At 32.6% G+C, this 55,631-nt stretch overlaps 5 protein-coding genes and 1 long non-coding RNA gene across 20 annotated transcripts in view; 4 read left to right on the top strand and 2 right to left on the bottom strand.

Annotated features, from left to right (window-relative positions):
- Positions 1–7,485, top strand: part of LOC146896298 (transcription termination factor MTEF18, mitochondrial-like) — an 8,716-nt gene extending 1,231 nt beyond the window's left edge. Inside the window, exons 2-6 of one of the 11 annotated variants that reach the window (XR_015022059.1) lie at positions 1–1,026; positions 2,965–3,082; positions 3,199–3,346; positions 4,689–4,960; positions 7,033–7,485. The exon at positions 1–1,026 is cut by the window's left edge and continues 394 nt beyond it. Coding sequence is in view for 1 of the 11 variants with exons in the window: in XM_085733912.1 (XP_085590038.1) it covers positions 1–1,011 (1,011 nt within the window). In the remaining 10 variants the exon portion in view is untranslated. Of the gene's footprint in view, positions 1,499–2,964; positions 3,083–3,198; positions 3,347–4,688; positions 4,961–7,029 lie in introns of those variants that run through there. The other 10 variants (XR_015022060.1, XR_015022057.1, XR_015022058.1 and 7 more) reach the window with 10 other exon arrangements.
- A 716-nt stretch (positions 7,486–8,201) lies between these two features.
- LOC146896297 (oxygen-evolving enhancer protein 3-2, chloroplastic-like) lies at positions 8,202–10,320 on the top strand. The gene is made up of 3 exons (XM_085733913.1): positions 8,202–8,542; positions 9,330–9,625; positions 10,103–10,320. Exons 1-3 carry the CDS (start codon positions 8,239–8,241, stop codon positions 10,199–10,201), a joined length of 699 nt encoding a protein of 232 aa, XP_085590039.1. The 5' UTR covers positions 8,202–8,238; the 3' UTR covers positions 10,202–10,320.
- Positions 10,321–19,936: 9,616 nt separating this feature from the next.
- On the top strand, positions 19,937–27,587 carry LOC146896296 (uncharacterized). 5 transcript variants are annotated; one of them, XR_015022055.1, is made up of 5 exons: positions 19,937–21,337; positions 21,539–21,613; positions 21,879–21,980; positions 24,971–25,066; positions 27,255–27,587. XR_015022055.1 is itself a non-coding variant. In XM_085733911.1 (3 exons), the coding sequence occupies exons 1-3, from the start codon at positions 19,952–19,954 to the stop codon at positions 21,882–21,884; spliced, it is 1,467 nt and encodes a 488-aa protein (XP_085590037.1). In that variant the 5' UTR covers positions 19,937–19,951; the 3' UTR covers positions 21,885–22,282. The 5 variants fall into 5 exon arrangements, 1 of the variants encoding a protein (XP_085590037.1); XR_015022056.1 differs by having other exon boundaries at positions 27,246–27,587; XR_015022054.1 differs by having other exon boundaries at positions 26,988–27,587.
- Positions 27,588–29,118: 1,531 nt separating this feature from the next.
- LOC146896294 (UPF0481 protein At3g47200-like) lies at positions 29,119–31,025 on the bottom strand. Its single transcript, XM_085733909.1, has 2 exons — positions 30,809–31,025; positions 29,119–30,639 (listed from the first exon to the last, which is right to left on the bottom strand). Exon 2 carries the CDS (start codon positions 30,615–30,617, stop codon positions 29,202–29,204), a length of 1,416 nt encoding a protein of 471 aa, XP_085590035.1. The 5' UTR covers positions 30,618–30,639; positions 30,809–31,025; the 3' UTR covers positions 29,119–29,201.
- LOC146896295 (uncharacterized) lies at positions 30,111–30,801 on the top strand. Its single transcript, XR_015022052.1, has 3 exons — positions 30,111–30,249; positions 30,390–30,490; positions 30,584–30,801. It is a non-coding gene; the product is annotated as an uncharacterized LOC146896295 (long non-coding RNA).
- A 6,027-nt stretch (positions 31,026–37,052) lies between the features above and the next one.
- On the bottom strand, positions 37,053–40,546 carry LOC146896293 (UPF0481 protein At3g47200-like). The gene is made up of 2 exons (XM_085735362.1): positions 40,473–40,546; positions 37,053–38,665 (listed from the first exon to the last, which is right to left on the bottom strand). The coding sequence occupies exon 2, from the start codon at positions 38,622–38,624 to the stop codon at positions 37,290–37,292; it is 1,335 nt and encodes a 444-aa protein (XP_085591488.1). The 5' UTR covers positions 38,625–38,665; positions 40,473–40,546; the 3' UTR covers positions 37,053–37,289.
- Positions 40,547–55,631: the final 15,085 nt, after the last annotated feature.

Genomic DNA, 55,631 nt, shown 5'->3' with positions numbered 1-55,631 from the left:
TGTGTTGAAGGGAATGTGGATGTTTGGTATGATGTTTGTAGGAAAATTAAAGTGTTTTATGATTTGAGTGATGGTAAGGGGAAGATAGGTGAACTCATTGGAAGGAATAAACATTTGATTCTTGAGTATGGAGAAGAGGAGTTGATTGAAAAGGTTGAGTTTTTTTGTAGATTCAGTGTCGAGAAGGAGGAAATAGCTCGGTTGATTCTACAAGGTTCGGAGTTGTTGAGTCTCAATTTGGAAGCGACGATTAACGTGTTGAAGCTGTTGAAACACATTGGAATGGATTCTAAAGGTCTTGGTGATGTGAAGAAGAACTATGCTCATGCGTTGGGAACAATAAAAATGGCGAATCTTCCCAATCTGATGAGGGCTATGGGTTTACGTGAATGGTTTTTCGATAAAATCAAGGATGGGAATCATAAGCTTTTAGTGGATTTTATCACAAGCTATCCCAATGAAGAGCATGATAAAGGTTATCAAAGTGGTTTTAAGGCAATTCATGATGCAAGGTTACCGTCTCACAATATGAGTAAATTAAATTTCATGCATACTATTGGCTTTGGTGAAAATGCTATAACCATGAATATCTTAAATCACATGCATGGAACAAGTGAAGAGTTACAGAAAAGATTTGATTGCCTTCTACATTTAGGGATTGAATTCTCAAAACTGTGTAAGATAATCACAAAGCTACCAAAGATTCTAAGCCAAAATCCTGAAACTCTAGAGAAAAAGATTAATTTCCTATGTCAGGATATGGGACACTCCTTAGAGCTTTTGGACACTTTTCCGGCGTTTATATGTTTTGACTTAGAGAACCGAATTAAGCCGAGGTTCAGATTCCATATGTGGGCTTTAGAAAAGGGATTGTATTCAAAAAACTATTCCATTGCAAGCATGGTTGCGACTAGTGACAAGGGTTTTGTTGGCCGTGTTTTTAAAATTCACCCGGCTGCTCCAAAACATTGGTTTGAGCAATTCTATCCCAATAAATTTCGAGCTTCATGATCATATCACTGTTGTGTATGAACTCTACCATTATTTTCCAATTCAATTTGCACAGATCTCACACTAACCTATTCTTTGCTCTTTGATAAAAGTGAGAAATTTACCTAAAAATATTTATCTTGCTTTACTTCATTGTCTACAATCAGATGTTAGTTCACAGACAAAGAAACTTCAAATTCTGTTAGTTAATAAGACAGCAAGAACTTACTGAGTTCTGTCATGATGTATAGGATAAAACTCCTTGGAATCTATATGACTCTTTGTAAGATAGTAATAGCCAAAGGTTGACTTATAATCTGGTACTACATGGGCAGATAAAGGACAAGAGCCCCACACACTTGTGCGTGCACACACATTCTACATGCTTCTTATACATTGCCAATTGGGGTTGGGTTACAGGGCTGATCTTCTTACTTCTATTCATTACAACTATATGTAACATTAATGATAGTTGTAGTTCAAATGAATTATATTTTACACTATAGCAGTCCAATATTGTCAAGTAGTGGCTATAGCGCAGTGGGATTCAAACAAATTATTGTTGTTCTGCAATACGCTATTTAGTACAAAGTGTTGTCAAGTAGTGGCTATAGTAGCCCTATAGCACTGCAACGTGACAGAATTTGAACAAACTACTCCCTCCGTCCATTAATAATTGTCACATATGACAATTTCACATAAATTATGAAAGCCTGATAAATAAAAGAGAATGAAGATTTTACTATTTTATCCTTATAAACTATTGGTTGTATTCACATTACAATAAAGTAGCATTTGAAACCAAAAAAGAGAATCTTTTTGGGACAAATAATCTTTTGGGACAATTAATGTTACAATAAAGTAGCAAATGTGACAATTATTATGGCACTGAGGGAGTACTGTTTACCGTGATTTGCAATTTACAACAATGAAACAGTCTCATAAGTGATTGTTGCTCTATACTCTAAAGTCCTTGGATGAACCATGTTAAGTGGTCATTATGCAAATAGACATAAAATGTTTGAATGGAGTAATTATTTGTCATGGTTTTCCTCTCAAGAGGTTATCTAGCATTGTTTAAATAGTGAATGTGTTACTATTTATGACTAGCATTCTTAGCGTTGCTGTTCTAACCATATCTTTTGGTGTTTTTTTTTTCTTCTTTTTTGGTTTACTTGGTTATTCATAGGTTTTTGCATATTACACTCACTCTTCTTGAGGTGTTAGAGAGTTATGCCCCCTTTTTTACTTTAAGAAAACAATGCACTTTGTTACTCTCTTCGTACCTTTGTAGTTGTCGTTTTAACGTTATTTACACATAAAAAACAATTGTTACTTTTGATGGAAATATTTGCCTTTCTGTAGTACTCTTAACTATTTATCATCTCGTTTCATCTGTTTATCTCATGCAATAAATAATTAAGGGTAGCAGAGATGAGGATGTTGCGGTGGTAACTGGTAAGACTAGACGGGATAGGATTAGAAATGACAACATTAGAGAGAGCATTGGGGTAACACCTACAATAGAAAAGATGGTAGAAATTAGGCTTAGGTGGTTTGGGCATGTATAGAGAAGACCTGTAGATTCTGTAGTAAGGAGAGTTGATCAGAAGGAGGGTAGTCAAATCACTAGAGGCCGAGGAAGACTTAGAAACACTATAAGAGAAACTATTAAGAAGGATCTAGAGATTAATGAGCTGGATAGAAATATGGCCTATGATAGAGCATAATGGCGTTGTTTGATCCATGTACCCGACCCCACTTAGTGTACTAAGGCTTTGTTGTTGTTGTTTGTTGACAAAACAATAGTTCATGCTGCATTGAGCTTTGAAAACCACAATTAAATAGAAACATATTTTTCTACAAAAGAGACCGTTAGAAAGAAACAGAGGGAATAATAATTTGACTTAAAGAGTGTGTAACTTGGTGGATTGATATTATCATACTAACCTTATTGCATAACTGAAACTGCAGTCCTTGTTTAACGCATACACTGAATGCAGCATGTGTGGTATTGTTGAAAAGAGAAGACTGGCCTCCTAAAGTTTTATTCGGAAGTCTCTCCTTCCCCCGTTGACAGATCTTAAGCTCGGTACTGGCAAACCAAATTCCTCATATATTTTTTAGCTCAAATGCATTTTCTATTCCTACATTCTTGCACCTGAGTCAGTTCAGTCATATTTTCTTTTTCTTTCACTTTTTCTACAGTGTTGTTCTAAAGATCTGCAGAATCAAGGCACTCATTGGCAACCACTATGTTCCTACAAACCCTTAAGTTGAATCATTGAGGTAGAAGATGATCCTTTGTTTTTGATCCATTACTATTGCAGCTCCATGTGCAGTGCAATATTGTGAGGTACATGTGCATTTCTAAAGTTCTCTTGTTTTTGTGTTTAGGGTGTGCTTATGTTTTTGTAGATGAATGGAAATTGTTTTCGGAAATTCATATCTGCCGAGGTTTGAATGTTAAAATAAAATTTGAAGGCAGGCAGTTTAAGGATCGAGATTTGTTTTTAGTTCTGAAGGAAGTACTGATTTTTTCATTTTCTTTGAATTAAGAAAAAAAAAAGTGTGTTAAATATTTGTGAAACAACTGTCACTGGAATCTCGAAAATATTGAAGTTGTTTGAGCTTGTTGATTTGAGACATGTGATCAAATAACTCCGGCCTTAAAATTGATTGTTAAACTAACTGAGAAACGTACAAGTGTATAAATCTAGGTACAGGTATCAAAGTTGAGCTGACTTGCTTACGGAACCCTTTTATCGTAAACTCTGTTAGATTTAGACATATAGAATCACGAGTTTGAGGATATGACTGAATGAGTCTATACCGTAATGGTCATTTTCTTGGGACATGCCTATAATGACAATGGTTTACACGATTTTTATAAAACTAAAATTGCAAAAGCTGAATGTTAAGCATTCCTTATGATGCTCTAGCTTTGTTTCTCGCTCTATTATGCACCATCCTTATAATATAATGTAAAACCTCTAGGCTTGATTCTTGGTTGGCCCATTTGGATTTCTGAATTGCACAGAGAAATTACTTTTCACTTGAATTTACTGTGCTCATTAAAGAAGCCTTGCAAGGTTTCATACATGCTTAATTATTTTTGAACTCTTAAGATTGATAAAATGCATTAAGTGCAGAATTTGAATTGCATAAAGTAAACCATGTCTGATCCATTTTACATCTCTTGAGTTGAGCCCCCTTGATAATTTCTTTGAGATCCTAAGTGCTTCAAGTTGTATTATCTCACTATTGAGTGTTATCTCTCTTGTTGTTGTGGTTTTTCTGTAGAGGGTGATTGGTGAGGTATCCATTTTTATTGGGTCGGCTGAGGTATCCCTATTGCCGTGGGATTTTTAGGATGAAATATACTTGAGGTTGCACTCGAGCATGCTGTAATATGTTAGTTATAGTAGTAGGAAATCTTAGACATTGTTTGGGGACAGGACGTAGGTCGCAAGTGTTTGGTGATTGAACCAGGATAAATCAAACTGCACTATGCTCTAACTTTTATCTCTTATTTACTAAATCTTGTTTATTATTGTTCTGAATGTTAGAAAGTTGTGGTTGTTTGTGAGTATCTATTGTTATCATTAGTTCAGTCATTTCTTCAAATTAATAGTTTTTAATTTTCTAACAAGAGTATCCTTCACATATTTGATAAAAGTTTTGCAAAATCCTTACAGATCAATTCACCCCCCTCTTGAGTTGGTTATGGGTAACTAATCCATCTAATGTATTGAGTCTCAACTCCAAAGCTCTCAACATAAATGAAGTCGTGAACCAGAAAACATGAACAAACTCGGCCAATCATTCTAAGTTTTGAATGAACAACACACCAACTAGTTGAATGAATCCAACTCTAATGAGCTGGAACCTAGCTCTACCGATTTTATTCCAGCTCCGATGAGGGAAGCCCTATTTTGTCATCTTTCACTCTTTAGTAATTTTTAACTTGGTGAGTTGTCTATTAGTTTGTCTATCGAATTTGAACTTGTTTTTTCTTTTTTTTGTGTACCGAGTTGTGAACCTATCTTATGATTTTGTGAATTTATCCCTCAATTTTGTGACATTGTGATTTGTTACGTTGGTTTGGTTCGGTCCGGTCTTAGTTGGACATCGTGTATTAGTTGTTATGCTTATGCATGCTAGTTAGAAGTTATAATGAGGGTTGTGTTGTTTTCTTGGTATTTTTTTCTTCATTGAACATTTATTTTTGATACTAGAATTATTCAGATCATTAACCAGAACAGCTTTAGGTTCTAATTGATGAGATATCACAAAAGTATCAATATTATATTCATGTCTCTATTTTTTCTTCATTTTTAGAATACGGCATTGAGAGAAATTGACTAAAATGATGATAAACAGAACATGCTATACATAATAAAAATGTGGAGAAGGTGATTGATGTTGTGCTTGTTTGCTGTTACTATATTCCTGATGAGTGATAACATAGGTATCCTTGGTATCCTTTGATACATGTGATCAAATAATTTCTGCCGTAAAGTTGGTTGGCAAATTAACTGAGACTCGTACGAGTATATAAATTTAGGTAACATGTATTAAAATTGAGGTAACTTGCTTAAGAAGTAGTTTCTTTGTAAACTTGGTAGATTCGTATAAACTTATAGAATCACGGGTTTGACAACGACTGAATGAGTCTATTACATAATGGTAATTTTTTTAGAAAATGGCTTTAATGACAGTGGTTTTCGAGTGATTTTTAAAAACTAAAAATAACACTAATCTCCACAGATGCATCTTATGTCACAAGTGAACCCTGTAGCTGGACTCGATCTTGAAGTCGAGGTTTTAAATATATGCTTATAATAGTCTAGCTCTGTTTCTTGCTCTGTTTTGCACCATCCTTAAAATATAATGTAAAATCTTCTATGTTTGTTTCTTGGTTGGCTCAAGTTGTTTTTCAAATTGCATAAAGAAATTATTTTTCACTTGAGTTTACTCGGCTTATAAAACACTAAGGAAGCCTTGCAAAGTTGCACATGTGTTTAGAAAGTTTTTGAACTCATAAGATTGATAAAATTCTTTAAAAAATGATTTTTGAGCATGCATAATTTGAATTGCATAAAGTAAACCCTGTCTGATCTATTCTACATCTCTTGAGCCTCCTTGATAAGTTTTTTGATATCCCAAGTGCTCTTAGTTGTATTATCTCAATATTGAGTTTTCTCTGGTTTTACTGTAGAGGGTGAGGTATTCCTATCGCCGTGGATTTTTTAGGATGGGATATCTGTGAGGTTGCACTGTAGAACGTTGTAATATCGTATTTATAGTGGAACAAAATCCTAAACACTGCTTGGGGATTGGTGGTTAATAACAATTGGTTGGTGGCTGACCAGGATAAATTGCACTGCACTCATCTCTTATCTCACGTATACTATGTCTCAATTATTATTGTTTTGCATATTACGTATAATATTTGTTTGTCGAAATTGTAGCTGTGAGTATTTATTGTTATAATTAGTTCAGTGACTTCTTCAAATTAGTACTTCTCAATCTTATAACAAGAGTATCCTTCACATATTTGATAAAAGTATTGCAAAGATCATACTCTTCAATTCACCCCCTCTTAAGTTGCTTGGTCATTTGGGGTAACAAAGCCATATACAAAGGGTGTGAATTTGTGATTTATCAATTATTTTGTCCATCAATTATGAACTTGTTTTGCTTATTTTGTCCATCTACAAATCCAATTTTGTATGTGCTTAGTTGTGAACCTGTCTTGTGATATTGTGAATTTATCCGTAAATTTTGTGATTTTTTGAACTGCGATGCTGGTCTGGTCTTACTAGGATATTGAGTATTAGCTGGTATGCATGCTGGTTAGAAGTTCTGATTAGGATTGTGTTGTCTTCTTGCTGCTTGTTTCTTCATTGAAAATAATTAAACAGACTTAAAATATGAAGAAGGTGATTGGTGTTGTGTTTGTTAGTTGTGACTATCCTGATGACATATCCTTGGTATGATATTTAAATATTCTGATCTAATTGTTTCTGTTTGTAGGAGGAGCTGTAGGGAAATATTTTGAATGACTCCATTCATGCACCTCACTATCTTAGATGAAAGAGAAGCTTGCATCTACTTATATGCATTTCAGATTTCCTGGATTCTTTTTCACTATTTATATCATATGTCATATAATATACTATATGATATGATAACAAAGTGACCAATTCGCTTTCGTTGTTGTCGCAGAACATGAAATGAGCTCATGAGGCAGAAAAACCATTATTTTGTATATTATTCACTATGATGTTATGTAGCTTGAGAGACCTTACCAATTTATCAGATAATTTGTTCTATTTTTTTTGTTGTAAAGAAAAAATAGTCTTCAACAAATCAAGTGTTTCATTCAACGCCACTTATGCTTCATTGTCTATGAGAGAACACAAATGTATGACAATTGATTAATTTTTCTTATAACTTGAATAAAATAAAATACTACTCTACATTGAATAATTTTTTTTTGAGGGAAATTTTTCTTATAACTTGAATAAATATAAGCGTTTGGTGAAGATTATTCTACATAAAATTATTTAGTACTTTTAAAAAGGTAATTTTTTTCAAAAAAAAATATTTTATTTTCCATTCATATTATTGAATGAATTTCAATTACAGCTTGAAAATCAAATTATTAACTTTGCCAATGACTACTCCAATCTTTGCCCGAGAATTTGGTGGACCGCTTTTGTTGTTGTCTCTCCTTTGAATGTTTTTTTTAATCGTTGTATTTGAATTCGAGACTTTGCTTAATGAGTTTGAGCGGAGTTCAGTTTTACTCGGAGTAACATGATGTTGCTTCAATAACAATAATGATAACTGTGAATTGATGAGTAAAATATCTACCATTGACAATGATAGAAAACAAGTTATCTTGAAAATTGTCTTATTACTTTCTCTCCATTAAACTGATTGGATCACAAATCAATTCTTTGAGCTTTTTAAAAATGAACAAATGAAAATAATTGAATAATCTATGAATCCACGTGTCAGTCATATAAAAATCCAGGGTGGAAACAGAATCAAGCAATAAGATGTTAGAAACACAGATGATTGGTTGAAACATGATCCAACTTATCCAAGTGGAAAATGTTAGATAAGGTAATGACTTACAATCACACACACAACAATCATCATATTCATATATCTTAAACCTTTTCATCCATTACTTCTTTATTGTCATAAACACACACATTCTTCTACTTCTCTACAATGGCTCAAGCTATGGCATCAATGGCTGGTTGCTTACGTGGTTCATCATCTCAAGCTGTGATGGAAGGAAGTCTTCAACTGAGTGGATCAAACAGGTTGAACATGTTGCATGGTAGCAACAGTAACAAGGTTACACGTTCATCAGTGACAGTTGTTAAAGCACAACAACAACAGGAAAGTAGCAGAAGAGCAGTGCTTGGTCTTGTTGCAACTGGTTTGGTTTCTTCCTCTTTTGTTCAAGCTGTTCTTGCTGAGGCCATTCCCATTAAAGTTGGTGGCCCTCCTCCACCTTCTGGTGGCCTTCGTAAGTATTCATATTTAAGTCACAAAATTTTAGACATATTTCATGCATTTTTTGTCTCTAATTTCTGTTGTCAATTCAAGTAACATGGTAAAACCTTGGTATATGTTACTGCCTCTTGACTCAAATATAAATACATGTTTTTACATTTATTAAGACTGATGGTTAAATACATTTACTATTTTACCTCTAATTGTAATGGTTATCTCTTCACAATATTAACAGATTAATTTTAGAATAGTAACATTAAGTGTGGATAGATTAGTTGATATTTGCTTATATTTGAGTCCAGCAAATTTAGTCATTTTTCTTCTTCTTATAATTGAGTTCAGAGAGAGTACACACACACACACACACAAAACATGGATGAGATGAGATGATATTGCTATTTGAATTCGGAGTACATGCAGTTAGGATTCACTCTATTCTAGCATTCAGAACATCGGTGATCATTAGATCAAGACCGAACGGTCCAAGAAATTGCAGACTTTCATTTTTGTTTTATAATTCGAAATACTGAACTTGATTCTGAATTGTCCGGTCTTGATTAAATGGCAACCGATGTTCTTAATAGGAGAATACGGTGAATCCCTACTGCATGGAAACGTATTTCTTTCTTTTCTTGTAATTGAATAGCAACTATGACATGTCACACACATTATGTCTTAATTGATTGTGTGACACATACACAGTTTAACACTTAGTTGTAAGTATTTGATGCTTATAAGTTACCAGTTACCATCCAATAATTTCTAGAATGTTGAATTAACTGATTTATGGAATTTGGCAGCTGGAACACTGAACTCAGATGAAGCAAGAGACCTTAACCTACCATTGAAAGAAAGGTTCTACCTTCAACCATTGACACCAACTGAGGCAGCTGCAAGAGCTAAGGAGTCAGCAAAAGAAATTGTTGCTGCTAAGAAGTTCATAGACCAGAAAGCTTGGCCATATCTTCAGAATGATCTACGTCTCAGAGCTGGCTATCTTCGGTATGACCTTAACACCATCATCTCTGCAAAGCCAAAGGACCAGAAAAAATCCCTCAAGGAACTCACCGGAAAGCTCTTCCAGGATATCGACAATGTAAGTATACAATATTACATTTTCAAGGTTTAAATTTGTTGTTGTAGTACTGGTTGCACCGAAGTTCTTGAGACTGCAGATAATCACGTATTTGGATTGCTTATGGTCAATAATCCACGCATTCATGCAGTCAGCACATTTGTGGTTGATGGATCGAGATTGGACAATCCTGATTTTAAGATCGATATTTAGTTTTTTAGAAGAAAAAAAAAATCAAAATATGCAATGAAATCTAGATTGTCAGATCTCGATCCAACTTTACAACCAATTTGCTGACTACATGAATGCATGAGATTGCTAGCCGCAGGCAATCCAAATTCGAGAATCACGGTCAACGATAGTTAATGTTGTCTCAATTGCGGTCACGCTGTGGTTAACGACATAAAAACCCACGGTGCTGCGTAATCCGATAGCTCTTGATCAATTTAGGGCTGTGGAAAGATTGGACTAATTGAAATTTTTCTTCTTTGTTCCCAGCTGGATTATGCAGCAAAAGTTAAGAGCCCCTCAGATGCAGAGAAGTACTATGCTATAGCTGTATCTACTCTGAATGATGTTCTTAGCAAAATTGGTTAATATGAATGATTTCTTGCTTTCTTGTGTAAGCTTTGTCTATGGTTTTCTAAGACACTATGTTTAACTTCTATTTGAAGAAAATCAAATGAGAAAAAAATTTGCTATAAGCAAGCAGGAAATTATCATTCACTTTATGCAATTCTTAATGGTTTAATTAATGCTTGCTGATAATTAGATGACTTGGATGATACTTGTAAAACATGAAGTTTTCTTTCCTAAGTGCTTTGATTTTCACATAAGAATTGAGTTTTGTTTTTATTGTTTTAAGAAGGTGAGAACAAAAAGAAGGAACAAATCGTCAATTTAATCTCCAACATATAAAATTTGAACAAGGATTTCCCGAAGCTGGAAGATCAGTCTACTGTAAAAAGACAATTTGTAGACAAAGTTAACATCCAAATATGGACAGAATATTTTTCATATATCTCGATCAAATGCCTGCGATTAGGCAAAAATATTAAAAATAACAGTTCAGCTCATGTTTCTTCTTAAAAGCATGAAAAATTAGATAACAGTTAACCATATGAACATACATAACTTACACTGGACAAAAAAATCTAAAAGAAAGATCATTGAGAGAATAGCATCCAAAGAAAACTATACACACCAGAATTGAATTAAACAAAGACATCGTTGCGAAAGTTGTTGAAAGGAGATGGTAAACTAGTTAGTTTCCAGTCTAAAACAGTTGAACCTACACCTAAATTAACCCAAGCGTTTTCCAAAACATAAGATTTCAAACAGATACTTCATATGAAGGGTAATCTTGCCTCTTACTCCAGTTCCTTCTCCAAGACATAGACCAAACTGGTTCCATCAATTATGAGTGCCAATGGAGTAGTGTTTTTTTTTACTTCTTTTCCTAAATTCCACTTGGGCATGCTTGACGACTTTGTATCATTTGGGAATATCAAGATTGGCTTTGCGCTTTAGATTTGAAGATCTCACACCAAATTTGTCCCTAGCATCAGCCAAGAGGTTTCTGCATTCATCCTCTGAGGTACCATTTATAATTATCTGCTGCATATCTGCGCTGAGAAGTTTGCAGGAAAGACCAATTTAAATTGCATCTCCTACTTATCAACCTCTTGCAGCTTGTCCTCAACTCCAGTTGCTCCAAGTAGCTTTAGTTTGCATTCTACACGAGCTTCTATTTGACGTAGTATTGCAGTTTGGTCAATCAATGAAGTGCTGGCCTCTTCATACATGTTTTGCCACCTATGAAGCACGGACACTCCTCGGATTAGGCGTGTCCCAATGTCAGACACACGTTTGTGTTTGACACGACATCGACACATATGATTACACAGAATTATGTGATTTTCTGAAATTATTATCAGTATCGGCGTGTCAGTGTCCGTGTCTGTATCCATACTTCATAATTTTCCACTCAAGTTCCGCATCTGATAGATCCCTTTAGGCAATTACAAGAGTCCGTAAACCTTCCCAAGAATATTTACTCAGAGGACTCTGAGGTGGATGCTGAATGCTAATGTTTCTTGCATAGCATTTTGCTAAAATGCTAAACACAAGTATCAGAACCATTGACAAACACCTTTACAACATTGTCAGGAAATCAAATAACGACAAACATCCTCTTTCGCACATTATCAAATTCATGCAGGCCCAATAAGTCCAACCTATACACACACACAAAACTGAAAATGTAAAAGGCTGCATTAGAAATTTAGAATATCCATTTGTAATTTCATTAACTATAAAAGTCCAACATTCATTACAAATAATAGTAGTAGAACATGTGATCTCCCACAAGTCAAAATGGAAGTCACTGTTTACATAAAGATGTCTGGAAGTTAGCTAAAAAATTTGTACATCTATAAGCAGAGGCAGCAGAAACTAGAGCTTGTTCATCGAGAGATTCACCCTAGTAATCAATACTTTCTATATCTTCGTTTTATTCACATGTTGCTGCCAATAAAAATAGAGACCATAGTACTACAAGCAACTAATTTAAGGAAAAACTCACAAGCAGCAATTGTACTCTTTCTGCAACAATGCTATCAATTCAGAATCAAAATCAATTGCATATTTGACAAAACATTACTAGTTTGACAATGATTTATGACAAGTATGCATGTAGCCAATGACTTGGATCGTTATATATAACTTTTATTGCAAAGGAATTGTGATATATAACTGAATCATAAGGTTCGTAATAGTAAAATTATTGAAGAGCATAGAGATATCGTTGGGAAATTCTAAGAGGAGACAGAAAAACGAAGATAGAAGGAAGCTTTTCACACATACAATAAAAACAAAGCTTTAGGCATGATTTAAATATAGGCAATAGGTAATGACAACATTGATTTCAATCGCTACATGGACACTATATCACCCCAAGCTTAACTCAAGGAGAAGAGGGCCAGTTTTTGATACTGACAAAACGCTGGACATATGACATTTCAAGAGATATTCCCATCTAGGGCTGTCTTAAGTGCTTGCAATTTGGAGCAGATATGGTATGGAGTCGTCCTAAACTCCTTGATTGCCAAGACCTCAGGCTCACTTTCTCAAAATAAGTTACCAGCAGCAGTCAGTTGTGCCCAATCAGCTGGTGCATTCTTGCCAAACTTCCAAATCACCCATGGTTGTTGGGGAAGTTCTTTCTTAGCTGCCTCGTCAACAGTGTGGTGCACACGATAAGTGAAGGCAGAGGCGGGAAAAGAAACCTCATTAGGAATGAAGCACGGGCTCATTAGGGTCATCTCAGGGACCATAGTTGTTCCTTCTTCATACTCATCTTCAATCACAGTCAAGCAAATTTGACCTAATGAACCAACAATTGTTTCAGGAATGGGGAGGAGCTTTAATCCACTTTGAGCGTAAAGCATTGTGCGGATACAGAGGAGGAGACTGACATTGAGAGGAAGACAGCGGTTGGAAGAAGGAAATTGCTCGCCAACGTGCACCCCATTAACCTCGAGTAAGTAGCGCTGGTCGCGTGAGAGGTTTTCACGGGGACCATAGCCTATACATGCAGGCGAAGGACGTAAACCTCCAGCAATGACAGGTTGAATTTCAGCAGGAAAATTCCACCAAATGTCTTTTCCACCCCCAAGGTTGCGAACATCCTTGCCACATAAACTGCTAAGCAAGGATAGTTTTGGTAAAACGGCTGAGTATCAGCTGAAACACGGCCAAACCAACCGGAAGTATTACCGGCATTGCAATATGAAGAAACCTTCCACATCCGGAACTTGATATCGCGACCAGAAGGAATGGTAGCATTGCCAAAACCAGTTAGAAAATGAGCAATCAACGGTGGAACCTCAAGTTGCAATGATTTGACCTGATGCATGGAAGATAACTCAGAATCCGTGACCATTAATCCATTGTTAATATGGAGATACAAAAGTCTCCAGTAACAAGCCACTGCACAATAATAACCGAAGGCACGTCTCCAGTAACAAGCCACTGCACAATAATAACCGACGTCGCATTGAGGTATTCTCATGGAATAGCCATCACAGTTGGACGTTAAGGTGGAGTAGCAGACAAAGATAATGTCGGTTAAAGCTTCACAACCTGGATGAAAATAATGGACGCCTGTGCAATGTTGTATCAGCCATCCCGGGAATGAACAATGGATCTTTACGTTCAGCGGAGCATGAGATGTTGACACTGACACCAGTCCTCTGGTTTCTGCGGCGTTGTTGGTTGGTCATGGTGGAGGGAGGAGATGAGATGAGAAAACAAAGAAGAGTGAGTGGGATTTTAAGGAGGGGGGAGAACAATAGATGGAGCGGTTTTAATTCCTTCCATGCATCGGTATACACGTAAGGAAATAAATGTATGGGAATTACTTTTCCTGCCTTCTCCCGAGCCCTCTAAAATTTTCAAAAATGTCCTTGTGCATTTCGGATTTTAAAATCCGGATTCATGTTTACTATTTCGGATTTTATAATCCGGACAATTCTTATGTATAATCAGCCAATCAGACACTCACATTTCAACAGTTTTGAGTTTTGCTTTTAAAAACAACAAAAAAACTAAGTAAAAAAAAGCTAAAAACCTGTCAAATAAAATCATAAAAATAGCACCAAAAAATTCTAAAAATCAAATAAAACTACTGCAAAATTTTCCGGATTTTTCTGAGAATATGAAAAATTAAAAATAATGAAAAATGAGTCTAAACGATGGAATTTTGGATTTTGAGGGTCAGAGTCCCATAAGAAGTCCCTTCTACGGGAGTCATGGTCCTTGAATTTTCTGATTTTCTGGGGAAGTTTCGGAGCAATCCGATCAAGTAGCCCGAAAACCCGATTTTTGACTAAGAACATGTAACAATGACCCAAAAACAGAAGGATGAGAGTTAGGAAGATTAATATTGTCCATAAAATGATTATCCATGTTACAAACATGTTTAGAATTTGTGCTGATACAGTTCGGATTATATAATCCGAACTATTTTACCTTGAAAAAGGGTGTCTAGGGGATTTCCGGATTATGTAATCCGGAAACATCATATAACACAACCTATTTTTTGAAGTTTCCTGATTACAAAATCCGGGAAAATTCGTTACTCATTTTTTTCACCCTTTAACAAAAGAAAACACCATTCCGGAGGAAACTCAAGGGCATTTTTGGAAAAAAAATAGGGCGCGCAAGGAAACCCACGGGGTGGGAAAAGTAAATCCCTAAATGTATTTACCCGTTACGCTTGGACTTAGAAGTTAGGACCATCTTTCTTTTCTATTGGTATGCCTCCTCCATCCCAAAATCTAAGTAAAAAAGACAAATTTGAATTCTATTTAATCTTGTTTTTTTAAATAATAACCATCTTTTTCAAGAAAACTTTTGTTTTTCTCATGGAATTTAAATGCATATTTCATAGTCAATGAAAATTGTTTTTACATATTTCTATAAAACTTATTTTAAAGAAAACACAAAAAACTATACTCCAAATTCTCTGGATGAGTGTGATTTTTTTTTTCCATACAATTTGAGATGGAGGGAGTGCGGTTATTATTGTTGATTCTTAGAGTATGAATTAGAGTAATTCGGATTCTATTAGGTATTTCATTAGAGAGATTTTTTTTTAGGTCCTATAGGATTCACTTAGGCTTTGTTTGCGAGTTTGGAGGGAAGGGGAAATAAAGACTTTGAGGGGTGGAAAATATGAGGAAAAATTGAGAAATCTTTCAATTTTTTTAAAAGAATAGTTTTTTTTAGAGAATGATAAATTAATGCATATGATTACTATATTTTTAATTTTAAAAATAATATAACAACGTAGATTAAATTCGAAGAATTCATATAAACCTTCCAAAGCCCCCAAAACCCTCCTCCAATACAATTTCTTAATTCCCTCAAATGAGGAGGGTCTAATATTATGAAGAAAAATTAACCACCAAAATCCTCCCCCTCTCATTTTCCTCTATTTCTTCTACTTGCACATTCTTTTTTTCCCAAGCCTTCCTCTCTCTTCCTCTCCAAACTCGCAAACAAAGCCTTAATTTTTTTTTAGGTATTTTTGTTGTCCGCTAGCATGCAATGTTTGTTATTCCAATATTTTGCTCCTTTTTCCGCTGGAGTCTGCCACAGTGGAGTAACCGTTACTTACTTTGTGAACCCGGTTAAACAAAATGCATTGCTTTAATGATTATGGAGAGAATAGAAAGGAGAACAAATTGAATGCAATTTGCATTTAATTTTACTTTAGAAAAGATGATTTTTTTGAAATAACATAAACGTTGATCTTTTTTGCTTATATTTTGGGACAAAGAAAATGAGATTATTTTGCTTATAATTTGGGACGGAGGGAGTATAAGTTAAAGATGTGGGACTCTAAAGGAGATTTTTAGAGATTACTATTGGAGTAAAAAATGTGTGAATTTTTTTAATATGATGTGGCACAATGAGACCCATAAAATAACCATTAGTAGTGTTTATCATTGGAGGTGCTCTTAATATCTTTATTTTTAGATGGGAACTACATTTTTAAAAATTAAAAAATTGATATGTAATGATTTGAAGTTATTGATAGTTGATTAGTTGGTTCCATTCTTAATAACTTTTGCATAGAAATATGTTAGATTATTTCAGCAAGTATCTTAGAGATAATCTTGGACTTGAAGTTAGCCATAGCAATTGGTCTAAATTGGCTAATTGTGTCGAGATTTGGAGTTTTTGGAATCAATATTACACTGTTGCATTCAAATTTGGCAGTAACCATGAAGGAAATAGACAATTTTGCCACAACTATTAATGGATCTATGAGATAAAGTCACATTTTAGTTACCTCAATTAATTCTTTTCAATATGAACCCCATAAAAAAATGAAAGGGAGGTTAATAAAAAATACTTTCAAAATTGATGTTATTCTAATTTGTTTGGATTTTCATTTAGCATATATAAGACTATGACCCTTTTAAATTTGCATAGACATTGCATGTATGTAAAGTATTCATTAATGTGGATTATCTAATATATAATTTTATCTTTATCTTGTATTATCATTTTTTGTTTGTCTTTACATTAATGCACTCCCTATCCCAAATAGTCAACATGTCTTCTTCTCATGTTGTTAGTCACGATTGCAAATGGTATGAAGAGTTCTCAATAAACGAATGTTACCTTACCTCAAAAAAAAAAAAAAAAACTAATGTTACCTTTCAAAGAAAAAAAGTGACATTCATGCACATAAACATATCCCTTAAAAAAAGCGTACAAACATATTATCATATATTTAATGAATGTTTGTGTAGCACAATAGATAATTTTTATTTTTGTTATAACTTACCTATATTAAAATAATTTATTTCAGACGTGTCAGACACTAAATTTAGACTTTAATCTTAGTTCGTTATGTTTTTGCGATATTAACCCCTATTGTTACATCCAAGTCTCGTTGGTAGTATTATATATAAATAACAGGCTTAATTGCAGTTTTGGCCCCCTATGTTTCAAGAAGTTGCGATTTTGGCCCCCTAATTAAATAAACTACAAAACCGCCCCTTAAGTATTGACTTTTTTGCAGTTTTGGCCCCCAGACCAATTTTGACCAAGTCAATGCACACATGGACGCCACGTGTGTATTTATTTTTTAAATATTTTTTAATTAAAAAAATAAAAAATATTTTTTATATATTTTTTAATTAAAAAATAAAAAATATATATATTTTTATTTTTTAATAATTAAAAAATAAATAAATACACACGTGGCGTCCACATCAGCTTTGACTTGGTCAAGATTGGCATGGGAGCCAAAACTGCAAAAAAGTCAATACTTAGGGGGTGGTTTTGTAGTTTATTTAGTTAGGGGGGCCAAAATCGTAACTTCTTGAAATATAGAGGGCCAAAACTGCAATTAAGTCTAAATAATAAAAGCATACATTACATCTGAGATGATAGTCCAATGTTAATAACTTAATCTTGTGACTTAAAAATACATTATTCAATGTAAAAAATAAAATAAAATACATTGTTTAAATCCCTCGGAGAAGGTTATAAAATAGCTACCGATGTCACTTTAGTTAACAAACTTTTCCCCTTTCTCCAATTTTATAAATAAAATAAAATAAAATAAAAGTATACGTTGAATGATAAATTTGTTGAAATAAAAATTAATTATACATATATAATTTATTCAAGGTCATGGTTAAAAGTTTAATTATAAAATAACTCGCTGATTAGATTAACTTTATGATACGAGTTTAATGAGAAAAATCAACATACTAGATGATAATTGAAAAATTGTGGGTTCGAACGTGCTCTCCAATATATCAAATATCTCTCCAAGTGAGATGTATTTATAGGACAAGTGATATATATTCAAAATAATAATAACACACAAATAAATTAATAGATCAATTATTTGAGTGAGTTTAGTTCGATTGGTAGAAATAATGCATAATATATATGCATTTCTTGAACATAATTTAACAAACATTTAATTATAAGAAATTTAATTTGTGTAAATATTTTTTTAGAAATTTAACTTAGGTACAATTAATATAAAGTATCAAATGCATTTTTTTAGGGGATAAAGTATTAAGTGTTTTGTTACACCAACAAGGATTGGGATAAGGTTACATATGCAAACACCTTTGTTCTATCACGCGCAAAGGACATCTTGCAGGAGTGTAAGTTGGCTAGAACAATGCAGCAAACATATCTTGTTCTTCGGCAGCAACAAGACAATATTTGTTGGAGAAAACCGTATGCAGGTAGATTCAAATGCAATATTGATGCATCCTTTTCGAAACACATGAATAAGATTGGAATGAGTATGTGTATTAGAGATGAACATGGTGCTTTTGTCCTTCCCAAAACTGTTTGGTTTAGTCCCATATGTGAGGTTCATATTGGATAAGCTCTTGGGTTACTTTCAGCGCTAGATTGGGTGCATGAGCTCAATTTGGGACCTGTGATTTTGAGATGGATGCAAAGAGAGTGGTAGATAGTTTTTTATCTTCTCGGCATGATTTTACTGAATTTGGTATCATTATCCAAAATTGTAAAACTCTGTTTAGGCAATATTATGAAAACTCAATTGTTGAGCTTGTATGTAGACAAACAAATGAAGTTGCTCATAAGTTAGCTAAGGCGACCTTATTGTCAACTAGTCTTCAGGTTCTATTTGAAATACCAGATTGTATTGAACACACTTTGATTAATGAAATGTTATAAGTTTGTTTCTCTGAAAAAGAGAGCGTATTTTTACACCATTAACACCAAGTTTAATATAAAAAATTATATTAAAAACACAATTAAATACCTATTATTAAAAATATTATTAAGATTTTAATTTATTAAAATATCTTACATACATCTCATAATTAATAAATATTTATCACCATCTAATAATTAATAATTTAAATACTACATTCACATAATAATTGTCAAAATTTGCATAAAATATTTCGCTTAAAAAGAGTATCATTTTTAGTGTCCAATATACTTTTATTTGTTTTCTTATAGTTGTACCATCTAATTAATACTATATATTATAATCTCAAATTTTTATCCTTTATTTTATATTTATGATAATTAAAATACATCAATAACTATCGTAGATGATTCAATAAAATTAAAATTCTTATTATTTTATTTATCATATTTTCTTATCGTGGGACAAATGAAATATCATAAAAAATATATAAATACAATCAATAAACTCCATTAGACACCCATAAGTACTAAAGAAAAGGTCTTGCTAAAAACATTAAGAAAAAACTATTATTAAGGAGTAAACTTTTTAATAATTTAATAAAATTTGTCAAAATAAAGAATTTGATAAGGATAACACTAATAGTATTTTTTTTTTTGAAGGAATAACACTAATAGTAATAATCTTAATAAAAGAAAATATGAATGTAATAATTATATATGAGATTCTATAATCATAATATACTTTATATTCAATGTATTGAAGATAAGAAAATAAAAAAGCCTAAAATCCTTTTTTGTGTTTTTTTCATACATGCTAGATTCATTAATCTCTTGAACGATTTCCAATCTTGCTCATTTTTTCTATTCTTTCCCAATTTTTGTATTGCTTTGTTAATTCTCTTTATTTTTCCTCTAATCTATATAAATAAGCTCCATTTCACTATAGTTCTCACACTTTCTCTCCATCTTTCCATTGAATTTCTCATTTTTTTTCGGTTAATTCCAAACAACAACATGGTTCTCGAACCAAAATCAAACACTGATACACCAGTTATCAACCCTCCTCTATTAACTCGAATGATATCATTCGAACAATCATCAAACAATGACACATTAATGGCCAACTCTCCTCCTCGAAACATGCCAGTTGGACCAAAATCAAATAATGAAAAACCAACCACCAATCCTCCTCCACCAACACGAAGCGTACTCATATCAAAATCAAACAACGACACACCCCTTATCAACCCTCCTCCACCAACCCAAAATAAGGTGTTCAAACCAAATTCAAACAAGGCTACCACACCACATGTCATCCCTTCTCCTATGTCGTCGTTGTCACCACCAATGCCGACAACGTCTTCATTTTATTTCAATACACAAATTTCTCCTTTAAATCTGAACTTTGCTGAACAAAAAAATTCCGGACGGACTAGTAACTACCCTAGCTTTCATCCTAACTATCTTGGCATGAATCTGACACCACAATGGGGTTCATCTTCCAACCGTCCTGAGTACGTAACCATGCCACTTCTCCACTTGGGCTCATATCAAAGCCTCCCAGAGACCGACCAAACCCACAACCACTCATTTTTTCAATTTGGGTTGGGGAATAAACAAACTGAAAATACAATTAGCTCTCTTTTACAGTCAGGTTCAGGGTCAAACCGTGACCTAAGCAAAAGTAATTCAATTTTGCAATCAGGTTCTTCTTCAATTCCAGATGATAAAAACGTTAGCCTCGAGTTAAGTCTAGGGCTAGGTAAGAGTCACGGTTCCTCCCCCAACCGGCCCTTTGGTTCAAACCGAGCTCAAAAAAATGATTTTATTGGCTTCCAGTTTGGGAGTTTAGCTTTGAACCCAGTCAGACCAGTGACTGAGGCTAAAAATACCCCAAATGAGCTGGTTGAAGGTTTAGCTTTGAACCCGGTCGAACCAGCTGAAAAAACACCAAATCAGCTGGATCAGATTCGAAAGGGTAAATCGATATTTACCTTTCAATCGCCGGTGAAGGCTAAGGGTTCCGGCGAGAACAGCGACGCCGGAGAGGTTGATCGCGGTGGAGTACCTGTCGTCGGAGAGGTCGATGTTGGAGGCGGTGGAGAACGTGACGAGGATGAGGTCGATGTTGGACAAGGAGGAGAACGTGACGACGGAATGGTCGACGGCGACGGCGGAGAAGAAGAAAAGGAAAAGGAAGTGGAAGTGGAGACAGAACGTTCAGATGAAGAATCGAACAATGAGCCTAAGAAGGTATGGAACCTGAGGCCAAGGAAGCCAGCGAAGAAGGAAGAGAAACAAAGCGGCGGTGGCGGAAGTGGTGAAGGAAGTTCTCGAAAGCCGGCAACTCGATCTCAGCGTAGGGCGGAGATGCCGCAAAGGATGGAGCTGAAGCTGAGTCTCACAAATGAGGAGATTGAACATGATTTTTTACTCATGACTGGTCAGAAGCCACCGAAGAAGCCAAATAAAAGACCAACAAAGGTTCAGAAATCTATTGAGGTAATCATATTCTCACTCTTTCAATAAAAACTGTTGCATCTAATGTACAATTTGACTGTTGAATGGATGTCTATAATAACAGTTAGATGTCATTTCAATTTGATGAATTTGGATATTTGATTTGTTAGATTTGGTTGTTGAAATTGTATTTGAGTTTGGCTAATGCAGGTATTGTTGTTGTTGTTGACTTTATTTTTGTAGGTTCTTTTTCCATGCTCGAATTTAACTACGGTATCACCTAAGAGATATGCGGTTAAGGATGACCCACCTTTGAAGGTTTTTTCTCAATCCTGTTTTCATATCTTTTTCGTTTTCCGTCTGTTTCGACGCCTAGATGATGAAAAACAAAAATACATGTTCTTCATATATGATAAAATGGTTGTTTTCCATTGAAGTTGCAAATTAGCCTAAGCCATTCAAGAATTTTTTATTTGTTAACTTTCCTTGGCTATGATTAAGTGTTCCATTGTTATCTAATTTGACGTGCTACGTTACAAAATAATATGGTGGCTGTACTGATGGTTCTTTATGTTTGTTGCAGAATTAGGACTTCCAGTTGCTCACACCGGGGTTGCAGTGTTTCTAGAAATTGTGATGTCTTATGATCGTGGAACTAGTTTTGTCTTGTCAACATGTGCTGAAGGTATTGTCTACCACATATCAACAGACCATATGAAGATGAGAGAATAAAATGTATTTTGTTTCTGTGCCTAGCTTTTGTGAATCGAGGCACCTAATAAATCGTTGAACTGTTGCAGTATTCCAGTTGTTTTAGTTTTAGTAGTCGGAAAACTACATGGTTTATGTTTTTCAGTTGGTTTATGTTTGTTTTTCAGTTGGTTTACCAAACTGTTAATGTTGGTTTATCTACATTTCTTTTGTCTTTATAATATATTTTCTAAGTTGGTTTCACAAATAATTGTGGAAATATCGGTTTTATCTACAGTCCTTTTCTTCATAATTATTTTTTCCATTGTTGGTTCTAATGGGAATCATATACAGCTTATGGTTTTTGTTACTGGTTAAATCATGATGTCAAAAGATATATTTGAAAAACTGAGAAGGAGAGAAGAATAGGAGGGAGTAATTAGGCTTAATATGTAAATCAATGTGACATTTCACGTAAAATTTGAATAATTAGTAAATGTATTAATTGTAGGGTGATAACAGTTTTGGTTTATTGAAGCTGATTTTCTCTTTGGATATGTGAAATCTGTCACTTGAAACTAAATACAAAATCTGGTCGAGTATGTCCGTTAGATATCTGGGTGTAAGGTTTAAATGTTGTCACTGTTTACGTCTACATGAAACTTAAGTGATTTACGTAGCCTATTTGGAATCTGCATTTTGAATTCAATTACAGAATCTGTCTAAGCCCATGCTTTAATTATTTTGGCTGTTAGGTTATATGTCAATTCTATGTTTATGTTTATGTCTTTATAAAACCTAAGTAATTTAGATAGCATATGGCAAAGAGGGTAGACTATGGAACATTGTATATGTGCTTTTGTTCTATATTTTGTGCTTTAAGAAATAGAACAAAACCAGATATAGGGCTCAAACATGGGATACATTTTGGTTTCCACTTGCAGCTTAGAACTAAAGAGAACATAACAGAAACAATTCTCTTTTGTTCTGTTTATGTCCGTGTTGTCAAATATCAGCCATGGCGGCTCTGTAGCAGATATCGGTGGTGGGTTTTTGGCTTTCTGCCATGGCCAGTTTTGTGGGCGTCACATGTTGGCAGGTATGGCGGATTTTTGGCTATCCACCATGGTCCGCCATCGACAACACTGGTGTGCGTGCTAATTACTAGCTTGGATTTTGTGATATTTCTCTTTATCTTTCTACTAGAACAAGCTACCAACTAATGCTTTTGAAAGAGTTCTTTCAAACTTTAAACTTGACTAATATATATCCATAATGGTTCTAACCATTCCATTGTCTCTGCCATGGTGAGAGTTTTATTGGAGTGAACAGTATTATGATAATCACACACACATATGTGAATGTATCTAGTGAGAGGATCACTCGTATATAAGATTGAGAGGAGTATACATTTACCATACAAATATACATTGGTGGTCAAGATTAAAAGTTTATAATGGTGATGGGACCAGTTAAAAAGTCACATGATCATTGTTTTACTTTTTACCATTCATTATTAGATTCAAAGTTCAAGTTTATAATGGTGAAGGGCATTTGATTTAAATGGGAAAATCTGATGTTTTATTTTGTCAACATATAAGCATGAGGCTTCTCCTTGATGATGAAAGGTGGCATTGTGCAATGAACACAACAACATATTCGACTAAAGATATATTGTTTTATTTTAAAGTTTGGATTTTATTGTTAACTAGCTCAAGCATCTTTTCACTTATCGTGAATAGTTTTCAACTTGGTTTATGTAGGTGAATAACTTCGTCGTAACAACTTATTTATCAAAATTGGTAGTTCTTTATTCTTTTTAAATTTGTAGTTGCATTTTGTCATTTCTAAGTCTCAGCAGGTACTTTTTATATTGGCCAAGATAGAGCAAATTTTCAATTGACTGTTCTCTACTTGTTACATTTCTAGTTTTTCTCTTATTATTCATTTTTCTTGCTGTTGTGTTGCATGTTTTAAAGGACACCTTATTGGTGCTCTCATTGAACTGTTGCCTTATTTTTACAATATTCCTTTTCCTATTAGTAAATTGCTTCTGTCATGCTGAGTCCTCTTGTTTCATGAACAATACCAGTGCATAAAAAAGAAACTGTTGAGAATATTATAGTAACACAATAAAGTTTTTTGATATCGAATCTTTCCCACTGGCATATTAGCTAATAATATTTCATTTACAGTTGTACATTCATGCACTGCATGAATAGGAAACTGGTGAAATCATTACACTAAGATAATACATTTTCTATATCAAGTCATTACGACAAGCATATTAGCTAATACGGTTGGATTTATGTACAGCTGTACGTTTATGCATTTACCTTTTATGTACTTCATGTCTGTATCTATCTGGCCAATTTGTGATTTGATATCTGACGTAGTAAATGTTTACCTCAAATCCAATACACTAATGTGGCTAATTGATTTAAGAGTAATGATATTTGTACAACCATTTTGTGACAACTTTTAGGACAACCTTCTTTTCCTCGCTTCTTATTGGTCAAAAACAATAGAGAGTAAAAACACAATGTGAGTATGAGAGAGAAAGTTGTCACAAAATGGTTTTTCAAATATCATTTGTCTTGATTTAATGTGATCTTATCTCGTTGTTCTTCTTTGTAATATTGTCTGGTTCCATGTTATGATCCTCTCTGATGTGTCTCTGGGGTGTCGCATATCTGAAAAGAAATTAAAACTTGCAGTATGGAAGGACATAATGCTGATGTGCTAGGATTACAATTTTTTTTACTAGGAAATTCAGTATAGTAAGTTATATATTTTATTTTGACGTAAGCATGCTCTTGTTCGGTAATTCTGAGTGGTATTGCAAATGCTACACGGACCTGCAATGGATTTTTACTTGTTCAGAGTAGTTATTGTCAAATAGCGCGATTTGTAAGCCGTAAGTGCTTGTTGACTTTGATTCTAGTAAAAAACTTGCCTAATATATTTAACCCGTGTTTTCCACAGGACAATTACGTCCTTCATTTTTTATGGGAGAGAATCTTGATGATGCAACTTTTAATAACAGATAAGAATGACCCCACAATTCCAGCAGTGCAACAGGTAACAATATTTGGTCGCTGATATATAAACTGAGTATTGCAATCAAGTATTCTTGTTTAAAATTTTTCCATTTTGGTTCTTGGTCTTGTGATCTTATCAAATTTACGGCATGGGTTTAATGCTGGATGGTATAAAAATGTACATGTATATCCTTAAAAAAAATGTGTATATGTAAATGACGCAAATGTTAAGCATTCAAAAGGTTTTCAACATGGTAGTCAAATCGGGATACGTATCGTGTATCGTTCGACCTCTTTTTTGAATCGTGTATCGTAAGTTACATGAGCAAAAAAAAAAAATGACTTAGTATCATATATAAACTCCAAAATACTTCAAATATCATATATAAACTTCAAGATACTTCAAAACTCAAGTCATAAACAAAAGTAAATAACATAAAGCATCCGTAATTCAATCAAAATCAAACATATAGAGTGTGTAGAGTAGAGAAACAGTGCGTGTATGTGTTGGACGCCGTAAAGGAAGAGAAGGTGAGTGGCTTTGGGGAATAGCTCCAAATTAATTGGTAGGCTACAGAACAAAACTCTTGAATACAAAATGGTTCACTTGCAATATCTGATGGGTCACATAAACCCGATCCAAGAAAACCGGGTAAATTTGGGGTTTTCTGGTGGGTCATGCAAAACCTGACCTGGCTCCAGAACTGATACATAAAAAAACGGATTTTTTTTTTGGAATTTTTGCCGGGTCGTGCAACCCACCTGATTTTTGCAACTAAGACGCAAGTGCCACAGTATCATATAATACTAGATTGAATCGGGATACAATGTCATTTGGGATACAGGCCCTGATACGTATCGCCCATGGCTGTTTTCATATCGTATCGGGATACGTATCGTGGGATACTAACTCCACTGCTTTTCAATATGATGCTTTAAATGTCATAGGATTTTAGCATTTTTGTAATTTATTTAGTTCCTTCTATATTTGGGTTAATTAGATTTATGAAATTTTGGAAGTAATTATACCATTTCCATTCATGTATGTTAGTTAAATTCTGTAATGGAAGTACGCATATTTTCATAAGCACTAATGTTGTCTAATCTGTGTTTTTCTGTATATTATCATCTGATATTTTTCTTTTATATGAAATTCCTCTGGAGGTTGTGTTCTTCATTAAGGAATTAGCAAAAGTTCTAAAGCTATACTATTTTCCAGAGCGATCCAGCTTTAGGCTCTACTGCTTCTCCATGGCTCAGCAGAACAATATGGGATATTTTCCAAAACTTTTTTTTGAACAAAATATTTTCCAAAACTAAAAACAAGTGTGATTTAATTTACTTTTACAATTGAATAAAATAGAAAAGCTGCCCTTCAGAACTAGGTTGTTGATAGTGGTGCTATAGCGAGCAATAGCGGAAAGCGTAGTGGAGCCAATGGCCACTGCGAGGCTCCTTCCACAGCTGTGGTTGTCGTTGCCGCAAATGGCGCGAAATTGTGTTTGGTTCGCGGCCCAAACCTGATATTGCGACTGATTTTAGGATTTCAGGGCCAAAATTTTAAGCGAGTAGTACTTTACTATATCAATTCTCACATTCTTTCATCTTGTCGTCATTTCCTCATTCATGTGCTCTGCTGCGTCATTCAACTTCATTGTTTTGTTCTGCTTCTCCGTTCGTGTTCTTATCTGATTGTTTTGAATTTATGTTCTTCATACTGTTCTTTTCATGTTGCTCTGCTTTGTTCTGCGCTGTGTTAAGTTGTGCTCCTTCATTACTTTTAGAACTTGATTTTGATGGAATGTCATTTTGATTACATTTAGTACTTGATTGTGATAGGAAATGACAAAGTTGATTATAATTTACTATTAAGTGCGACTGTCTCTTTAATTTTGTGTATTTTTATATTTTGAGTATTTATGTTAATTTTGTACCCTGATTTTCAGTCTTTGCAATAGCAGCTATCCCCCTATCCGCTGTACTATTTTGGGATAGGTCTGTAATGGAAAGGCCTTGATTCCTAGGAGCAATGAATGTCTGGCCTTCTTAGCGTGTAACTCATCACTCAGTTGGAGATTACTACTATAACATACTTGGAACAAAAATGCATACTATAACATACTGATTTTCATTCAACTTCAAAATGCATTTATTCTGCAGATTTATACATAGTGACTTTTCTATTTGGAGATTCCTGACTATTTCCTTTCTTGTGCAAGTATTTTTAGGTGAATGATGATATTCGCATCTTGGAACAAAAATAACTTGCTTCAACATAGGTTTCCGAAATTCACATGATCACTTTCTATTTTTTTTTACTTCAAGTTACCGAGCTTTGAACCAAGGGCCTAAAGATTGAGGGCATACACCTCTAACCAAGAGACCACTTGGGAGCTGGTCATATGACCACTTTCTAATTCCTTACTGTATGTATCTAATTCTAGTGACTGTTGGTTCTTGTTTATTTTAGTGAGGTACATTTCACTTTCAACCAAAAATTATTCTTTATACTTGGTCATGGCTGGCATAAGAATTAAGCTAGCAACTAGCTATTATGTTCACACCTATCTGTATGTATGTTATTATATTATGGGATTACTAGGACGTGAAGAGAACTGAACAGTGCTACACGGCTCCTCAAACCAAAAACAAAAGTCAAATAAAAAAGAGTAATGATATTTTGACATCCATTTGATGACAACTTTGTTGACAACCTTGTTTTTCTCACTTCTTATTGGTCAAAAACAGTGGAGAGAGAAAAAGGAAGAGAGAGAATAACAACATCATGTGAGTATGAGAGAGAAAGTTGTCCAAAAGTTGTCAAAAAGTGGTTGTCAAAATATCATTTCTCAATAAAAAAAGGTTAAAATCCAAAGTCAAAACATTTTTGTTTAAATATTCCTCTTATACTGAAAATGCATGTGGGAACAAGACAAATGAGCCAAAGATATTTGGTAGACAACCTGTTGCAAGTGGGAATGTAAAATAAAATATTAAGTAGGAGCTAAGAAAATAGATAGAAAGTGGGAATAAACTAAGAATAAAAATTAGAAAATTAATTTCACTATGGTAGGGAAATAGACAAGTAAATTATTAGCACAACACGATTTGGGAAGGACCCCAACACAGCCTCACAAAGTTTTGAAAGAAAAAGAAATTAGATTAATTTGACTACCCTCCCTCTTACATACTCTCTCCACCACATAATCGACATGTCTTTTCTCTACATGCTCAAACAATCCAAGGAGTTTTCACTATCTTTTTAGATGTTACCTCAACACTCTTTAATGTTGTCATTTCTAATTTTATCCTGTTTAATCTGCATACAACACAAAATTATCATCTTTGCCACACTTATTTTATTCTTTGTATCCTTAAACTAGCCGATGTCCCATCATACATACTTTTTATTGTTTGAATATAGGCAATCCTAACACCGTTGTTGTCTAAGACTTTTAATAAAAAAAAATCCACTCTAGGTACTCTATCAGACATCTTAAAATCAATGAAAACTATGTACAACGCTTTTCGATTCATCAAATATCGCTCCATACTTTTTATTGTTTGAATATAGGCAATCCTAACACCGTTGTTGTCTAAGACTTTTAATAAAAAAAAATCCACTCTAGGTACTCTATCAGACATCTTAAAATCAATGAAAACTATGTACAACGCTTTTCGATTCATCAAATATCGCTCCATACTTTTTATTGTTTGAATATAGGCAATCCTAACACCGTTGTTGTCTAAGACTTTTAATAAAAAAAAATCCACTCTAGGTACTCTATCAGACATCTTAAAATCAATGAAAACTATGTACAACGCTTTTCGATTCATCAAATATCGCTCCACCATACGTCATAGTAATTATACACTTCCTTAGTTGACCTCCTAAACATAAAGCCAAATTCATTATCAGTTGAGTCTATTTTCTTAGTATCTGCTCAATCACTAGTTCTCATAATTCACTTGATTTGGTTGGTTTAATATCTTCTAACCAATCGTCATTAGAAAAGGAAATTAAGAGCAAATTAGTAACCAATAGTGATGGTTAAATTAATGCAATTGAGACAAGGGAACACACCTTCATTATTAGGTGAACAACACAATTTCATTATTAGGTGAACAACAACACGAGGACATGTGCACAATTACAACAAAAGAAATACAGCAATTTAGTAGTATCTTGGGTGATATATACCAGTAACACGAAGAAATTGGGCAATAGCAAATAAGAAGATAAAAACACCAACAATAGTTGAACTGAATCTCCAAGGATCACGAAAATAAACTGATCTCAGCATTCCCATATAATGCTTCCAATAGTTATAGTAATGATCATTCAAATTCTTTGAGGTTTTTCCATAATAATTGCATGTTACCACAACATTCTTACAAAGACCATTTATCATAGTTGCCAATTCTGCATGACTTCCAAGTTCATGAACAATGATTTCCTTATCAACCAACAACTCCACATCTTCTTGAGTGTTGATAAGAAAATCAACTAAAGAAACATAGTTGCATATGAAAGGTTGGTTTGAATAATGACACTGTTCCAATGCAATGAGGTTCCTAAGAACACATTCAGTTGTTTGGTGTACTTTGAATTGAGGGATTTGCAGCTGTGATTTGACAAATTTGAAACATGGTAAGCAACCTAAGCATAGAAACCAATTGAGAATTTGAACCTTGTTAAACTTTATTTCTAATAACTTTTTGTGATGAACTTTCTCAAAGCTAACACCTGCTTCATTCAACCTTGATGCTGTCTTGAGGACACATTTATCTTCGCTATTAATGTTTTTGAAATGTGATGATGGTGACCACCCGTCGGCATAAACTTCTTTCGGAAGATAGAAACATCTTACCAAATCAGTGAAGTGGTTGCATGATTTTTTACAATATTTGATCATCTCTTCATTTTGATCTTTCTTTGACCTTTGTGGATTGTAATCTTCAAAGTACTTAAATGCAAGTTCAAGAAAACTTAGATCATTATTATCCTTGCAAACCTTTTTGTATAACTGTTCCAATACAAAAAATGGAAGCTGATTTTCAAGGAGTAACAAATCTCTTTGTATACCCTTGTAAATCCATGATGTTGTGAACATGTAATCCTTTTCCCTTTCAGATTCCTTTGATTTTCTCAGAAATAGCTCTAAGATGAAGACTGAATCTAACATGATCATGTCAACAAACTGATCATCAACATCATTGATGGTATGATCAAACTCAAAATAGAAATTTTTTATCATTTCAATGTTTGCTTTAAGGAAATCTTTATGTTTTAGCAAAGCCTTTTTATTTGTCACTCTTTCCCAAAAGTAATGAAAATACCTTTGTTTTTGTGTATGCATTAGCTGAAATTCTTGTTTGGGAGGTACCTTGTGATGAAAAGGCCCAATTGAGATCAAATGTGGTGTATAAGACTCTCCATTATTCAACTTTCTAAGATTGGGAGGTACCTTGTAAATACAACAAATACTATGCTTTGCATCCTTGATCTCTTTAGGAATGTCAATTATTATGTGTTCTATTTGTGTTTCTGTTTCAGGTAAAGGAGTAGAACTAGTAGCTGAAGAAGCCATTGAAAAGTCAACAAAGATGAACCTGGTCAAATTACAAGAACTCGTTATTACTGACACAAATCTTAAACACATATATGTAGAAATAACCAAAACATCAATTTACAAAAGAAAACTTGGCACAATAAGGCTTACAAACTTCATATTCTACAAAAGAAATCAAAGATAACAAGATTTAGGTGATTGTTAATTACCTGTGTTGGAAAGTATAGTGCTAATATAGATGAACTTCCTTTGAAAATGCTGTGAGGCTCTCTATGTTAGGGTCCTTCTCAAACTCTCTTGTGCTAATAATTTAGTTGTGTTTCTCTACCAATGTGACATTAACTTCTATTTTTATTCTCAGTTTCTTCCGACTTTCAATGTAATTTCTTTATTCTTGCTTGCAATTATTTTTCCATTTCCCACATGCAGTGACAATATATATATACATATATAGTTTTTCTGTATACCAACACTCTTTTGCACACTACTATAGTTTTTCTTTCAACATCAACTTGCATTCAGTATACAAGGAATATTTAAACATAAATATTTTGACTTTGAATTTTAAACATTAATATCCTTCAAATATAAAAAATAAAAAAATAAAATACTCCCTTCAGTTACATTTATAAGTAAAAAAGTATTTTTTAGGTTCATTGAATATATAATATATTTCGTCTATATATAAACCAAAATACATTAAGTATTGAGTGAATCTAAAATATATATTTTTTTGTTTATAAATGCAACCAAAGGGAGTTTTGTTAGAGTGGTTACGTCATTCTCTTCTTACATACCAAGAAAATAAAAATTACGGGTTGCAATCTAAATCTTAACAATATCAAATGTCTTTGCGTTTACCTCCGATGTTTCACATGACATAATTACATATACGTTTTAGCTCAGCTAATAGAAACATTGCACATTATATGAACGAGGTCGAGGTTCAAACCCAAAAACCCTACTTATTTTTTTTTTGGTAGTGGCCGGGGTTTGAACCCCGGACCTTGCATATTTTTATGCATTGTCCAACCAACTGAGCTACGCTCACGAGGACAAACCCTATTTATTCAACTTAAAAAGATAAATTTTTAGCCACTAATTTATTTGAAGAAGAAAAAAAAAAGTATCCACTAACGTGCTCTTTAAATGAGACGTTATTGTAATAAAAAAATATGAGATTTTATGAATATACTACCTTACCCATGTAAAACAGTAAAATAAGAACTGAGGATGGTAACCAAAAAAAATAAAATAAAAATAGAACTGACGATACTCTTCGCTTTAGGAGCCTATGACTTTGTGCCTTCGGTTTGTGGGGTTTTTTAGGGTTTGTCTTTTGGTGTTCCGTATATATGCCGCGCCTCCTTGTATTTTTTCCAGCTTTGCAGCGAGTATTATAGTGCTCCTTGCGCTAGCTCGTCGAGAATAAACTTTTGCCATTCAAAAAAAAAAAAAAGGAGCTTATGACTTTGGAGAAATGTTGAAACATAAGCTATGTTGGTGTAAAATCATTTGAGTTGTACTATTTTATTCTATTTTGGGCTGTAAATGGAAGTCAAATTTAAGTACCTTGTGTTGGTTTTACGCATATGTACTGCTACTGCAGATTTTGTTTTGTTTGGTGCAATTGTTTAGAGTGTGAGAGTGATGATATACTCTAGTCTCTACTGCAATTTATTTTTTTTTTTAAAAAAAAAATAGCTTTTACGAATCATACTTGCTATTTTTCGACAAAATTTAGTTGGCCCTTTAAAAAATTAAAAGTAAGAGCATATAATGAATTAGAATTTACAATTAAAAAGATTTTTTTTTTCTTCCTTCTTTTAGTAACAAAAGAATCAATAAGTTATACTTTTGAGTTTTAATATTATAAAAATTTAGATTTTAGTTTATCATTTATATTTTGCTTGGTATAAGATATTAAAAATTATTAAAAATATATTATTTCATTACAACCGGTCCAACCCTGGTCAGACCTTTAAATCCTGAATCCACGACTACATCGGTTTAATATCAGGTTCAATTCTGATTACCTTGAAAAGAATAGATTAACTAAATTATAATTTTATGAATTTGTTTCTAGTTAAAACACTTTCTTCACAACTATCACCCCATTCGCTACTTCCTCCGCCGGACTATGAAGGTTGTGATATTTGTGTTCCATGAAATTAAATCATCTATGGAGGGTTTATCAACGAGTTGATACATTTTTGTCAGATACTGCGTTTGAATGGACCTCTGAATCCGTTATCGCTGATTCACCCATTTGTACCACGACTAATATAGCCATCAATTTTGTTTCTAGTTCTGGGTCTAATTATCACCCAAATGTTTGTACCTAATTCATAACTATCTCCCAGTGGAAGAATAATACTTCCAAGAAGAAAATTGTAATATTAAAGGGAAATGTTAACCGGTGCCTCTAGACAATGATTAAGGATACTAAAAAAGAAAATTATATAGTAGTAGTAGTTATTGCATTGAAAATTGTATAATCAATCCAGTGTACCTATTCTAATCATATATTGTTGTGAGCTAACTCATGTTCCGCTGCAACTTTTTTTACGAGAGGTTCTGTTTGTTTTTTTTTTAAATAGACGCAATGATAATAGTCATTGGAAGCTGAAAAACTAAGTAGAGGAGTCGAGATTCGAATACCGATCACTTAACCCAGTCTAACAATTTTAAATTTTTTATCAGTTGAGCAACGACATGTGGAAAGAGGTTCAACTTGTTATTATCCTCAAAGTGTACATGGATACAGTCAAAGATAAAGATTAGACTATAATGTTAATTAAGGAAAAATAGTTATATTGTTTTGTCCACACCAGAAATAAGGAAAAATAGTTATATTGTTTTTTTCACACCAAATGAAGGAAAACTAATTACATGCGTTATTAATTGGTTACCTTGAAAGAAAAGGAGTTTGTTGACTAGGGTTGCCAAATGAATGAATACCTAATGAAATCATGGCCTAATAAATGCATAGACAAGCTATTAGCATAAACCGACATCTATATATTCAAAGCAACACTCTTCTCTGCAATCACCCCTTACACTCAATGTCCCTCCCTTATTGATCATGACTTTATCATATCATATTATTCTTTTCATGATTATAGGTGATCATAATATAACTTAATCATTTCATATTTAGGCTTAAAATAAACGAGAAGAGAATAAGCTTTTTAGGGCCGGGATTGAAAAGCTTCTTGGTGAAATGCATATGTATAAGAAGGCCAAATGTACTTCTCACAATGTGTGTGGAAGCCCAACTTCCATTGGTCAAATGTCTCATGATGAATCATGGTAGTTGGCCTTCCACACACTTTGTGACAAGTACACTTGGTCTTTTGTACATAATAACTTCACCATGAAGCTTTCCAACTTCAGCCCTCAAACTTCATTCTCATCTCGTCACTTTGAGCCTATACGAAATGATTATAGTATTATATAATGACCACCTATAATTATGCTATCATATCATGTTATCACACCTTAAATTCACTCATTTCAATCGTATTTTATTGTCATAATTCGATCATGTTATAATATCCTATTTTTCTTCATAATTGCCACAATTGACCGTGATGCTCTAAGATTATGGATGCTTTCCAAAAGGGGGGACATGCAAAGGATGCAGTTGTAGCTGCTGCTCTTTTGAAAGGAGGAGATTTGTTGCTTTGCACATCAAGAATCACAATATGTATTGATCATTTTCTCACAACTTAATCATTATTCTTTCGTACCAAAAAAAAACTTAATCATCATTTTCTCCCTATAATTATGATAATGATAGTAGCTACTCTTAAAACATAGAACCAAATTTATATTGATTTTTTTTTCAAAAAGATGAATTTTTAGATTTGTTGAACTTTAGAAAATGATCACATGATATCATATTCATGGAAACAATTGAAACACTATTTGATTTATTACTAAAAGTATATGTGAATGATGAAACTATTGATAATATTTGAATGGTTAGTCATATTTTTGTAGTGGTTTAATGGTTCAAAACATTTTTCGGAGTGTCGATTTAACTTAATAAAAAATAGTTTTAAGACATTTCAATTACTACAATGAAATTAAATAAAAATTTTAATACTCTGGAAAATTCTTGTTATGTAAGGGAACTGATATAATTGTTGTCTACTAGGTTTTGGCAAATGTTGAGACAACTCAAGGTGAAATAAGCATATAACATTAGATAAAATGTTGCTAAAGGGAATGGAGTTTGCATGGCGGAGCATGTGGTACACGTAATATTCAATTCCTTGTTAGAATGATGTTCTAGAGATTTATGACAACACACATGGTACAAGTAAAATATCCAACTCCTTGATAGAATGAACTAGAGATTTATATATCTACATATTTTTGAAAATCGTCAAAAGAAGTACTAGAGATGTTAGCTTCTTTTCTATGTAATTTTTTGTTTCTTATGTTCATTGTATGAATGTATATATAATAAAATTATTACAATTGATTTTAGTCGACTTCTTGTGTCGACATTGAACCTTTCAGAGTTATCACAGAATGCATAATCTTCATAATTTTTGCATTATGGATGAAATGGACCTATATAAATGTATGCCAATTTTTTATTTTATATTACCGAAGGCTTAGTTGTGGGTAAAATAACTCAGCAATCACACACCTTTCACAGGGCTTGACCGTGGGTAAACTCATTGATGGTTTATCCATGGTAACGTGAAACAAATAATTTGTTAAAAGAATGATTAGCTATGGATTACCTATAGTTTGACAGATGGTAATTACAATAGGCTTTTATGGTCGTGGGTAACGTTACCGACAAGACTTATTCCCACGGTCCCGTGGCCCTTGGTAAGTCCTGGGTAACTAGGAATACCCACGACGTTTTGCGCCATTTGGGTTGCCTTCATTGCAACCTCCAACACCTTCATATTATTGGGTGTAAAAGGGGTGAATTTAGTTTCACATCGCCTAAATATATGACTTGTGTAATATTATAAAGCATAGGTAGACCTCAACTTTTTATGAAAGGAGGTGTCCTCAACTTATAAACCGGTTTTGTAAGGTTATATTTTAATTTTAGAAAGAAAAAGAAAACAGAAAATAGCATTGAGAACATTCCTAAAAAAAAAAAAGCATTGAGAACATAGACACCACACCACCAACAAAAAAAAAACCATAACTAGTTACGGTCCTTAAGTGGGGTGCAATTTTTTTTTTTTTAAAAGAGCTTGTACCAATCATATTTGGTTAACATCTTCCAATTATAACCCAAATTATTATCAAATAGTAGAATTAGATGCACAAGACACTCAAGAGAACCGTCAAACAATTTTACACATTTCTCTAAAGGTCATAATAAATAAGCTATTAAAGTGAAAAGTATCCTCAATTCTAATTTTTAAGTCCTACATACTGACGGTTTTCTACATGAGTAGTATATTTATAAAGTCTCATATTTAAAGATAGAGTTAGTGGATGATTTTCTATTATAATGAATTTAATTTAAACAACTATTTATTAGGACAACTTGTTAGACAACTAAAATATACAAATAAATGTAGGTATTAGTACAAAAACCAAAACAATAGCAAAAGAGAAAGTAAAAACACAGTGTGGATATAAAATAGAAAATTGTCAAAAAAAATGTCACAAATGGTTATTTAAATATCATTTCTCTTATCCTAGATAGCAAGACACGTCTCATGTAGGGAAAAGGATTGCATGTTCACAACATCGGATTTACAAAGGTATACAAAGAGATTTGTTATCCTTGAAAATCAACTTCCATTTTTTGTCTTGTTACAATTATATCAAAAGGTTTGCAAGGATAATAATGATCCAAGTTTTCTTGAACTTGCATTTAACTACTTTGAAGATTACAATCCACAAAGATCAAGGAAAGATCAAAATGAAGAGATGATCAAATGTTGTAAAAAATCATGCAAACACTTCACCGATTTGCTAAGATGTTTCTATCTTCCAAAAGAAGTTTAAGCCGACGGAACAAGGATGAATAAGGCATTTCATCACAAAAACTTATTAGAAATAAAGTTTAACAAGGTTCAAATTCACAATTGGTTTCTAAATTTGTCAAATTTGTTTTAAACACCATGCTACTATTGAAGCAACATGTCTTTACTATATTTCTTAATTCTCTTCCTTTAACTTGGATAAACGAAATATTTTCAATTTTTAATCTTTCAAAAATCTAAATAAAATTCATGAAAATGAACAGAAGTAATACTATAAGATGTATTATATTGAAAATATCCTCATCATATTTTCATGGTTGTTTATTTATTGTTTTTATTAATGAATTGAACCAATAGAGTCATAGATGTTAACCTATATAGTTAGGATGTTGGTTAAGAGTTGCTATTTTTTGATAAAATTTATCTGGTCTTTTAAAAAATTAAAAATAATAGAGCCTATAATGAATAAGAATTACAATTAAAAAGAAATCTCTTTTTCTTCTTTTAGTAACAATTGTTTGGTACAAATCAAAGGATCTAATAGGGACTTAAAAGACCAATTTATTACAATTAATTAACTTAAAGACCTACGAGGTACGAAAAAAACTTAAAGACCAATTTATTACATAAATTACTTAAGGAACTTCTGGTGTGATTTAACCTTCATTCTAACACATTAGAAAAAAGTTATTCAATACATATAATTTTCAAATAACTAAAACATTAGACCAACAACGCGACGAAAGTTAAAGATAGTGAATATTAGAACAGCTATCCCAATTATGGTAGAACTGCTTCTCCAAGGATCACGAAAATAAACCCACTTTAATGTACCCATAGCCCTTTTCCATTCACTGTTGTAGTGTTCATTAAGATCTTCCATAAGTTGGTAATAACACGACGAATTTGTCACAACATGTTTGCACAGATTGTTAACAAGGCTCGCTAATTCCTCGTTGCTTCCCAATTCGTGCACGATTGCTTCTTTCTCAACTAGTAACTCTGCGTCTTCTTCGGTGTGAATAAGAGAATCAATCAAAGAAACATAATTGCAAATGTAAGGCTCATCAGGATAGTGACACTGCTCAAAAGCGATTAGGTTCCTCAAAACACATTCGGTCGCGTGATCTACTTTTAACTGTGGGAATAGAAATCTAGCTTTGAAGCACTTGCAACACGGTAAACAACCTAAACAAAGAAACCAACTCAACAAAGGTTTTTTCTTAAACTTTATGTCAAGCAAGGATCTGTTATGAACCTTCTCAAAGCTTATACCAGCTTCATTCAACTTTGTTGCAGTCCTTACCATCAAACATTCTTTGTGAAAATCATTATACTGATTTTTTAGTTTCATAGGGAGATACGAATATCTAATCAAATCAGTGAAATGACGTGATTTCTCCCATTTCTTTGCCTCAAACTTTCTTTCTGAAGATTCCCTGTGATGCGGGTAACAAGATGCAAAATACTCATGTGCAAGCTTGAGAAACCAATTGTGCTTTTTGACATTGCTTGGAACAATTGTGTCATATAGTTTTTCCAACACATAAATCGGAAGCTGATTCTCAAGAAGCAATAAATCACGCTGGATACTTTTACTTACACAAAGTTGAGTTATTATATAATCATCTTTGTGCTCCCATTTTTTGTTTTCTCTTAGAAACAACTCCATGATGAACACAGAATCCAATAGTATCATGTCAACCAATTGTTCATTGTTGATATCTGCGAATTTCTTTTGGTAACATCGGCGTATATTTTGCTCTTCTTGTTGAAGGAATACTTTGTAGCTCATGAAATCACTTTTTTTGTCTAGGCGATTCCAAAAGTAATGGAAATATCTATGTTTGTACTCTTGCAATTCCTCAAGTCTTTTGTTGTTATGGTGGATAGGTCCAATAGATATGAGTAGAGGTGTATAAGCCTCCTCTTTCACCTTCAAAAGAGTAGCAGGAACCTTGTAGATACAACATTGAGGCCAATGGGAAGGCTCTATATTTTCTGGGATGTTAATTATTTGTTGGATATGATCTTCAATAGAAGATCCCATGAAATCTTCTTTTCCAGTAGATCAACCAACAGAGTAAGACCCTGTTGGATAAATAACTTAATTAAGCATTTATCTTACAAGTGTTTATATATAAGCTATTTCTATAACAAAATATAATATCCAGTTAAACTGTTTTTATATAAGCTATGAGCTGTTTTCATGAGTTACCCTAAAAAGCTTATGAAGATCATCTAACTACAGTTTATCGACATGTCAAAACTTATTTCCATAAACTCCCTAAAAAAGTCTCGCAAATGCCTATATTAGTAGATAAATCAGTAAATAAGCTCAAAAACTTTGATTATTTAGGAGATATTGCACTCATCTTCACCAGGAATACTTGAATGACACACAATTTTCTTCTATTTTTAAAATAAGTGGTGCATATGTCATTTACACATGTCTAAAAAAAAGTGAGTGCAGTATACAATTTTACCTAAAAATTATGAAACATGTTTCTTTACCACTTTTTTTTTTCTCAAAATATTTTGAAACATTTTTTTTAATTTTTTTTGCTAAAAAAAATTCTTTACCACACTTAACAGTGCAAACAGTGGCGTTGCCAGGACCCTGAGTTAGGGGGTTCAAAATTTTCAACTTTTATTAATAATTATAACAATATATACAAAAATAATATATTTTTAAAAATTACATTGTACTTAAAAAATTGCAAACATACTTTACAATTGTCCTCTACGCAATTTCATGTTTTGGATTCGTTGAGTAGTAAACTTTTTATCAATGTTGTCGAATATATTTCTTTCAATATATGTCACGAGACAATCGTTCGTCCATTCATCTTCCTTTTGATTACGTGCGCAATCTAGTTTTTCATAGTAGAAAAAGATTGTTCATAAGTGGGTGTGGCAACAACAAAATCATTATTAACTTCAAAAGCTAATAAACTAACGGATAAGCAATATAATACGTCTTTTAGTTTCAATTAAATTTTATTTTTTAGGGAAATTAATTTTTTTTTTAAAGATCATTTTATTTCTTTCAAAGATACAAAGTCAACACTCATATGCACATCAATGATATAAGAGAAACATCATTAATATTAGACAGGTAATAGTCTCTAGAAAAAATAAAAAAGAATTTAAAAAACAATATAAAGATGAGAAATAGTAAAAACAAATAAAAAAATAGGAACATTATACAATATAATATATAGCTTGTTTACAGGTTTAATATACACCTTAGTTTGATGTAGTGATGTAGTTATTTTAAAATACTAAGCAGTAAACTAATAACACATTAAAAGCAAGGAAACCAACAACATGCTATTATTTTCAAAGGTCATGTAAGTAAACCTAACCTACTCATCAATAACTCATTTCAACAGACAACTATTATTTTCAAAGGTCATGTAAGTAAACATCAAAATTAATAAATCCAGTTACAAAAGATATATCATTGGTGCATATATTATATGCTTCTTTCAAAATAAAGTAACTGTAGTCTAAAAGATTTCAGAAGGTGTCTTTTTTTTCTTCCACAATAAAATAATTGGATATATACAAATAGTCTGCTCACCTTCATGTGCAGATCACACAAATTACTTTGTATGTAACTTTGTCTTTTATATTATAGATTTAGGAGATATTTTAAAGGATCGGAGATATTTCACTAAACGACAGTAAAAATTTGTAGTACATAAGCATAGCAAGACTAAAAAGATAAATATCAACTATAAAATTAGAAAGTAGGACAAACGTACTGCAAGACTAAAAAGATTTCACTATACAAGCAGAAACCAAAATGATAAAAATGCATAGCATAAGTTTACAGTGAAGTTTAGTGACTCAACAAGAATCAAACAACCATTAACAAATTACTGAATAGAACCTGAAAGTATGATTCCTCCAACAACTTCAAGTTCCAAGCTCCTGGCTCTCAAAAGTTCTAAACTATCTTCTTTTAATCCGTTAACTATAGGGGTATGCTTTATAGAAGTAGTACTAAGCCAAAGTTAGAAAAGTCAAAGAAACTAAAGTGTAATTTTTTGTTGGAGTAACAACGTACTCCCTTCGTCTCATATTAACTGGTACAGTTGACTCTGTCATACGCACATATGCATATTTTTTATTTTTAATATCTTTAATTTTCTATTAAAATAATTATGAAAATTTATTATTTTAAAAATATTCATCGAGACGAATCCAACAACATCTTATATGATATTATTTATCTTTATATATTAATAGAAAAATATGGTCAAAGTATTTTAGGTCAATGGTGCACATTTTTAAATATGTCATCTAATATGAGACGGAGAGAGTATTTAATATGTCCCCGTGATCAGGGTCGTTTCTATGAAATTAGGCCCCTAATAAAAAAAATACAATTTTTTTAAAAGAATAATCTTCTATTTAAATTGAAAATTACATCTGTATAATGATTTTTTTTTAAGGAACATCCATATAATGATTATTAGCCACTGAAATCAAAATTTAATTATTTTTACTAAGAAACACATTTTTTTACTTAGAAATTGAAACATGGAACATGTTTTTTTTTTTCTTCCTTTGAGTGGAGGTGGATATTGGGCAATACCCTTTTTTCTTAAGGCCTAGCTCAGTTGTTTGCACTTGACAAAGAACGGGTCTTCGCGTGATCTTAACTCAATTGACATGCACAATTGCATAATATATGTAGGAATCGGAGTTCGAACCTCAAACACCTTACTTATTCACCTTATAAATGTGAATTTCAAGCCAGTAGACTACTTGAGAAAAAAAACGTATTATTATTATTATTATTATTATTATTATTATTATTATTTCAATTTATATTGAGTGATAGTTTAAGGACATATATTTTCATCAATTTAATTTATTGTAGCCAAAATTCGATTGATTCAAAATCTTGGCGACTTGTCTAGATTTTTAATTGAGTCATAATTACCATGCAATATTCTAAAATTATAGTAGCAGTGTTAGCTGCAAAACAATGTTTTTTTATTTAACTATATTTTATAGTAATATTCATGAACCGATTAAACTATATATATATTTTTTGGTAAATAAACTATATATATATATATATATATATATATATATATATATATATATATATATATATATATATATATATATATATATATATATATATATGAAGTCTTACTGTTGTTCTTATTTGTACTATGCAAGCCATAAATATACGGACGTACAATATACTGTGAAGAAATTAATAACCGCATAAGTCAGTAATTATTGGTGGAGTATAAAGAGAAGGAGCAGAATACCCCACCTTGATGGTTCCTAAATTTACACACCATTGGGTACAATTAATACTGCAGAATTACCATATTCTGTTTGGACAAAGTAATTCGAAATTTCAAATGTTTTAATATAATTTCTAAAACAAATTATTTGAATAGAGTGATAAAAAAACTTCACTCTTAAACTTTATTGAACTATTTTTATGAAATTTCAAAAAGTTCAGAGACCAATTTGCAATTTTCTGAACATTTATTGGAACTAATTTGCAAAGTTTAAGGGAAATATAAATACCAATTTGGGATTCACATTCTTTAGAGTTAACAATAAATTTTAAATTTTTAGGTTGTATTTGATTTTTTTTTTAATTTACCATTCAGACAATATAATTACTTCGTAAAATCATTTCATTTTAAAATTTCTCCAAACTTCTAATCCAACAATCGAATTTACATAGGAAAATTCGAATTACAGCATAAAATTATTTCATAAAAAATATGATTCATTACATTATGAGTGTTTCATCATTTGTGGGATTCGGGGTTAGGGCTTTTACGGTATAATATGAAATCCTAAAAATTGTGTCAAGCAAAATGATCAACCATGAAAAAGTGTCTTTTGACAATCAACTTTTATACTATTTGCTTTTGAAACTTTTGGCTTACTAGCACCAGAGTTCAAAAGGTCATGTATATCAATGTTATGTCTCCTAGGTCCATAAATGTTGCGTTTACGATAATTAATTTTAACATAAAAAAAGGCTTAACGGCACAACATATTGTTTGTTTGCCTTCTGTGATCATATTTAATTTGTCTTTTAAGTAGTTTGAATCGTTCTTTCAAAACAAAAAAAAGTTTTGAATTCATATATGGAAAAAAATGTAATTTTCAATAAAAGGGATTTCAGACAATTACTTTGATTAGAATTAAATCCAAGTTTAAGTAATTTGTGTTTAGATATCTTTTATCTAAAAAAACTTTAAGTGTAAAAACAGTGTAACATTTTCAACCTATAATAACATAAGATATATTATTTTTATCACTTCTAATGTAACTATAATTTGGAGTTACTATAATTTGGAGTCTTTTTCTTGTTCAAAAAAAAAAAAAAACTATAAAATGGAGACAAAACTTAGCTGTGATGCAAATTAATCAAACCTACCAAAATCATGTATGTTTCTTACAAAGAAAATTACATATTATTATTTTTTTGTTTGCAATAAGCTTTTCCTTGAATAATTAGGTGGCATTTAACATGGGACACTTGAAAATCTTCCCACCATGGGAAAGTCACTTTTTACTGCCACCTGTAAGTGAATCCGGTTTCATTATTTGTGTTTGTTTTTTCAAAAGGAAAAAGAAAGCCATATTTAATAGTATTAATATATTTATGTTGATTAATACCCTTTCCTTCTTCTCTCTTTAGATCATTCATCTCCTCACCGAACCTCCTCCAAGCTAGATGCTTTGCAACACAACTTCGGTGCCGCACTGCCGTTCCTGAACGTTCACGAGTCACGACCAGGACAACAAATTTGTCTTCGCTAGATCCACCCACTCCAGATGCCATTCAACGATTTCAAATCTCACGATGTCCAGCTACACCATTAAATCTTAGAAATTTCAAGATTAATCTCTGATTGTTAAATTTGAAATTAATTGTGAGTTTCATACCTTGAACTGCATGTTTAAGTCCATCATTGAAAATGAAAACAGAGTGAACCAATGTTAAGCCTGAAACTACAATTTTGCTGCAATCCAATTGATTTTTCTGTTTTGATCAAATCCAATTGAATTTTTCAAAGTTAGAAATCTGGGATTCAAATAGATGTGTTCACAAATGATCTCTGGGTGTGTTTTTTAAAATTGATTTTTTTTTTTTTTTTTGTAAATGAACATGCCAACAACCCTTGTTTTAACTTTTATTTAATTTTTTAATTAATATTCAAAGCTTCAAGTCTGAACCTTGGATTCACAACAGAAAAAAGAAAAAAAGATTATAACAGTGCTTGTACCACGGTATTAATTGTTTTTACCTTTTTATTAATTTTTAGTAATTGGTTTTCAAAGCTTTAATTGTTATTGCAGAAAATTGAAAAAGAAAAAAAAAGTGCTTAACAGGTATCCCTTCCTTCATCTTAACCACTCAATATTATATAAATATATCAATGGTTTAAAAGGTGACTTTCCCATGGTGGGAAGATTTTGAAGTGTCCCATGTTAAATGCCACCGAATAATTATGGTCAAAGAAATATATATAGTTTGAAAATTGATTGTTGCACTGGCATCATTGCATGCACTGTTGTGTAAACCTGCTCACATTTTTTCATAGGTGAGTGATGATATGGTGGGCCATTCTGCATAACTGCGATCTGTTTTTACCAAATAATATAGGTTTGAATTGAAGTCATATGTTTTACTTCCGAATTTATATTGGTTGGTCAGCTGAACTTGCAGGTTCAAAAATAATAAGAGCATTTTACTATTTGATAATTAATGTGTTGAAGGTTTAATTTATTCAATCTTACCATGTTTTTCAGATTTTTTATGGAATATGATTTAAATGCTGAAATGCTGATTTTTTTTATTGATGTTATTTTTTGCGTCTTATGAGCACAAGATAGGAGAGCATTATTTGGTTTTTCTTCTTCTTAATTTTGCTTTGATTTTGCATGCTTTAACATCCATTTTGGATAATTTGGAAGTGTAGGAATCTTAGTAGATTTGAAGACAAAGTTATTCGCATGCAATAAGGGATTAACATTGATGTAGGTGATGTATCTTTGTTGGTCAATCATTTCAAAGTGAGCATGTATTCATCAATTCATGAGTTTTAAATTCTTAAGGCTTTTGATGTTAAATTTTCCCCTCCTTTAACTTTCAAAACAATTCAACGGAATTGGTCTCGCCCCTCTATACTGTATGGGCTAAATATAACAATGATAGAACATTCAGAGGTTGTCCTTACCTTTCAGGTTGTCGGGGACGAACCCAGGAATGTTTAGTGTGGGCAACATATATAATTTTGCGAAGATAAAATATGTATGTGTGTATATATAATACTCCAAATTTTATTTTTAAAAGTATAAATATACATTATAATTATTCTCTACAATTTTTCATTAGATATATTGAATGATTCTTTCATTTATAATGTTAATTAATGAAAATCAACGGATTGAGAAGGAAATCAAAGCTCATGATTCCTTGTGTGACAATGTGACAGTTGCTTATATCACAAAATGAGAAATTTTGAGTTTCTCATTTTTGTTTATCGTTCTATAAGCAATGTGACCATTGCTTATAGAGTTTCTCGTTCTACAATTTGTTGATCTGTAAAAGTAAATTTTTATTAGTTTTGATTTTTTGTAGAAAGACAGAGTAAAAATATTCACTTAAAAACCTACACACATAAGTGAGAAACCCGAATTCTAACTCAGATCATGACAATTATAGTCTAACAATTATTAATTAGATAGATTTTTCTTATAATTCTTTTGTGTAGATCTCAATAACTTAATTTAACTTCACTATCATTATCTCCTTTTTTCCATAATATATATAAGTATTGTTTTTCTTCCTAAAGTTGTGCGGGCCAAGGCCCACATACCTTGTATGTGGGGCCATCCCTGCAACTTGTGGATGATTTTTTAGAGATCTAGGTGAGAGTTTTCTAGCTTGGTGGTTTATTCTAGGCACGAGGAAGGCGCGGGCAATATGAAACATGTCATGGTCATGGCGAGGACACAGTAGCTTCAAGCCCGAGCAGCAATGTCAGTGGCATAAACCGAAGCTAGGTGCTTTGTAATGCAACGTTGACACATGAATCTTTACGGAACAACATAAGTATAATGTTGGGATGAGTTTGGGAGACGAGAAAGGTGAGTTAATTTGTAGTAGTAAAGACTTCTTGGTTCCTAGGACTAACACAACCTCGTGGGGCGGAAGCTTTGGGACTCAGAGGAAGCAATGAGTTCGCTATGTAGCAGGAGTTTAGCAAATTTCACATCTTGGACCACTTTTTCAGGAAAATTGTAAAAAAAAAAAAAGAAGAAGTTATTTCCAGCAAATTTCACATTTTTCTGAATTTTAAATGTTTATTAGTCACTACGAGAGGCATTAAATATTTATCATTACCAGAGACATTGTTTAGAGTAAAAAAAAATCATCCACTAATGCTCTCTTTAAATTCCTTGACAGGTTCAAATCAACCATACCTGATGAAAAGGCAACATAAGTGCAGATTTGGTAGTCGTATTCAGCCTAACCTAAAATTACCTTTCGTCCATTATTTTAGAGGCCCCCTCCCAGGGGAGCTCGAGAGTATCATGTTGGAGGACATTTTCGAGGCCTGGATGCCTAGTAATTTTTGTTTAATTTTGAGGCTTCTTTTTGTACCAAAAATAAAGTGAGAGACATTAAGAACATACTACTAATGTAGGCAACATTTATTTATAGCATTATTTGGAACTTAAGAAATTAGAATTGAGGATACTCTTAGCTTTATTAACTTACTACCTTTGGAGAAACGATGAAAGATAAGTGATGCTGGTGTAAACTTGTTTAAGGGTTCTCGTGAGTTTCTTACAATTGTAATTACTTTTTTATTCTGATTTGGGTTATAGTTATAATTGGAAGCCAATTTTAAGTAGTATCTTGTGTTAGTTGTACGCATGCCGCTACTACAAATGTTTTTGTTGTTGGGTGCAATTGTTTGGAGTGTGCGAGTGATGATAAACTCTTGTCTCTATTGTAAGTTTGTGGTGGTGCAGTATCAATCCATTTGTTTAAAAGAGCTTGTACAAATCATATTTGTTTTTTTTAATAAAGTTTATTTGGCATTTTAACAAATTAAAATAGTAAAGTCTGAATTAAAATTAAAAAGAAATATCTTCTTCTTCTTTTAGTAACAATAGATTTGAATAAGCTATAACTTTGAGTTTTAATATTATAAAATTATAACATTTTAGTTTTTAGTTTAATATTTATATTTTGTTTGGTATAAGATATTAAAAATTAATAAAAAAATTTATTTAATTACCATCGGTCCGACCCTCGTCTTACCTTTAAATCCTGAATCCGTGACAACACTAATTTAATATTTGATCTGGTTCTGATTAACTTGAGTAGAATAGATTACCTAAATGATAATTTTATAAATTCGTTTCTAATTAAATACTTTCTTCACAATTGTCGCCCCCTTTGCTACTTACTCCACCTAACAATGAAGCTTGTGTTATCTTTGTTCCATGAAATTAAATGATTAATGGAGGGATCATCAACAAGTTGATACCTTTTTGTCAGTTACTGTGTTGGAATGGATCTCTGAATCGATCGTCGTTGATTCACCCATTTGTTCTATCAGTAATATCGTCATTCAATTTGTTCCAGATATGGGCCTAGCTACCACCTTAATGTTTGTAAGACTATTTCATAATGGAAGAAAATTACATCTAAGAAGACAATTGTGATATTAAATACGGTCTCTACCTATTTTAATCATATAATATTATAATGTACTAAGTTAACTCAGGTTCCTCTTTTTTATTTCTTATTTTTATGACAGGTTCCGCTTTTTTTTTTTTAGATAGACGAAATAATAATAATAATTTGTAACTAAAACACCCATATAGATCGATGTTGGGATTCAAATACCGATCACGAAGCCCGATGTAACAATTTTAAATTTTTTATCAGTTGAGCCACAACCTGTGAAAGGAGGTTTAACTTGTTATTATCCTCAAAGAATACATAGATATGGTCAAAGATAAAAATTAGACTATAATATAAGTTAAGGAAAAATAGTTATATTGTTTTATTCACACCAAAAATAAGGAAAAATAGTTATATCATTTTGTTCACACCAAAAATATGGAAAAATAATTATATTGTTTTGTTCACACCGAAAATAAGGGAAAATAATCATATTGTTTTTTGAGAAATGCTGTTTAGTACGGAAGTATCGCCACGAATTTTCACGGACGCGTGTATCTATACGTTATCCACGCGCTGCAAAAATGGTACAGTCCAACAACCAATTAACACACCACCCTATCATGTACCATCACCACTTTATTGTTTTTTCTATGTCTTCTCTTTATCTCTCTCCTTCGATATGTTCTTTCTACAAACACATCTTCTCCATTGTTTAATTTCTCTCAATCGTCCAAATTACTCCCTTTCTTTTCTCAACTTCAGTTTTCACAACCTTCATTCACACCAAAAAAAACATAAAAGATAATTATTATTTTTTTCCAGAAAATGAAACCCATTTTAACATTACTGTAGTCATCGGATCAAAAACAACAAATAATTTAAATTCTCCCCTCAAAACAACAAATAATTTCAATTCAAGTGAATTTTATTTACTTTACAATGAGAATTATTCATAATCTGGGTTTAACAGTGAGTAATTATTTTCATATAAATTAACCATGTGTGGAAGAACTGGGAAATACAGTAGAAAAATGAGGTCATATATGGCTAATAGGTTAGAAGAGAGAGGACATAACATTGGATTAGATGAAACATAGTTATCAATCAACACATGCAAGAAGATGAAATTCGAGACACAGATGGACGAAGAATTAGAATTGTTAATGAGATAGGATAAGGATTGAACTGAATGTGAAGAGATAGAAGGTGGGTGAGTCTATGACTCACAGAGTCATGAACTGAATGAGAGGTTGTGACTCGTTTTAGAACTTTTACCCACGTGTCCGTGAAAATTCGTGGTGAAACTCCCGTACCAAATAGCAGTTCTCTTGTTTTTTTCACACTAATAAAAGGAAAAATAATTATGTGTTATTAATTGGTTACCTTGAAAGAAAAGGAGTTTGTTGACTATGGTTGTGAAATGAATGAAAACTTAAATGAAATCATGACCTAAGAAATGCATAGACAAGCCATTAGCATGAACCTACATCTATATATTCAAAGCAACACTCTTTAATGCAATCACACCTTACAGTGTTCTCGTGAGCTTAGCTCAGTTGGTATGGACAATGCATAAAAATATGCAAGGTCTGGAGTTCAAACCCCAGCCACTACCAAAAAAAATAAAATCACACACACCTTACACTTGATATCCCTCCCTTCTCCATCACGACAATTGTACTTTGAATTTTTATATCAAAAATTACATGTTCATTTGTTCTTCTAGCAATTAAGCAGCAGTTGAGGTTGGAGAATGATCCCTTAAGAAAAGAGATACACCCCATATCATATCTTAAGGGAGCATTCTCCAACCTTAGTTGTTGCTCATCATGGGACAACTGACCAACGGTAGTTGGGCTGCCACAAACATTGCATGAAGTTTATGGCCTTCTTATATGTAGTAACTTCACCATAAAGCCTTTTAACTTCCGCCCTCAAAATTCATTCTCATCTCTTTCAATTTGAGCATATATGAAATGATTATATTATATTATGATCACCTATAACTATGCTATCATATCATGTTATCACACCTTGAATTCATTCGTTTCAATCGTACTTTATTGCCATAATTCGATCATGTCATAATATCTATTTTCCTTCAAAATTGACACTAACTATTATGATGCTCCATGATTAGGATGGATGTTATCCATGAACAAGGGGACAGGCAGCGGATGCAAGTATGGCAGCCACTCTTTTGAAAAGAGGAGAACCGTTGCTTTGCGCATCAACAATCATAGTATGTATTGATCATTTCCTATCATCTTAATCATTATTCGTACATGCCAAAAAAAACTTAATCATTATTTTCTCCTTATAATCATGATAATGATAGTAGTCACCACCACACCTATTCAAACTTAGGTGACCTCTAGCCGCCTAAATGCACCTTTTGAGTTGCCTTCATTGCAAACTCTAAGAGCATCTACAATGGTGAGGTCTTCACCATTTAAGACCTAGTACCTAATAGGTACTCCCATTGTGGGAAAATTTTTTGGAGGTCTTCTATGACATGGGGTCTAACTTAAGACCTCCATCTTTAAGTGGTCCCCACACACTTTTTTATTAAAATAATGTGCTAGTGGTGGAATTTAAATGATTAAGAGTTAGTGGTGGGACCCATTTAGACTTTTTGTTAGAAGATCTCTATTGGAGTGACCAAGTACCTATTAGGTACTGTTATTATAAAATAATAAAAAAGTGATGTGTACAAGTGGGGCCCACTTAAGACCTTCAATTTGAGGGTCTCCATTGTGGATGCTCTAACACCTTCTTTTATTGGGTGTAAAAGGGGTGAATTTAGTTTCATATTGCATGGTAGTCCTCAAATTGTTTTTGAGACCCCTCCTAGAAAGCTCAAGAATATGTTGGAGGACATTTTCGAGGTCTACATACCTAATAATTTTCGTTTAATTTTTGAGGCCTCTTTTTGTACCAAAAATAAAATCAGAGACTCTAAGAACATTTACTAATGTAGAAAACCTTTATTTATTGCATTATGTGGGACTTTAAACATTAAAATTGATGATGCTCTTAACTTTAGCAGCTTACTACCTTTGGTGAAATGATAAAACATAAATGATGTTGGTGTAAAATTATTTGAGGGTTCTCGTGAGTTTCTTACGATTGTAATTCTAATATTTTATTTTGATTTGGGTTATAGTTATAATTGGAAGTCAATTTTAAGTAGTACCATGGGTTAAATACATTGATGGAGCATCTAGAGGGAGTTAAGATCCTCTCCATCTAGAGGTTGTCACAAACTTTCAGCTTGCGGAGTAATTTTTAGAGATCTTGGTGGGTTTTCTAAGTCTGAAGGTGTTATATGTGTTATATGTGTCATAGAATTTGTCTCTAGGAGAGGTTGAGGGAATCTTTGGCTTGAATGTGACTCCTCTTTGACTATTCAAGTTTTTAGTAATTCTTCTTTGGTGATTGCAGAATCGTTGGTAAATTTGTCTCAATATCATTCATGAATGCCTCTTTCAAGTATCTCATATATACAAATAAGGCATAGGGAAAGCTTTCACCTTGCACAAGTGAATCAATTGGAGCACGTGCGAGGCACATGTGTCCTGCCAGGCATGGCAATGGGGCGGGGTGGGGACGGGTTTTACATTCTCCATCCCCATACCCGATTCTCATATATTTACCTGTTACCCTACCCATACCCAACGGGGATGAGAAATTGAACCTCATCCCCGTCCCCGGCGGGTTCGGGTATCCCCGCCCCATCCCCGTCCCCGCATTGAATAATTTTTTTAATAAAAAATAGAAGTTTTTTTTGCAACGTCCCTAGAGAAATATTGTAATGCATTATCCAACAATGTGTTCACTTTAACATTTGTTAGACCGATTGATTTAGTTGTTCCTTTAAATATCAATGGTAGTTTTTATAACACAACAATTATCAAACAAAATAACATGACATATCAACATTAAGTAGTTTTCTTCATTCGGGATGGGTATGGGTATGGGTTCGGGGTGGGTACCTATATGCCCGTTACCCGTCCCATACCCGTGTTTTGAAATCGGGGAAAACCCAAACCCATACCCAAACCCAGTCAAAACGGGGAAAACCCGTCAAATTGGGTTTGGTTCGGATGGTTAACCACGGGTACAGGTTTTATTGTCATGCCTATGTCCTGCACCAGGTGTGTGTCTATTGGACTTTTAGATCTCTATATGTTTAGAAGGCATGTTCAAGGATTGAGAGAAACCAATTTTCAAGAGTTGAGGAGATGGGAATTCGCCTTGAAAACAAGATTAAAAGCATTTTTTCATCATCAATCTATATGTATAATTTCTCAAACTTATTGACAATGTTATTCTCTCCGTCTCATATTAGGTGTTTCATTTAAGTTTTTACACGTATATTAATGAAATGATTAATAATGATAAAATATGTGTCATTTACTAAAACATTCTTATTAATTATAGTTAGTGGAGTAATTATAGATACTTGAAATGCAATAAATAGTTATATTAGTGTAAAAAAATATAATAAATGTTGTATTTGTATTATAAAAAGAATGAACGATTGGGACAAACAAAAATAGTAAAGATGAAAATATTGATTATTACTCCTTCCGGTCTTGAATGTAAGAAAGAAAGGAGAAAAACACATCTATTAAGAAAGTCCATTGACTACATTTAAATCATGATAAAAAATTATACATTTCCAAGTTTTCCCTTGTCTTGCAATTATACATTTAAGTCATGGAATTTTGCCCTTGTCACATTCATAACTTAAATGTATAATTTCAAGACAAGGGCAAAATTGGAAATGCATACTTTTTTATCATGATTTAAATGTAGTCAATCAACTTTTTTAATATGTGTGATTTTTTTTGTCTTACATTCAAGATCAACGGGAGTAATAATGAATACTCCATCTGTTTTAAAATATGTGTCATCTTTACTATTTTTGTTTGTCCTTTTTATAATACAAATACAACATTTATATCGTTGGAATATAAAGTTGAGAATTTTATTCCAAGGTTATCTCTATTTATTGCATTTTAATCATCTATAACTACTCCACTAACTATAATTAATAAGAGTGTTTTAGTAATTGACAAATATTTTATTATTGAAATCAACAATATTAATCATTTCATTAATACCCATGTAAAACTCAAATGAGACACCTAATATGAGACGGAGGGAGTAGAAGTAAAGACGAAAAATAAGTGTATTTGATAGTATTTAAATAAATAAATAAATAAATGTTTTATAAAAATAATATAAATAAATGAGTTAATATTTAGATTTTTTTTATTTATAGTGAAAATTCAAAAGATATAGTGCTATAAACATAAGGATGGATATAACCTTCGTTGTTTTGTAAATAAAATAAAATAATATATAACCTTCGTTGCACCAATAATATATTTACTTAAGTGATAAAATTTTTGAGCTCCTTACATAATAACCATGAGTTCAATCTTACGAATGACAAATAAATGTCTTACATGTACTTTACTTTTGGTGCTCTATTTTCATTTTTCTAAAATTTGGGTACCTCTATTTTAAAATTAAGCTTTTTTATCCCTTTATTTCAATTTTTTATGACTTTTAAAGCTCAAACAATTTTGAGGTCAACATTAATGATGTGCGAACATATTGAATAATCATTAATGACGAGGTAAATCACATGTTTTTTTTTTTTGTAAGAGAGGTAAATCACATGTTAACAAGTAAAAAAAAAAAAAAGTCACAATTTTATACATGTGCGCATGTGCTTTGCCATATTATTGGTTATTTTGATAAGTCATCAAAGTTGACCAAGGATGGGATGGCAGGTGGAGATCAAAAGTTAGAAAAAAATGAAGTAGATGGATAAAAAACTTAATTTTAAAATAAAATTATCAGAAAAATTAATTTTTTTTCCTGAAAGAATAAAAAAATTAATTGAAAGGTGAGGATTCATTTTATGTCTCACAAATTTCATGGTCATCGTCAAACAACCAGAAATTTTTGGGTAGCATTTGAGTGACATTGTGGTGGTTTGTGATATTGGTGATATGATCAACTACAATGTTACATGTGTCTTTTTTCACAGGGTTTTTTCGTTTTTTTGTAGACTTGTGACATCGTGGTTGTCCAATAGCACCAATATCATCAACCTCTATATCATCGATGTGTTATCCGAAAATTTCATGTCTATAAAAAATAGGTTTAAATATGTCTTTAGTCCCTGCACTTTTATCAGGTTTTGACATTGGTCCCTGCACTTTTTTTTGTTTGGAATTGGTCCATGCACTTTGCAAAAATATTGGTATTGGTCCCTCTGTTAACTTTCTGTTAAAAAAAAATCACAAAATTATTGGTATTGGTCCCTGCACTTTGTAAAAATATTGCTATTGGTGCCACGTGACATGAAATGATTGGGCCACGTGGCACTCCGTTAGTTTTTTTTTTAACATAAAGTTAACAGAGGGACCAATACCAATATTTTTACAAAGTGCAGGGACCAATGCTAAACAAAAAAAAGTGCAGAGACCAATGCTAAAATCTGATGAAAGTGCAGGGACCAATGACAGATTTAAACCTAAAAAATATAGCATTCTTTGTCTCTAGCTAGGGCCAGAAGGTTGGAAGAAAGTCACGAGGACCACACCTTCCAAGTCCAAGTTGAATAATGGATGGGAGATTCCAACAACAAAGATGGAGACAAAATAATACAGTACGGAATGTTAATCTTTGACATGTACGTACGTAGTGCACTTGCTTTATTTTATAAAAAAAAAAAAAAAGAATGCTTTATGTTTGATTTTATTTTTAAAGGGTTAAAATTAATTCTAACATTTTTTTTTATATATTTTATGTTTGATTGTTTTCTTCTATGGTATTTTCTAATATGCATGGAAGATAGAACTTTAAGCTATATTATTATTCATTTTGAAATGGAGTAAATAATAAGCAATTTGAAGTGAATGAATTAAATTATTTGTCACATGGTAATTGCTGTAGTGGGAAGGTGCAGGAAAAAATAGCTAGTGGCAACTGTGAATGATAAGATGAGACTGACCCGATATATATTTATAGAGTTGATACATTTTCCTCTATTTAATGATATATTTAGGGCATTACAGATAAAAGTCCCATATAAAATGGATCGGGTGATCTGAAGACCTGGATTTTTCCATGATTAATAGTACCAGAATGATATTTTGACAACCAATTTTCAACAACTTTTGTGACAACTCTCTTTCATACTCTCATTATACTTTTATTCTCTCTCTTTCTTTTTCTCTCTCTATTGTTATTGTCCAATAAGAATGGAGGAAAAAGGTTGTCCCTAAAAAGTTGTTGAAAATTGGTTGTCAAAATATCATTCCTCTTAATAGTATTGATAATTGATTTATGAAGTCGTATCCTACTTGAATTGTAGTTTTATTGAGAGAACACAATTCGATTTTGTGTTATCCGCAGAGGAGAACATAACGGTAGTATAAAATCAAATGAGAGACGACCAATAACCGTACACAATTTAATATTATAAATAAAATCAAAATAAAATAAAAGATATATAATTATTTTCTATAATTAACATAAAATGAAAGACAAAACAAGTAACAAACTGAACCACTAATCTTTTTTATGGCAAAACCAATCATCTTAAATACAACGTCCATAGACATAGGAGATACAATATTTTTATCCATGACCTTTTGAACTCTTTATAGAAGGTCAATAACTCTAGTGCTAAGAAGCCAATATTGTTAGAACAAGTTTTTTCATGTTTGATCGTTTTGCTTGAATCAGTTTTCAAGGTTGCATGTCTCACAGTAAAAACTCTGGTCCTTAATTCCCCAAGCGAGGATACTCTAGTCAAGTCCACACACAAATGTTTCCTTCCTATCCACACGTACACCATAAATTTGCTCAACTAAGTGCCTGTTTGGGCCCACGGTGGAAGAGGGCCAAAACCACGTTTTCTCTAACGCTACAATTCTCAGCTTTGGAAAATCTCGGCAAATCATGCATTGGACAGCGTGCACCGTGAAAAAAACGTGATACCAAACACTGCCTAAGTGACTATCTTCCTTCTTATGGGTCAGTAAAAAGTTCACATATGTCTCATTCTTCACAGATACTTCCGTCCGCCTAAATATATAAAAAAAGACATCTCTAACAAAGTCACGCCGATATTTGAATTCGGGAAGCTCCTTACAATGAACAACATGCTCTCCAAAAGTAGCTAAACACGCCTAAAACTATTTCACCTTTAGAACATCTTCCCTTAGGGTCTGTTTGGAACCATAGATTGTGGAAGGAAGGGGGCCTAATAGGAAAGAAAGTTTTTGGGATTTTGTGCTTCCATGGTTTGGTTTGATTATA

Source organism: Medicago sativa, chromosome 8, assembly GCF_051527215.1.
Source record: "Medicago sativa cultivar Bolivia chromosome 8, Bolivia_mono, whole genome shotgun sequence".
Taxonomy (NCBI): Eukaryota; Viridiplantae; Streptophyta; class Magnoliopsida; order Fabales; family Fabaceae; genus Medicago; species Medicago sativa.
This window is presented reverse-complemented; position numbering and strand designations above follow the sequence as displayed.

Excerpts from the sequence above, each read along its gene's own strand:
- LOC146896296 (XM_085733911.1), top strand. The coding sequence starts at position 19,952 with ATGGCCAACTCTCCTCCTCGAAACATGCCAGTTGGACCAAAATCAAAT. Across the intron at positions 21,338-21,538 it reads AGGTTCAGAAATCTATTGAG|GTTCTTTTTCCATGCTCGAA; the intron begins GTAATCATATTC and ends TTATTTTTGTAG.
- LOC146896293 (XM_085735362.1), bottom strand. The coding sequence starts at position 38,624 with ATGGGATCTTCTATTGAAGATCATATCCAACAAATAATTAACATCCCA.
- LOC146896294 (XM_085733909.1), bottom strand. The coding sequence starts at position 30,617 with ATGGCTTCTTCAGCTACTAGTTCTACTCCTTTACCTGAAACAGAAACA.
- LOC146896297 (XM_085733913.1), top strand. The coding sequence starts at position 8,239 with ATGGCTCAAGCTATGGCATCAATGGCTGGTTGCTTACGTGGTTCATCA. Across the intron at positions 8,543-9,329 it reads TCCACCTTCTGGTGGCCTTC|CTGGAACACTGAACTCAGAT; the intron begins GTAAGTATTCAT and ends GGAATTTGGCAG. Across the intron at positions 9,626-10,102 it reads TCTTCCAGGATATCGACAAT|CTGGATTATGCAGCAAAAGT; the intron begins GTAAGTATACAA and ends CTTTGTTCCCAG.